At 38.3% G+C, this 72,089-nt stretch overlaps 1 long non-coding RNA gene across 1 annotated transcript; it reads right to left on the bottom strand.

Moving 5' to 3' along the window:
- Positions 1-15,274: 15,274 nt before the first annotated feature.
- Positions 15,275-25,887, bottom strand: LOC122175617. The gene is made up of 3 exons (XR_006177454.1): positions 25,845-25,887; positions 20,300-20,379; positions 15,275-15,361 (listed from the first exon to the last, which is right to left on the bottom strand). It is a non-coding gene; the product is annotated as an uncharacterized LOC122175617 (long non-coding RNA).
- Positions 25,888-72,089: the final 46,202 nt, after the last annotated feature.

The raw sequence follows: 72,089 nt of genomic DNA, 5'->3' as shown, positions 1-72,089 counted from the left end.
ATACAGGCGGAATGAGCAATAATTTATTAGATGGTACCACAGCCATTGCATGAACTAATATTTGCAGAAGGAGATTTGAAGCAGAATAACTTTTAAAATCAGCTTACAACTTTTTTTTCCATTACCTGCACAGTAAACATTCTAGGAGACTGTTGGGCAGGTGGACTCCCAGAGACTTTCAAGGAGAGGGGGAAAAAAAGCACCAGCAGTAATAAATCACACAGCTTGCAACTGCATAGTAAATACCTGCAGCTATGTGAAATTCCACTTCTAACCTAAACTAGTAAACAACTTGGAAAAAAGTAAGCACAGGCATAGAAAATACCAACTGACTACAAATCAGCTGCAAACACATTAAAGGCCTATATTTGTTCAAATACATTATTCATAATGAATAATTTGAGTGTTAGTTGTATGCAATTTATGTTGCATAAACTTAAGTAAATACTTGTAACCAAAAGCTGATTTAAGAATTAATGAGCAATCTCTAAATAAAATTTTACTACTAAATAAATCCTTTTCTGAGTTGCAAAGCCATATGTTTCCTTCAGCATAAATTCCAACATTTCTATTAGCAGCTAAGCCTTATAACACCGAGATAATGACACTCACTGCCTTTTGAAGCTCTTGCTAAGCAGAGGAAGAAACAATTGCTTTTGAGGAGTTCTTAAAGTAATTAAGGTTCAATAGTGATGTGACCTCATTGTAGCTTTGCTCTAGGCACTGAAATTTCTAATCTAGAATCAATATTTACACACTTTTTAGTAAACAAATAAAGAGGAGAAACATATGTTTTCCATCTGCCGAAGCATGTCCACTGACCACTGCTGTGTCACTCTGCACACAGACTTTAGAAATGAGTATCTCATATTAAGAGGTATTGCAGTGTAGTGTAGCACATCTGCACAGTCTGGATTGATATAGCACACTGTGCTTTTTAGTGACAATAAGCAATTGGGAAATTCACATTTCACATGCCTTTTAGTCAGATGTCTTAAAAATTTTTTACTCGCACCATGACAGGACTGTGTCATTTTCTGTAAAAATTCAACAAGAAAACAGACAGGTATTATTAGCAGCTAGATGGATGCACAAACAATAAATACAGTCTCACAAAAGACTTTTTTATACACCAGGGATCTCCTTCTCAATCCCTTCCCATAACTGGTTGGCAAACTATCTCCCATGTGGGTACAGGAAAAGCATGATCACAAGTCCATGTAGCTGAGTGGCTGTGCTTGCATCTCAGTCCACAGCTTCTCTGAGCTCAGCACCAGCAACAGGAGAGCAAAGTGCCTAGCCCTGATTTGCACACATTTCATGCTCTTCTGCAGTAACTCTCATCTGAACTTTTAGATTAGGTCAGACACAAACAAGTTGTGCTGAAGCAATATTAAGGGAACGTGATTTATTTAAAGAGTACCTAATACATGATTTTGCAATTTGAATAAAAACAATAAAACAGGAGCTAGCATCACTCTCAATTTTGTGTGGTCTCTTTCAGTGATTTTAAATTGCTTAATATTTACAGAACTTATGGGTAGATTTAAAATATCTGGATTTCCACTCCAAATCTACTTCCATTCCATGCCATTCTATTAACAACTCCTTTAAGATCTTTGGTGTTCTACAATATATTTCATTCTTTATTCTTTAATTTCTTCTATTAGAGTGTTGTGATTGGTTTAGGAACAGACTTATGGCTTGTCATGGCAGATTCCATTTTGTGGATTGAACCTGCTTAGAGAAGCTGTACTCATTTGTTTGAACCACACTCATTGGTTGCTACATAGCAGATGGGCAGTTATGCAACATGAGATGTTCCTCTGGATCTGACTCTCAAGTACAAGGGTGACACTGTTGAAGTTCTGTCCTTTATAAATACCATACACAGTTTCCCCATGTGATAGTCTACGCCAAAATGTTTATTAAAAAAAAAAAAAAACAACACCCTCTCTACTATTCGGCTTGCTTATTCCAGCAGCTGAATAACTAGCTTTTGTCATTAGTCCTTGATAGCATTGCTCCTCATTATATATCAAACTTGCTGCATTTCTATAATGTGCATCATAGTCTTTGAAAATTGCTAATGAATCCTAACTAGCCTTAAAAGGCAGTTGCCAAAAATAAGGAAGTTTACAAGATTTTTCAAACCTGGGATTTTAAAACATTAGATTTTTAGAAAGAGAGTGAGCCAAATGTATACCAGTGTGATAACAGATGCAAAAATGGGTTTATTTACTATGACAGAGCTCCCAAATTCTCAAGTACTTCTCAGTCATGTCTCATCAAATGAGAGTTTTCTACCTTCAGTATAATACGAATGACTGTCATTCTGTTAGACCTTTCCCTTTATTGTCTGATTAATATTATGTAAGTTGCTCCAAAATGAATGTCTCACATTTATTTCCATGGAAACTACAACAGATACAAAGAGCACAAAAACACTATTTGAGAGCAAATTCTCAGCTACAGAACATTATTTTTCAACACAGCCATCACCATTAGGTTCGTATTTTTGCCCGCAACAAAGAGGAGCCCGCAGGCTGTGCTTCTAAAAATCTGCACCAATGGAGATGACCCACATCACTGTCACCACTGCTAAAATGTGGCACCCACTGTCTCACTGTGCTCACATCCACTGTTTGGTCTCCATCAGCGTTCAGCAAGCATCAGTGAATGTCAGTGGGTGCCACTTTTTCCACATGGAGCAATTCAATGACAAACCTTTGCTTCATACACACTTCCATGTCAGATGCCATGTCGTCAGGCTGCTCCTCTGCTGCCATCTGTCACACAGCAACGAAATGTAATGGGACACCAGCAAGAGGGTTCAGCCTCTAATGCTATACTGTCAACATTGATGTCATCTGATGTCATGGGCAAAGATAATGAAACAGGAGGCATTAGTTTTGAGCAACCCTCTCATATGAGCAGCGGTTTGAATATCTTTAATGCAAAGGGAAGTATGTCTTAGTATAGAAAAGGTACTCCTTATGATTTACTAGCACAGCATTGTTTCTGTCAGTAATGGTTACAGTAAATAAGCAATGCCTGCACTCCAGAGCATCTTTTCAGTGGAGCATTTAAAAGACATTTATCATCTTTCACAAATGCCTGGCACCCCAAAATTTTTATAGATTTCAATGAGAGCTGTGGGTTTCCAGAATTTTGGAAAACATACCTTTTTTTTTTTTTTACAGTCTAATTTTAAAATATTAGTTTGAATGGCACATCTAAATGCAGAAATTATTCTGAAAAATGCACAATAGATCCCCCAAAACCTTCGTATATACAAGAGAAGCTCTTAAATATGACTACCTTTTTCTGCCAATGTTTTCTAACCAATGCTTAGATAATCATAGTATACTTCACACCTCTTCATACATAACTGTGAAATGACTGTTAAACCATAGATAAAGAAGGTCTCGGGAGGATTTATTGTCATTAATGTCATCCTCCAGTAAGAAAGAATGCTCATTTCCTTTCGTGATTCTCTGCAAAGCAGATGTTGTCTGTTTTTCTAAAAGTGATAAGAAGGGCAGAAGACAAGAAAATTAATTTTCACTGTTAACAAAACAAATGATGGAACAAAGTCATGTGGATGACAAACTACAGTATGGAATCCAAGCAGGACTGCTAAGACACTGAATTTGTTACCATGCTGCAGTAAAACCATAATGGGAACATCATTTAAGTAACACAGTTCGAAATGTTACTTATATCTGAAACGCAGACAGTATATTAAGCAACATGCACGTTTATACCTTTGACAAATTACCAAGGAGCAGATAGATCAGACTCAGAAGTTTTAACAGTATCCAACTTTTCACTTATGCTCTTGTCCGTGCTATTTCCCCAAGTAATCAACATGTGAGAGCAAAGCATACAAATTCACAGCTAATTTGCCAATCTACTTAGATGTCAGCTCAGCTAAGTACTGCTGCTCCAAATGAAAAGTTTAAATGGGTTTCTAGCTCTGCAAGTTCTTGCAAAGGTGGATGAGTATTAAAGAGGTCCTGGAAAAGGGATCCCTTTGAGATGGTGTATATATTACAGTGTTACTAAGAGCTTGGAGAATGACTTCAATAAGATCTTGGAGGAAGCAGATTTAACTCTGAGAAACATTATATCTTGAAGGAATACTCCATCTCTTGTATGCAGTAATCAACTGTGATTTATGTTACCAGTGTATCACCATAAGCCATGCAATAGCTTGGTTGAGTAGCTCAGCTGTGGACAGAACAAAACCTCCAACCCCTTGGGTATCCACATCACTTGCAAACCAAATCTCTTACTCTGATTAATCTGTTAAGATTTATCTATATGGGGGAAGTAGCCAGTGGAAGCTATTGTACATCTGCTACATCAGCTTCTCTTATGTAAACAAGGACCTTATCTGCATCTCTCCCCCTGAAAACAGAAAGTTCCTATTTTTAAAACATATTTGCTTACCCTATGAGGCGCCTGTCTAAAGTTACTCCTTTTGTCTTTTGTTTCCTTTAAGAGAAGGCTGAACAATGGTGCTCAGTTCTTCTAAAGTCAATGTGTTTTTCATTCAAAACTGTCATCATTCAAAACATTCATTTAAAAAACTGTCTTTTTTAAAAAGGACCACAAAGCCTGTAGTTTTCCATGATCCAACGAGTAGTTTAATCAAGTTGAATAAGTTGAAGAGATGCAATACAAATAAAGCAAATCTACACTGTCATTCCAGGGCATTGTAAACACTTACAGATCGCTCTCAAAATCATTAGACATTGATCTTAACAATTAGAAGGAATCTCTAATCTTTTACTACAGATGTAAAACACAAAATTTCTACTTTATGGACCTTAACTGGAATTCCAAACTTGAATAGGTTTAAAACTTTTGGATGAGCAATATAAGTTATAAGATGATAACCTTAAACAAATTCCTACACTTCCCTGAGCAGTATCTTTTCAAGTCTTCCTTTTGGCTTTAACGAGATCATTTTTTTAGGTGGAAAGGAGATATTGCTTTCTGTGCAAATTTTCCCAATCATGCTTTGTAAAATTACCTGATAGGAGGAGGCATAATAACAAAAAGATTTCTGTGCTATGTAGTGGATTTCTTCTTTACAGGTAGGATAATTCGGACAGTAGGCAAATCTCATTTTAGACTAAGCAGCTGTGCTGACTTAGATATACTGAAAGCATATTAATTACAATTTCAGGGGAAACTGCCTCTTCTGAAACTTCTCAATAGCAATTGCTACGTGTTGCAGTGTGAAATGACAAACTTTACTACCTTACCTAATTTCCGAATGCATTGGATGTACTGGAAAATGTGAAGTGATCATATTCTATTTATAGCAGTGTCATGATGATGAATGAGCATTACCTTAAGGTAAAATAATCACGGTGTGTTAATACTGGCCTTATTAGAGGTATGTCTAGACTTCTGTTTTTATGACTAGCTATGCTGGAAGGCTACTCTGGCTGGAAAATTGCTACAGTTATACCTTAGTCTCTGTCTTTCTGTAGTATCCTCCTTAACACTTCTGCTCTCAGGAATAGAAGTGCAAAAAAATTCTTTTTGCCTTATATTTGTATAGAGTGGCATTAAATACTCTTGCCAATGACATTTCTAAGTGACAAAATGTGGAAAGCAAGAGAAGGACTTCACTGTATGTCCTGAAAAGACAATAACAAGAAAAGAATTGTGTGCCAGCATGGCATACTTGTTAAATACTTCATGAGAGGCATTTCTGCCATCCTCTGCAAGCTGCTTATGGTGAGACTATGACAAGTACCTATGCAAAGCCATGGAGAAACTCAAGATATTTGGTAGAAAAGTATGTTAGAAGACATCCTAAGAAAACCCCAATAATCAGAAAGACTAGGGTAGAGTATATAACTGGGAGATATTTTTTTGGTGAAGACTAATTAGTGAAGACTTTGGTGAAGACTTATTAGACAGTGATTAGTTTGTGGGCCAGAAAATGTAAGCCTGCCTTGACTCATGCCACTGCAGCCATGCTGTTGATGAACAAGGCTGCTTGTTTGTGACCAGTGGCTCCTTTCTCTTCCATGATGTCCTTTTCAGCTGCTTGTAAGAGATGAGCAATTAAGTGATTGCCAGTGTTAAAAAGGTGAGAAATGGGGGGAAAGTCTTGCATGCTAGAATCAGAGGTTTAAATTTTTCTGCCTAATTTCAGTGAAGATGTACAAGCACAATGACTTAAGGATTAGCCCCAAATAGCATTATTCTCTTATCCTTTCTTCAGAAAAAGAGTTGGATTATATGACCTTTCACAGCACTCAAGCAGCCCTCTCTTCTATACTGCTATTTTTTCATTGGCTTAATACCTTAATAGTATTTTCTAATTAGCAGCTTCATTTCATGAGCACTCAATCTCTCACAACACAACAATTTGCATTAGAGTTACAGCACTTTATTAACTTGGTAGTGGAGAATTTTCAGACATTCCCTAAAGTTAAAATTCAATTTTTTTCTTCCAGCCCCTAGAAATTTCAGGTTTCTGCAGAATTGGACAGGAGTCAGAATGACAATTCTTCCAATAGGTCCAGACAGATTTTAATTTTCATATCAAATAGTGTGAGTTTTAGCGTAAGCACTTTATATTATTTTAATAATGAAGAAAAATTCTTCAACTTTAAGCCATTAAGCCATATATCCAGATGAAAATGATGTACTTTTTTTCCCTAATGTTTTGACTGTGCTTGCTAAGGATGTTGGCTGAGAATTCCCAGATTGTTAATTAACGTCTTCCTCATTACTAGCAACAGTTTATACTGAGAAGAGTTCTTACGTCTGCATATTTTCCCTTATTTTGTTCTTTCCTGCTTGTTAGAATTATGGAAAAAGAAAAATTTGACATGCGTATAGATGTTTCCAGTTTTAGTGTAAAATACTGAGCTAAGTCATGGATTATACAGCCCCATTATTTTCCTTGAAGAAAAAAGGCATGAACAGTTCATCAGAATTTTTTTCTGAAACAACTCCACCAGGAACAGACTACATTCACTAACAGTTTGGAACAGATTTAGACACAATAACCTAGAATTGAAAGCTCCTTAGAACAATACTTCAAAGGAAAATATCCACTCACTAGTTGTGTGGTGTTTTCATGTTCCTCTAACCTTTCACCAGTTACCCATAGGAAATCAGAAGATGTTACAAACCTCCTAGATAGCTGTGCTCAGTGGTCCTCTTGGTAAACAGAGCTGTATTACACATTGCTTTAAAGAACAATAGTTGAACACAGTTGCAAGCAGGAGAAATTAATCAATTTTTCTGTATCTGGATCCTTTCTTTTCCCCCATATCCTATTGCTGTTTTTGTCTGGCTGTCTGTTCTCACCAGGCCTGCAGACTGGCATGGGTTTGCAGTGCTGGAGCTGTCACCAGGAGCTTCTTTTCATTCCTGAGGCTGCCATGCCAGCACTGAATGCAGTTGCACTGCTCAGTCATCTGCTCTGGAAGAGGCAGTGAAAGCCACTGTCAGAGCTGTTGGCTCTCCTCAGCTGCTCATGCTACATAATGTGTCTATACTAAATCAAGATGTCTTGATTACCACTTTTCATCCTCATTTGCTGCTATTTAATACATAGCATGAATACTCGTGGACAGCTCTTAAGTTACTCCTTTAAGTAAGAAGCACTTTTAAAAATTTACGTTATGTTTCAAAAATCACTTACATTTTGGAAACCAAATGTGGCAAATGTAGGCTTCATCTCCCTGCCAGAGCCTTGGCACATATGTACTCCCAGATGTATTCCTCCTTGCTCATAGTTAGGCGTCCGCACTGTCCCTTCAAAACGGGGCCTACAGAAATGGGGCAGGTGTCCAAAATGCTTGGAAGCCTTTATTCCTCGAGTGCTAGGTGATGGGCTTGGCGAGGGCCGACAAGCCTGGTAATTATGGGAATATTTCTGTTAAGCCATTAAAACTGCAAAATTCAGCCCCTGTAATTCTGTATCTTTATATCCTGTTTTGCTGTTTGACTCATTAGCTAGAGTGAATGCCCAGTGGCAACTGAGCTCACAGTTGCTCTGAATTCATGGAGTTCATTCAAAGCTGCACTAACATTCAATTTACTAAACTTAGGGCTTTGCAATCAGCAGCCAAGAAACAGACAGGCTGAATTAGTTGAACATACATTTATCTACCCAACTGTGAAAAGAGGTGCACAGATAAGCTGTATTGTGAGAATAACAACAATGTAAACCAAGCATAGTATAGTATTGTAAAATCTCAATAATAAGAGATAGTACATTAACATGCTTTTTGTAAAATAGAAGACCAGGAATATGGATTGCTTCGTATGTGTTTAACATGGTGTCATATGTTATGCTAAACTCAGCATCATTTTAGAAGACACAGAATAATCTACGTAAATACAAACTAAGTCAAAAGGAAATCACACAATCACAGAATGGCCTGGGTTGAAAAGGACCACAGTGACCATCCAGTTCCAACCCCCTACTGTGTTCAGGGTTGCCAACCAGCAGACCAGGCTGCCCAGAGCCACATCCAGCCTGGCCTGCAGGGATGGGGCATCCACAACCTCCTTGGGCAACCTGTTCCAGTGCCTCACCACCCTCTATGTGAAAAACTTCCTCCTAATATCTAACCTAAACCTCCCCTGTCTCAGTTTAAAACCATTCCCCCTTGTCCTATCACTATCCACCCTTGTAAACAGCTGTTCTCCCTCCTCTTTATATGCTCCCTTCAAATATTGGAAATACATACTAACTTTTCTGAACACAGAGTCATTGATAAATGACAAAATGAAAACTAGAGACAGAGAGAACTTTTGGTTATTTACTCAGTAATTTTTCTTATTTTGCACAAGTCGTAGCAGAGCTAAGTGCAACATCCCATCAGCCTGATAAGCATTTGTTAAAATTGTCATTTGTTAAAATGATCTCTAATTTCTCCCCAGAACACTTTACTTCAGATACACTTAAATAATTAATCTAAATGAATAATCTAAAAATGGTGAACAGCTATGCTAGAAAAGCAAGGGAATTTCAGCTGATAGCTAATTAACTGATACAGATACAATGTTGTGTAATAGAAACCAAGCGTGTGTCATTAGCTGACTTCCAGAGTAACGGGTAATAACAGAAATAATGTGCAAATTACTGCAGGCCAATACTTAAACTAATGCAAATACTACATTCAAGACCAATCAAAAGTCTTATAAAAGCAATGCCAGTAGCTCCATGGACCATAATGACTTTGAATCATGCCTCTGTCAGAGTCAATTTGAGTCGTGCTGAACTTAGCAGCAAAACCAAAACCTGAAAATTCAAATGGAAAGGGCTTCTTTTTCCCCGACTACGTATTCTTCAAATCACATCTGGAATTTCTAGTGTTGTTTCCATGCTCCCAGCTGTCATTTTACTGTCTACTGTAGGAAACTGGTATCTAATTATAGGCTGCTGTGGATGTATATTATAATTTAAGTGTACAATAATCTTTCATTCTCGCAATCACTTAAAGCAGACTTATGCACTACATGATAAAAAACAGTACTTTGCGGATCAACTGAAAAATAAACTAGACTCAAGAATAAACATTAAGTTAATAAATGCACATCTTGATCAATTTTTTTTCTCCTTTAAGGACATCTTCCCCATTCCTTCATTTTAGAATTATTAGACATATATTTGGTTCCTATTTTTGGAAATTGTGAATTGGATTAGAGCTAGCTGTTATCATTTAAGAACTGTACCTGAACAGGAGGATGTGAAACCAGTGCAATTGTTTATCAGCTCAGTTGCAATGATGTTATCTTGATGCCAAGTAAACTACACATTTTCCAATACTATAAAAAGCCTAAATACACGCTAAACATCTACAACAGAATGTAGTTGCACAAATATATGCATACATAAATTCCAGCATTCTTAAAACCGTGTTATTAATTTTTGGTCTTTCAGACACATCCTGTTTAATTATAAATCTTCAAACAGTTGCTCGTGCTTGGATGTTCCTTACTTCACACCCGTACAAAGAGTCAATTTGTAGAATTTTTCCTCCAAGGCATTCACAATTTGCAGTAGCTGCATGCTTAACATTCGATTGCTTATATTTAAATCCTGTCATTTCAGTGCCACAGAGCTATTTTTGCAATCACAACCTTCAGGTAGGCAATGGTTTTTAAGAAAAGTGACTGCTGTATTTGCATCCTCATGTGCATGCTTTAAAATTACCATTCTTGCAATTTTTATACTCTACAATCACAAGTGGAACAGGTTGCCCAAGGAGGTTGTGGATGCCCCATCCCTGGAGGCATTCAAGGCCAGGCTGGATGTGGCTCTGGGCAGCCTGGTCTGCTGGTTGGCGACCCTGCACATAGCAGGGGGTTGAAACCAGATGGTCATTGTGGTGCTTTTCAACCCAGGACATTCTATGATTCTTCTATGAAGTGCCTCCTTGACACATCAAAAACTGTACTCAATTATGCTAAAAGTTTCCTGCACTAACAGCATATATTTAGAGCTGCATGTTGTACTACTTTCAGGAAAGGGAAAGAATTAAAAACCACTACTAGTATTCAAAATATTGTATGACTCTACATTTAATATCTAGAAAGCAAATCCTTTAGGAAAACGAAACCTTGTTGTTTTATGTACTGCTTCATTTTTAAAGAATAAAACCAAAAGATATTAACTGGTCACTTAGGCTTGTGAAGGGCTTAGAGAATATGGCCTAGGAGGAGAGACTGGAGGAACTGGGGCTGTTTCGACTGGGGAAAAGGAGGCTGAGGGGAGACCTTATTGCTCTCTTCCAATAACTGAAAGGTGCTTACAGCAGAGCGGGGTTGGTCTCTTCTCATTGGTGACAGGTGAAAGGACGAGGGGAAATGGCCTCAAGTTGCACCAGGGCAGGTTTAGATTGGATATCAGGAAAACCTTCTTTACAGAAAGTGTTAAACACTGGAATAGGCTCCCCAAGGAGGTGGTTAAATCACCATCCCTGGATGTGTTTAAACACCATTTGGATGTGATGCTCAGGGCCATGATAGTATGGTTAGGCTGTGGTTGGACCTGATGATCTTTAAGGTCTTTTCCAACCTGAGGAATTCTATGGTTCTGTGTTTTGGAGGTTTTTTAATATTAAACCTTCCATTAGAATCTGGCACTTTAAACATACACATCTGCTCTATGGGTTAAGAGACAGCAACACTGGCTTCTCAGTTGTACCATTTTAAAATAAGTAGGACTTGCACCTACCTTTCTTAACATTGTGGTCACAGCAGATGAAAAATAGTGAAGAGTTTTGTGATGACACTGCACAGAAGGAAAAAGTGAGCTGGGCTGACTGCCTCTTCACCTCCTTCAGGTCATCCAGGTCATTCCTTTTTAAAGGTGATTCATTTCCAAAGGCCACAGATTCTCCTAAAAAAGCACTCTCAGTACAATGTACTTCAAAATAGTGGGGTTTTTTTTCCTACTCTCATCTTAAATGAGCTCTTTTTTTTTTTTTTTTTTGCTATTCCCTTCCCACATAAAACCTAGATTACACATGGATCAAACAAGTACAAGAGCTAAGAAAAGTGAACCCAGCTAGACTGTGACATTGCAAAAGACTTGCTGAAGTCTTTCTAACTGATCAGGGGGCTCACTGTTGCCAATGCTAGTGCATCCTCTCAGACTAGGGAGACTTTGAGATCCAGGTGCTCTGTTTGAAAATTACTTTAGGTACTGAAGTCAAGATTGTAAAGAAATCATAAAATTTAGTACAAAACATTTTTTAAAATAAGGGTTAATCTGAATACACTCATACAAACTTAATTTTAAAATAAGAGAGCTTTTTTACTGGAAAGATGTACAAACATCCCTACTCTACCTGAAACAAAAAAGCTGGAAAGTGAAACAGCAAAAAAAACAAACAAACAAACAAAAAAAAAAAACACACAGTTATTTGAAAAGAAAATACAGGATTCTTCATAGTCTGAACTGAATAAAGTATAATTTAGATAAAAGTATGCTACTGGGGTGGTGAATTGAAATAAATGAGTTAGATCACCATATGCAGTAGATGAACTAGAGCAATTACTTTGATTACAGTATCTGGGAATCCAGAATACAAAATTCATACATCAGACAAATATTCCTCAAACAAATTTTCATGCAAATTCCTGTTCATCATCTTTTCAGACTTCAGTTATTGGCTTCTTGTTTGTTTTTCACTGCTATCAGACAAGCACATGTGCCAAGTTCTGGTTATCTATGCTGTATTGTAGAGAAAACTAATCACTTATCTTGCATGAAGGAGTGATGAAGCATAGCTTAATTATTAACTTTCACAAGTTGGACTGAGTTTTTTTGGGTGACAAAGCTGTTTACCATATGATACAGAGTAAGGTTATACATTCTTGGAAGCTTTAACTCAAATTAATTTAATACCCCTCCAGCAAAAAAAAATATAGACCAAATTCAGAAAATACAGGTTTGAAAAACCCATTTTTATTTGCAGTTATTAAAAAAAATCGTGCCTACAATCTGAAAATTTTGTCAAGGCTGCCAGTAACCAAAAGCTCTGCCTATGCAACGAGCAAAGAAAGTACCACACAAAGAAATTAACAATACAGAAAAAAAAAAGTCCAAAGAAAGTTTGGAGATGAAATCAGGAAATGAGAAAGCTGAGCTTACTCTAACAGGAATTCCCTTGAAATATATATTTTATAAGGAACAAATGCTAATGTCACATGTTAATGTTGGCAGTCCAGTACCCTTTATAAAACTCAAAGAAAAAAATCATTAAATTTCCTACTTCCAGCTGCCAACAGATTTCAGATAAGGATTACAGAACTGTTGCTACTCATCACATGGAAAGGATGCTGTTTCTTAATTCTTTATTTTCCTTTATGACAGACTGTCAAAAGAAAAATAATTACACAGGCCAACTATAAGGGTGTTTTTTCTTGCAGGTAGAGTAAGAGAAAGAGATAAAAGAACACCACCTGCAGAAGTTTCTTTATGGATGTTCATCCTTGCAAAATATCTCATTAGTGTTGGCTCACTAAGTGATATTGAGGAGGAGAACTTTTAGTGAGGTCTCTAATCCTTTGGTCATTCAGCAGTTTTATCTCCTGCAGCTTTTTAACTGTCTTGTGATCTCTTTCTACCTAGCCAAGGCCCAGACTCAATAAAAACATTTCTACTGAACACTTCACTGTTCTTTCTTTTTCCCCCTCATATTTGCTTGAAACTCCTCAGTCTTCATTACCTGAACAAGGTCAATAGATTACAACTTTCTATTCCATCTTTTTCAAATAATACATCACAATTGCTGTACTTATTCAAAATTACATGTGCTCAGTTACCCAACAAGGTTGTGCTTCCGATACATATTTTTGGCAGTTAGTGAGACATTTGTTATGATCCAGTTAGTTCTAGCCTCAGGGTTTTACTTGAAGGACAGAGAAGCTTGCTCAGTATTTCTATAAAACTTTATCAGATGTGGCTTTTTGTTAAAAAAAATAATAATTCATATTTTGATCTTAATACACCATTTCTTCCCCCCAACAATTGCAAGTTAAGGGAAATCCTAATATGATGGTCCATTAATTACAGGAAGTCACCACCAGGGGTTCCATTTCAAGCCCAAACTGAAGAGATAAGTGAACAAACTTATCCCCCTGGTGAAACACTTCAGCACCAATGAGTAGAAGCAGCGTAATCTGCTGCTGAAACATCCGATGACTGCAACTTCCATCTGTGCCTTGTTGAATTCTGGCAGCAGGCACGATTATTTAGTCTATTCTTGTTCAGCCAGCAGGAAGACTTTGTTATGGCAAGAAATGTGGGACAGCTTTCACAAATGAAGGTAGATTTCAGAACAAATTAGTAACCAAAGAAATAGGACTCCACTAGAATGAGCTGATGACCTGCTTATCAATAGGCAGACAAGGCATGAAACAGAAAATGGAGTACATTGTGATGTAGGATATTTAGACTTTGATTCAGCATATATTGTTGCTTCTTCAGTCAGTTGTGGAATATTACTCTTGTGTACTGGTAAAACTGAGACTTTTTCTGTTTAATACACAAGAAAGGTGTCATACGACATCAGTGGACATGAATTAAATGGAACTTCTTAAATGAAGTCTGTTCCAACCAAAGCATAATGAACAATAAAATATTCACACTTACCTGGTGTGTTGTGTATCAGCAGTTCCAAGTCCTTCTTTTGGAAATATCAGCTTGCACTTGGTTACTTCTACCAAAATGCGTGTTTAGATGTATTGTCATTGTTGAAGATTGCACACGCCACTTAAGTATGAGCAATCCAGAGTTTCATTACTTAAATATGCCCTTTAATTATGGGATTAATCTTCAAAGGAAACGTTTACAAATTCACAGAGAGAATAAAAGGATTACAGAGGATAAAATCTGTACACAGCATAATAGGTACCACAAGTACAAGTGAGTGGTGATAATAAAAAGATGCATATATGCTAAAGCTATATATACACATGTAGATAACACAGCACTTGGATGAAGGAACCACTGTTCTATACATTTACACCTGCAAACATATGGAGACAACTGTTTGGAGCATGCTATTCTAACATTTTAAAATTAACTTTTCCCTAAAACTGCACATTATGTATCAGTTATGATCAAACTCATAGGGGAGCTTCAGTGTGTGACACAATCCTCAATTACAGTTCTTTATACAAGGAGTTCAGAAGGTGAGGATTTCTGGTTTACTGTACTACCCTCGCACAGTGTTTTTTGACTATTACGTTAAAATATCTTCCTTTTCACTCACTTTTATTATGAACTCTCCTAGATGACCACTAGGGAGCTGTGCTTGCTTCAGCTTCAGTAAGGCTTGAAGAAGTTATGTGTGATGAAGAATCAGTCCTCACACATGCTCATCTTGACCTCTGGAAACTGCCAGATTACTTGAGTGTAATTCATTTAACTTAACATCACACTGGAAGCAGTGAACGTTTGAAAATGTCAAACTTGGGGGTCTCAATTTTCACATCGTCCCTATCTTTCTGCTTTTTATACCAAACCTGTTTCAAAATAATATAGAAGATAGTATCTCAGATGAATAGTGTCTGCTTCTATTCTGTCCTCTGAGAAACTCTGATGAAGTGCATGTAATGCAATATCTTTGCAATTTGAGTCTACATTTTCAGAGAATCAAAGAACTGTGGATTTTGGATTGAAAAACAAACAAAAAAGCAATGCACCAGTCAGATTTTTCCTTAATCAAGGAGATATTTTTATGTCTGGAAGTTACTGAAGAAACTCACTGATACAGGTCTCTTATAAAAGAAATTGTCTTGTTGAATTCTCTAAAGAAAACTTAATGCAAAATCTTGTGACTTCACCATGTTACATCTGAAACAGAAATAAGAAAGGACTCATATCTCAAATCTGTTGACTTGTGTTTACATTTTCAGTACAAATAGCAGGAAACTCAGTTGTCTCTAACACAAACCCTAAGGACATACAGCTGCCTTTTCAGTAAGCTGATAGATGATTGCTTACTGCTACAGGCTGACTTGTTGCATTCACCAAATGAAGTTGACCTTAGCTGAGAAAATTAAGTGAAACATTTTCCATGGTTCTACATTTGCGTAGGGAGTAATTTAAAAACTTTAGTTCCTGCACTTTCTGAGGTATAGTTGGCAGATGAGATGAATACACAGAAACCCTTGAACCCTCTTACTTTGACACAAAAAATGTAAAGTGGTGCAATATTTATGACAACATATATTGTCAGTTTCAAAAAATGTAATTGTAATCTACTGGATTTCTAGTTGACAAGGAAAGAAATGAAAAAGTTATTACTAAGCTCCCTGAAATTCAAGTCATGGAGTAAATGATCTAATGCAAAGGAAACAACAGTTATTTCTCTGTTAGCAAGGCTCTACCTGTACCTGTCATACTGCACAGAGGTGTTTTTACGTAAGCACTTGCATTTATATTTTGTAGGATACTTTTTTTTTTATGGTATACATACATATTTAATCAAGACCAAGCAGAACCATAACTCTTCCAATACAAATTTTAACAGTATGTGGAACACTGAACAGAAGTTATTTAAGAATATCGGATAATTTGTCTATTATGAAATTCATATCTGTACTCTACTGAGATAACCAGCTATGTGCATACTGTATCCCCACATCAGCCTTCCAGTTACTCAGATGTAAGGAGACTCAAACAGATCAGTATTTGTTAAAAATTTTAACATTTGTTAAAATCTGAGAAACCAACCAACCAACCCGCCGGGTACAGAAACAAAATAAGGAAAATAATAACTTGCATCAATTCCTTGAAACTCAAATCTAACAGACCTGCTCTGCTATGACATTATTGTTACGCAGGATCTCCTTACTGACAAATTGATCGCAGCCATTTTAAGGTAAGCAGTGTCTGACTGAGGAATGTCTTGGACTCCACGTTTTCCTTGGAGACCTTCCATGTACTTTTGACTTCAATCCCTACCCAAGGGCATGCAATCTAGCAGAAGCCAATAAGGTCAAATTACTCAACTTTGTAGTATGTATTCTCTTCATCATTTCCTAATGTGCTGTGTTTGTTTAATCACAGAAATAACATGTTCAGTTTGATACAGTTATTTCTTTCTGCTGTCTTGTCCTAGCCTTGATTTGCAATGTGATCCTACTGAGAATATGGAGTCTGTGACCTGAGAACATATCATTCTCCCTGCTTCCTGAGCAAGATCTCATTGCAAACGCACTGTTTTCCCTAATATTTATTATTCTTCTTTTAATTGATAGACAAAATAAAAACCTAAATGTTTCTAGAATTATGAGGACTCAAACAAATAACAGTGCTAATCATGTTAAATGGCAATTTCATAAATTCTTAGTATAGTTCAAGTAATAACAATCTGAGAGCATTACATAGCCATAAAAGTAATGTGAAGCAAAGTTTTATAATTTAGTTTCCATTTACATACATTACTTCCAATATTAGGAAACAAAAATTTGTAGTTCAAGCTGTCTTCCTTGGATGCATTTAAATTACATGAGATTAAAAAGTATGTAGTTTAAATTACTGTAATGCAATTATCACAGATTATTACTTGTGCCCCCAGAATAGAATTTTAATTGAATTTGGGATTGGTTTAGAAAGAAATGGTGCAGCTGCCGGATTTCAGCCATCATTCTAGTCACTTAGACAACAAAGTCACCTTCTACTTCTTATTGTTTTATACTTAATTGAAAGCAATACATTAACTAGAAAACTGATACACGGATAAAAGTGAAGGAAAATGCATCTCAATGCCTTTGCATATAAAACAGCCTACATACATATACTAACAAGCCCTGCAAAGACCTATGGACATATTTTCTGACATGTTCTCTTTGCCGTCTTTGATGATTTTTAATTTTTTTTTTTTTTGTATAATTTCAAAGGCCAAGTAACAACTAGAAACATTCAAATAATAATGGAATAATAATACAATATTGCACCCATTCAGAAGCACTTCATTTTCTCCTTCCTATTGATCATTGCTTAAAAGTCTTTGGAACCTATTTCCCCTTTCTGTTGTGTTCAGTAAAGTAAATGTGTGTGCACATGTAGTGTCACGTAGGCAGATAAAAGTAGTATGGCTGCATAACTGAGAGAAGGGCTGGTATCAGTTGGAAGGAGCTGTATCTATTGCCCTAGAATCTGTTTATTGTTTCAGAAATGACCATAGGGAAGCTCTGTAAATAAAGACTTCTCAGAGCCTGGCATTGTTTTTGTGACTTGCTCTATCTAACGTGCTATTGCTCTGTTAAAATTTGTCTTTTTTTGCTTCTGTGTTTTGTAACTCACATACAGAGATGACCACGGTAAGCAGAGATATCAAAATATCAGCAGAAAGCAGGAAATTGGTATTAGCTGCAAAGCATAAGGATGCATTACTTCATATCTGAATCCCTCACTATCTCGACAGAAAAATAAATTGTCTTACATTTTGGAGCCAAACGTGTTTAAAGGACTAGCTCCAGGTCACTGAGAAAATAGGGAGGAAATTACATTTCAAAAGCAAATGGGAATTATTATGTTGATATTCCTCTTTTTTTTTTTTTTTTTTTTTCCACCAGTAGTACCTGAAGTCAAACATGCTGAGACATAAACTAGATAAACAGCTGAATAAATAAGGAAAAGTTGTAATTTCTACTTAACAAGTAACCTGAATATCAGTTGCTGACAGTAAAGTCAGATCACCAAAACTTTTCTAGCATGTTTTCCATTTACTGGCCTGAATTCTCCGCAGTTCTTTCAGATCTCCATTTTGGGATACTGTCCATGCGTTTCCACAATTTTCCCACTCCACCCTCTTGCATTTTTGGCAGATTGTAATGCTTTTCTGGTGTTCCTTTTTCATACTTTTCTTTAATATTAAATATATTTAATATTAAATATAAGATGCTTTCCCTTTGAAACAATTTATCTCATAGCTGCCACTAGAGGAGCAAAAGTGCAGACAAGAACACATTACATTCATGGGAATTTCTAACGTGCTAATTTATGAGGGTTTATATGCAGCTGCTGAGTGCCCATAGCTTCCTGGCCCCTCAGGCCTCCAGTCACCATTGGACACAGCAGAGCTTTGCTTGGGGTGGAAAGGGGGTTGGACTCGATGATCTCTGGAGGTCCCTTCCAACCCCTACAATTCTGTGAAGGAGTTGGGATCAGCCTGCCTGTGCTTTGACTTCACAGCTCCGAAGCACACAGGGCCCTCCAACCTCACCATTAGGTACAACCCACAGTAATGTCTTGCTTAAACCGATGTTTCATCAAATGCAGTTATGCTGCTGGCGCAAAGTTGTTACTGCAGGCATGGACATCTCACTTCAGAGCTGGAACACGCTGCTGGGGACAGGACATGGCTCTTTTCCCCATGTGTATCCATCTGCTTTAGGACTATGGAACGTACCAGTCTCCAGCATCACAGTTCTGGTGAAGTGTACTGCTGGCACATTCTGGTTAAACTTTCTGACAGGCCATTATGGCTTCTCTGAAAGAAAATCTTACATCTGAATGACTAACTACATTCCACATAAGCCCAGTGCTCTTTTGTACTGTAAATTACCAATCGCAGCATTACCAAGATATGAAACTGTAACTAAAGAGGAAAAAATATTTCTTATGGCTGTAGGATCTGATGACTCCTACCCTTTCTCCCCTTGATATTTTCTCAATTCCATCATGTTCAGTTGAAAATTAATTAGAAGATATGAGTTAGCATCTTTCCTCTAAGAAATACTTCTGCATGAATTCTAAACATTACATAGCACAAGCTCCAAACTGCACATATAGCTGAGTATTAGGTTGTTACATCTAAGTCCTTATCTTTTTTCCAAGTACAGATACATGTTTTTAACTTATTTGCATCTGTCTGAATTGCTGTTTGAGTCCATACAAAATGGACTGAGCTTTGTATAGGCAATTCCTTAGAAAATACATTCTGAGCTGTTTCTCTAGATACTGCAGACTTCTGTTAGCTGTTACAGCTACAGAGCAAATATAAAAAATGTTCCCTAGTGATGCAAAGATGGCTGTGGCTTTTGCCACTGCATGCTTCTGCTTTGATAACCAAAGCCAGATGAGGATCCATCATGATCTTGGTTTGCAAACAGCCATCTAACTGCTCGCTGCCACTTGATGCAAACCTTAGATGTGCAATTGATGCCAGCTTGGCTGCATCTTTTAACTTATGCCCTCTTACATTTCCTTTAAAACTGAGCTTCAGTGATATTTTCTTGGCTCTGCTGCACATCACAAATAATTCCCAAGGTAGTTCTTTTTTCATGAAAATCTTAGTATGCTGTTCATGAAGCCAGTCTCCCAGTGCAATGCTTGGCACACACACGGATCTCTCAGCCTTTCTGGAAATGATGTAGACAACACTGCAATCTGTGGCAGGCTGTCTGGACGGGTATGCAGGTGCACAGCCTGCACTAAGGCCATGCAAAAGAATATTGTCACTGTCAGGGTTCTTCTGGCCCAGTACAACCACTGGCAGTCTGGGAACAGCAGATGTCGAGAAAAAATTAAAGGAAACTCAGGAGCTGAAAAGAGGAATAACTAATCTACAAATATATCAACAAAATGTAGAACTGCATCCTTCGGAATCATTTATGCTGGGTACGCTGCCAAGCTCAGCTCTCATACAGTGGCTTATAGTAACTGCAGCATTTCAAGCAGACATTTTTCAACCAGCTGCAGCACAGCCAGCTGTCTACATCACTCATGTTTGCCTTATTCTCCTTCAAAATCAGTACAACCATCAGGTCTTTAATATCTTACCTGCCAGTGCAGAAAAATGGCAGATCTCTGGGAAAAGGAGTACACACACGGGTACTGTAGGACTTCCTCATCCATGGTCACTAGGAAGAAGAACAAATCTGGGTCTTTCTGTATTTCATTAATTGCATTTATTTAAATTTCAAATTGATATAAGATGCATCTCATTCACTTTTATGTGGCTTTGTGCATTTTTATTGTCACAAATATTCTCTCCCAACCCTTACGCTAAATCTTTAGTTTATGGGGTTCTGTTTTCAGGAGGAAAATTGAGAAGTAAGGCAAGAGTGAAAATTTAAGTTCCAGATGAAGTCTGATTTCAGTCCTGCTTTCCTGATCAGTACAGACTGCCAGGTTGGCCTGCAGCTCATATCTTAACATGCATTAAATGTTTGTTCCATTTCAATTCCATACTTTTTTTTTTTTTTTTTTTTCTTCAAAAATCAAGAAAAAAAAAATTTTTTTTTGGAATTAAAGTTTTCCAAGCTAAAATGTGTTGTTTTTTTTTTTTGTTTGTTTGTTTGTTTTGGTTTTTTTTTTTTTTTGTTTTTGTTTTTTAAGTGATAAAAATGCTGTCTGCTGCCTTCCAGTTACATCTAGTTATATAAAACTAGAAGAAAATTTTTACTGACTTAAATAAAACACAATAAAATTATGCACAGACTTTTCTTCCACAGACATCTTCAAAATTACCTTAGCTCATGAAATTTAGAATGCATAAATATTCAGTGCTTAAGTTCCACCGTCATGACACAACTGAAAAAATGTGTGTAAAAAAGTGTTTGTTCACATTTATTTTTTTCAGAGGAAAAAGATATTCCAATTAATTACGAACTCTATCAATTAATCAAGAAATACTGTATCATGTTTTTATGTTGTGATCCCTGTTTCCCATCCCATTTTTGGGGAAAGAAACACATGGGGATGGGAGGGAGAAGACTATTTTTTTTTCCAAGATGTTCCCTGGAGGATCACTTCGAGTACCAGGTGTTTTTTTTCCACTGTACCGGGAGTAAGTTCAGGTCCAAATTGGATTTTGCTTCCATGATGACTGATGTGCATAAATATTCATGAGTTAACACCTGGCATTGGCTATTGTCTATAAGCTGTGTAGCCATTACTGTGGTTGTAGCTGTGGACCATAACAACTCATTTGAATTCATGAGGCTTTTTATACATTTTAAAATATATATGAAGTGATATTAAAGTCTAATCAAGAATAAGAACCCCATCTGCTTTCTGCAACCTAGTGATACCTGCATAGCATAAGAGAGAGAAGCAGTAATGTAAGTAGTGAAGATGGAAACTTGTTTGTTTATTAAAACTTCAAATTTGTTTTGATCATTCCTTTTAGTCCCTGTTGGTAAAAATTATGATTCAAAGTGGCTTCTTTCCAGTTCTCTGTAGAGATCTTTGAGTTTTAGCCCACTAGAAGTTTGGCAGAACATCTAGCTGCCAATTTTTTCTTAAAGAGGAAAATGATTTAAATTCCCTAACAGCTTATTTTATATGCAGCTCTGCTCATGCATGAGACTCTCTTGCAGATGTACGCTCTCTTTTCTACATACAGTAAGACAAATTAATTTAGGGTTTTCAACTGAGTTTTGTATCAGGGGAACCGCAGGGACAAGTACGGTATTACTGAAAAGTTATATTACCTGTAGAGAAGAGGTCCATCTACACAACAGAAAATAACATGCCGATACCTGATCTTTTATTTCTCAACAAAATCTTTCAGAATTGACGGAACATTGATGGAGACCAACCGGTGCATGTGAGCACAGTGGGGCAGTGGGCAGTACATTTCAGCAGTGATGACAAGTTACTGTTTCTGGTTATCTTCTTGTATTTCTAAACATGGTTGGATAAGGCTGTCTGGTTGCTTTTTTGTTTGTTTGTTTAGTTTGAGTGTGTTGCACTCAATATGCACTCATATTGCACTAAATATGCCACTGTATAACAAGTGGATAAACTAAAGAGTATTGAACAAGGTGGCATTTTCTTTGAATGTATTTAACTCCAAATCCATCTGAAATCTAGTCCATTAACTGGTTGAGAATGAGCTTACTAATGGTCTACGATAAGATCCATGCAGATTCATCACAACAGATTAAGAAGATGCTGAAGAGAATGAAAACATAGGACTGAAGCCCACAATCTGCAATCACATACAGATAGTGTCAAGCACGTCCTATGTTTCTCAAACCAAGGGTAAAAAAAGCACACAAAAGGGAAAGGACTTGAAACATTTCTCCTTTCTTTGTCCTTCTGAAGATAAGTTATTGGGGAAGGAGAGAATACAAGAGCAAAAAGCTGTTATAAGACTGCAGAGAAGTAATGAAATGATAGGGGTAACAAGGAGCAAGAAGGACAGGTGTGGATAATCTCCACTATGTAGATTTCAAGAAGATAAAGCACTACTATTAATATTACTATTTCATGTCCAGATTAAAAGCAAAATATACTAAAGAACTAAAATCCTCCATTTTCCCTGGTTCCTTCACTACACACATTTATAATCTGTCAAAACTGCCCCTTTGTGACTGCCTCTATCGAGCACCATAGTTACAGATTTTCTGTCTCTGTATCACTGAAAAATATGCATTTGGCTACAACATTTCCTCTGTCAGTTGCATTAAATGCTCCAGCAGTGCCACACACTGACTTCTCCAAGTGCCTTCCCTGCAGCAGAAGAACTTCCCTCTCCAGAAGTAGGGAGAGGAAGCAACAGTAAACCTGACTTCTTACAATTGCTGTTACTAGCACAGAAGAAAAAATCCTGCTCTGTAAATAGAAATCTCAGTGTTTTACAAATGGCACAACAGATGCAGTACGCTGATGGAAACGGTGTAGGCAGTGATGCTGCAAAAACTCTTCAGGCAGAAACATAGTTGTCATGTACTGAGCAACATCTCACACACATTGTCACGGGAACAATTGTAGGAACGACCGGTGGGGCCCGAAAGTAAACTCCTGCTCTTTTTGAAGTATTGGAGTTTTCATTTCCAGATGGAGAAACAATAGAGATGAGTTCATTATGTCATCTTTGGGATGACATCTCCCACGATGCGACACCCCCTGTCACTGAAATACGGTGCCAAGCATTGGGTACGAGCCTAGTACATGAGGTGGAAATGGAAACCACAGCCTTCTGCTGCAGAGATACAAGCCAATAGTTGAGTCATCTCAAGGCCTTTGTATAAATCCTTGTACACTGTTTTCTACATTAAAAAAAAATGGATAATCTGCTAAAAATATGTGCTGCCAGGATCCAGTCATTCAGGTGTCAGGAAGAGAGTGAAGAGAATAAATACAGAAGTACATGTTCAGGTTGAGTTTTATGAAGAACAGCACGCTCCTCATGCATTCATGGAAGACTGTAATGAAACCTAAATTAAAATTCTATATTACAAACAAGATAAAAAATGCAGGGAAACAAACAAAAACCAGTGATACCTGAAAGGCAAATCAAGGCCTTGCCTTGGCAAACAGGTTGGCAAAGGGATGACTGGCTAAGAATTTATTCACAGTTAAGCTGTGCTAGACATGCTGTATTATTTGATGTTACCTCATCTTCTGGCTCAAGATATGCTTCATTTGTTAGGCTCTGTTTTTTAATCTCAAAATACAATGGCAAAGTGATTGCCTGTGACTTTATGCTTTTCAGTGCCCACCACAATAGGACTGCACTACTGCTTCAAAGAGCTAATACATACTTTATGATCAGGAAAGAAAAGCCAAAGCCCCCAGGGAAAGCACTTTATATTAAAAAAAAAGAACACCTGCTACAGCAACTTTTTTCACAATACTACACTTTTAAAGTGCCTTAGATTTTCTAGAAATAAAAAGTATAGCACGTTGAGACAAGAAATCATCAGATGCATCTAAGCCATTTAAAATATTCAGGTGTCATTCTGAACTGCATTAGTCTACTGTGATTCAAAATGCTAATTGCTTCATCAAATACTATCAGATGTGAGAATTTCAGTTATAATCTGTGACTATGAAGGTTAAGGAATTGCACAGTGGGCTTCTATAACAGCATATAATCGCCTTATCTCTTAAAAAGGAGCCTTCAGTTTGACACTTGCTTGGCTTTCTCTAGACAGCCCATGTGTCTGGGATGCTTTCAGACTCATTCCAGATTATATTATACCTCACCGTAATTGAGGTGGAATTAAAGTCACTGCTATAAGCTCCAAGAAGAAAAGAACACCTACAGGAAAATAAATTGGACAGTTCTCCTTTTTTTCCCTTCCATTTTAAGTATTTGTACACGTATGAAAACACCTTCATTCCTTCAATCAGTCTCTTCTATTGTTTATTTCAGGTGTGAAGTTGTAATCCTGCGTTGGCAGCATCTGGAGATGATTGCCTTTTTACAAAATCAGCAACACAGAATTGTTGTGCAGAAGAAAAGAAGGATCCAATCTGGTGTGAAACGGGCTGCCTACTGCAAGAGATACAGGCCCTGAAATGAAAACTGTATGAGGCACTCAAAGTCTATGTAGTAAAATTCCAAGAAACCAAAGATAAATACAGAGAAAAATAATTCTGTGGAAGAGGACATTTTTTTACATTTTCTACATTTTTTAATGTAGAAAACAGTGTACAAAAGAATTTCCAAATCAATTTTTTAATATATAAAGTAGATAAGTATGCATACATATATATACATATATATGTGTACACAAGCGTGTGAATATACTTAGCCTTCACCTCCTATAAACTGTATCCCAAATTCTATATCAGAATTACTTTAAGTTTCATTTTAGAAGAAAATACTGATTCACCTGACTGGGGAGTAAAATACAAGGAGCTGCTATAGAATTGAATGAAGGTTCAACGTAAATCAGAGGATATTTATTTCAGGCTTCCCATCATAGGACCAGATGATAAATCAAATAAAAGGAAATTGGTGTGGTAAAATTAGAACGATACTGATTCAGCAAATACTGAAATTTCCCGATATGTAGGAAGGGATCTCTTGACTAAGAGATAAATATCAGGTTTGCCAGAAGATTAGAGGGACAGAAATTAGCAAGCGAAGCCCAGGATTCACAAAGATTGGGCTTATACCAAGTGCTGCAATGGTCTGCCTCACCTCAGGACACCATAGCTCAGTCTTCCAAGACTGCAGCTCTGAAGACAGCCCTGACCAGGCAGGGCTGATGGACAGTCTGTTCCTTAACATCAGTCTAGGTTTCTTTCCTTGGTAATTCTGAGGGTCCTTGATATGAAATTATCTAGTGTGTGCAGTAACAGAAGAAACACTGCTCCTGTACTGGCTAGACGGTATTAATTAAAGACTGCTTTATGCCAAAAATAAAACATTAAAATAAAATCCCTTCGCTGTCAAATATTTAGATGGTGTAATATAGGAGATATAGCACATGATGAACAAGAATTGAGACTGCAACAAAGTGAGGAAGTCCTCTTCAGTGAGACTTCCTCTTAGGAAAAGGTTTTGCATGTTCTGAGATAGTTAATGACAAATAACTCAAGCCTTGATTTAAGAAGAAACCCACAATCATTCTCACTGAAATACCTTCTTCCCCTTTGTTGTGTTGTTCTCTGCAGGCAGAAGAGATGCCAGGCAAATATCCACTAGATCTGTAACAATACACAGAGTTTAGTTAATGTAAAGATAACTGGAACATAAAGCATGCAGTTAATGTCTCAGATTGTGGGAAGCTTTCAGGACAGGAAGATTAGCATCTGACAGCACAAAGAGTTATGATAACGAGACAGTGCCGTACAATACTGTTAGAATAGCAACTAATCTCCTGCACAAGTGATAAGATGTGAATTACAAAATTAAACAGACTGAGGAAACTACCACAAAAGGAAGATGAAATGTTTTCGAATCCCTACTTATCCCACAACACTATTTCTTCAGTTTTGTGCCAGCAGCAAGCAGAATGACCACAAATGTTTTAAATAAATGACTGCAGTGAAATGGACAACAATGAAAAGGGTTGATTAACCTGCTGACAAAACAATAACACAAGGAAAATAATAAAAATTATTCAACTCATTTAAAATCTGTAATATAGTCTCAGGAGCATGCTGGAAGGTGTTATCACCAAGGTCTTACATGAAAGATAGAAATCCAGTGTCTACTAGGACAAAGAGGTATGGATCATACTTGTCAAATAAAGAACATGTTGAACCCCCAGAGAAAAGAAATATGAAACTACTATTCACAGAGAGCACTGGGAAGTGAAACACAAATCTGCAGTGCATCCACAACTGAAGTTTCATCTACCAGCCTTATAAGAGATGCACACAGGGTAATATTTCTGATCAGCAACTTCTGTAATAAATTTTAATTAAAAAAATAACAGCAGCTTGGTTCTTTGATTTTCAAAGCTCTAGCATGCAATTATAGAAACACAGGATTCAGGTTGGAAAAGACCTTCTAGTTCATCAAGCCTGACCATCAAATCATACCAGATTATAGCAAAAGCCAGACATTAAAGGAGTTGAGTATCATTCAAATCAAAAGCAAACCTCCTATTGCTTTCAAAGCAAGGATAATTTTACTGAGGGATTTCATAAAACACATACATAATAAAATAGTAAAATTCCTTACTGCTTAATTATTCTTATTTCTAATCTATAAGCATTCATTTGTACACATGCGCAGACACAAACAATAATAAATAACAATAAATGTAAACACACAAAAACACCCTCAATTATATTAATCCTAACCACTAGAAGTTTTGGCATCTTCATGGAGTTCACTTGGACAGTGAGCTTGAGGATTTACTTACAACTGGTGGGATTCAATCTAATCTTAATTAGAAGTGGTTAAAAATTTGCAATAGAACTAAAAAGGTGCGTCTCAAGGATGCTCTGACAGATGAAAAGAAACAGAGAGTGTCATTAACATCAGGATTTTTAAAACTCCCATCTGTTTGCTGAGGTTTTATTGCAATGCACCTGCATTCTTGGTAATTTTTCACAGTTTCCATTTTCTACTACCAACATTGCATTTTCATGGTGGGAAAGCAAATCACCTCTTGGGAGAAGCACACATTCTCTGCTGATGATATCCAAAGTCATGCTCTGCTGCACACAGAGGTTGTGAGATTTTTTTTGACAAGATCAACATCTCACACTTCCATACATAATCCTTTAACTGAAAACCTAGTAAAAGGCAAAAATAAAATAACAAAGTTAATCCTGCAAGGGCAAGCTTATAGGTATTTTACTTTTGTTTCTCTTAGAATGATATAGAAACGGTAATTTCACTTTAAAAGATGTTACTAAGATTTCCACTTCAACAATTTAGTAATAAATAAATGCATTATTGTAATTAATATATTTACCCAGTCAAATTTTACTTGTTGAAGTTCAGCTTGAACCTCAGCTTTACTGAGGAGGAGGAGACAGAATGGACACAAAGTGAAGTAAAGAGTATTCAGTCTAAAACAGAGAGAGACTGAAAAATGAGATGAAAGGAGGAGGGAAGATGAGAATTTTGCTCAGTTACAACATACATACCCAGTCTGAACTGTGTTATAGTTGATGTAAAGTCTCCTTTGCTGTAAACGGGCATTGCAGTGAGCCCAGAAATAACACAGAGTAGGTTTAAACTCCTTAGTGTCTTAGGATTCATTCTCCCCACTGTAGAACTGGGAAAAAAACTTTAAAATTAATTCTCTTTTGGAAGAGAGGAGGAACAAAAAGAGTGGGAAGAGCAAGGGAGAAAGAATGACTACTATAGAAAAAAAAAAAAAGATTCAGCAAGGTCAACTAGATTCGCAGGTAGTTCACAAACCATTCTACCACTGTAGAAATTGCAAATGAGCACATGGGCCTCAAGAATAGCTTGAAGAATTCTGAGGGCCACAATATTGATTGCTCTTTACTTTGAGAGTGTATAGGCCTTACTGAGTAGAGCCTGCATATGGACAGAAATGATTCACAAAAGAGAAAGTCACATATATTTAAAAAACCACAACATCTAGAAACTTAATATTTTAGCTAATGAACATAATTTAGTAAAATACAAAATATCACTTTTGCACATCAGAAGTTGCTCCTGCTGTTATTCACAGTACTTTTTTTTAAAGTTGGCAAACAGGTCCTTAACATCAATTAGTAGTTTATCCAATTGTAAGTTACACTGACATTGCATGGACTTTAAATTATAAATCACTACAGATCCAAAATTACCTATTCAAAGCGGGCACCATCCACTTTTCTTCCTATTTGTTTTCTCTAGCAGTTGTTTTTCTTACTCTTTCTTCTACTGCTCTCTGAATATATGCTTATATATAGTAGTACAGTCAAAAGAACTCACTCTACCTTTGGGAGAGACAGATCAAACAATGTTAAAAGACTTTTCAGTCATCTCTGTCCACAACAGGAGTAATCTCCCATGTCCCATATGACAGTGATGAGAACATTGTCCAGTAATTGTAAACTGTTTGATGACAGATATTTTTCTCATGAATCACAAGAAACAAAACAAGATAAAATTCTAATGTCTGGAAAGAATAAGAGTAAATGATTGACGGAGAGAAACATCACATTTGCATGGCCATTCTATGGACAAATGTACTTCCAGTGACATTAATAGAAATCTTCTTGGCTTTACCTTCATTTGCTCAGTGTCTTCATCTTTCTGCTCAGCCTAACACTAGATGTGAAGCCAAGCTACACCAATTATCTCGCACAACAGATGCTGAGATCAGATTGCAACAGCATCCCAAGACTTGGAATGTGAACGCCGTCACCTTAGCCTTGGCTTTACATATCTTACACATTCACCCAAATTCACACACAAGCATCTCAGGCATAGGATATTTAGAATCTTTTTTCATGAAGAATCAACATTTAGCCAGAAGACAGAAAAGAGCACTTTCTCAAATTACGTTCTGTTTCTACCTGTGCTAGTGTGTTAGGTCCGCCTGGGATGGGGTTAGCTGGATGCAGGTGCCCAGCTGCACTGAAATGGGACAAAAGCTTCATGCAGGTGCACCCAGAAAAAAGGAGGAGGAAGTTTACCATCCCTGCCTCTCAGCCCTCATACCACACCTTGGTGAGGCTTCTTCAATCAGCTTGGTGAGTGCTTACTCCTTGAAGAAGGCCACAGTTGGCTGAGGAATGCAGCTTGCCATGTCACCATTTGGATGTACCCATTTTCACCATGTTTCGCTTACTGAACAGCTGCCTGCTCTCTACTCCGGTATTTCACACATTTACCTTAAAAACTTTAGTCTGCTTTCACATGCTTTTCCCAAGGCAGGTATCAGATGAGGAGCAAGGTTCATAGCTGTTGGCATCCGACGTCTCAAGATAGCTTGAACGTTTCTCCTGTGGACAGACTTTCCATGCTTCAGTTCTGCCACATCTGTTAAGCCTCACAGCCGAGCTAAGGAGAGAAGGGAAAATTTGACTTAGTCCAGGTATAATGTGGGTTGCAGCATAATAAGATCAAGTAGTCCCTAAGTAACTCCATACACACCCAGTGGGTGTTGGAAAACCACTCTCCACAGCCCATGCAAAGTAACTGGGGTGGGCCAAGGACCAGGCTGCGAGCAGAGGAGCTGCTCCCTCTCATCAGGATGTGAGTCTGCTTGCCTCAATCTCCCAGTCTCTGATGGCAGCCTAAAAGACATGAGTGAACAGAAAACTGTTTTTTTAATTCACTGATAAATAATAACACTGCACCTACTAGTCTCTGTGCGCTGCTTAGGAGAGAACAAGAAAATGAAAGGAGAGTCTCTGTTCTGCATGAGCAATTTACTTTTCTTCTTCCCCCTCCAGAAATCAAGCATGAGCAAATAGGCATTTCAGAAACGTTTTCATTTGCTGTGTTTCCTGTATAACACGGGGAGATGAATTGCAATAATATAACAAATGTTTTATAGGAACATAAGCATTACAATTTCAGAGCTCTCCTGTGAATTGAATGGATTTCTGTAAGCTTTTGTTTAAAAACAAGTAGCGTGATTAGAGCAGAAAACAATACAAGCCCTAGATGATTTAAGCATATGTCTGAAATATTAATGCTACTCCAAATTCTTCTCTCCCCCAAAAGCTTTTCATTAGCAAGCACATTTGGATCAGGAGGATTACTGTTACCTGTTTTTAGCTGTGGTTCTACTTCGAGCTGCTGTCAGCAGGAAAAGCTGATGCCCAGGACAACGTTATTACAGAAAAGAAATGCTGAGACCATAACCCGCTCACCGTAATGGCCCATTAGTACTGAAACATTACTGCTTCTGGTGGCAATCGGGCTGTACCTGCTAATTACCATGCATATGGCTGTCATGTTGGCTTTTAAGAACTGATTTAATTAATATGTAGCACTCAAGAAAGGATTGTTAGAAGAAAATTGGTAGGAGCAAATAAATCTAACAGCCTTCATAAATATTACGTTGGTCGCTCCAAAAGTAATGCCTCCTATTTGTTTCCATGGTAACTACAACAGATGCAAAAAACATAACGGCACTATTTCAGAGTGAAAATTCTCAGCTGCAGAGCACTTTTTCAACACAGTCACCACCATCAGCTGTGCATTTTTACCAGTGATGAACAAGGGCCTGTATGTCACTCATAATAACCTGCATGGCCTTTTGGAATGTAGCTAGTTGTTGTCACCACTGCTGAAATGCATCACCCACCACCTCACTGTGCTCACATCCACTGCTTGATCTCCATAAACGTTCAGCACGTAAACTGTTTCTCATCTACTCAGAAACAGTATGTCCTAAAGATTGACAGTTTCCAGAGGTATATAATGCAGACGAAGACTATTTATGTTTCCCAAGTATCACAGTACCTTGTGGAAGGTAAAGCCAGGCAGAAGCAATAATGTTAAATACAACTTACTACAAAGATGAGAAATAAACTTCAGTTTTACTGTCTATACCTGTGAGGATTTGTAACAGAAAATAACTGCTAGAAAAGGACAGAATTGCTGATATATCACAGCTCTAGATTTGCGTTAGTTCATGCAGTGTGCTTGGTAACCATGGGTACTAAACGATTTCATCAAGACTTCAAATAATCTTGGAACTATAAATAGATTTGGAAAAAAAGTAGGAGCTTACCCACAGTATACACGGGAAACACAATATTCTTTGTAATGTAATTCATTTCTGTGTGCTTCCTGAAAGAATCTTAAGGTATTTATCGCAATACCACCCCATTTTTGTGCCCTCCAATCTAACCTGCCTACCCTTTCTGTCTTATTTTTCAATCAAACTGAGCTTGGGCAATAATGAACAGGATAGTAATCATAAGCTCTCACTCAACTGCATTCAAATTTTAGAGAAAAGAACGTAGAATAATAATGTGTACTAGCCAACACCAAGAAAAATTAACAATGTGAAAGATGCGTAGAATACTCATTAAGAATTTGTCAAAAACTACTAATAAAAAAAATAACTATTTTTCAATGCTATAGCATTTTTCATTATTATTATTATTATTTAAACTCTGACTAAGCTTGCCTTCAATTAAAAAATAACAGCAAAAAATGCAGAAGAACTGAATATCTCCTGGAGACAAATGAGCAATACTGTACGCATCTCCCTACTCAAATTGTACAGAGTCCAACATGCAGATAACTCAGTTAATCAGATCATCCAAGTCAAGGTAGAATCTGTTTCAAAGCAAAGCTAACAGTAAATTAGGTTTGGCGTTATTGGTTCTGAAGTAGGCTTGGAAATGTATGATATTATGGAGATCTCTGCCTCAGCAGAATAGGGCTGCTATAAGTATATATTCTATCCACATTTCAGCATCCATTTGAGCATCAGTGGCGCCTGTACTTTGTGGTTCTGCTGGTTATGGCAATCGTCAAGTGAAAATAGAAGAAAAAGCAGCAGTGTGTTTCAGTATTCTCAGACACCTCAGAATACAAATGGTCTCACAAGCCGAATTTGATTTCCAGCTTTGTAAATGTTTCTGATGTGCTGCTTAAATTTGAGCAACTTCATGATACTTTCTGCCATCTGTCATCACTCAGTCTATCAGCCTATGTATTTTCTATACGTCACCCTGCCATCCTTTTATGGATGCCTCCAACTTGATTTTAAGGAATGCTTCAGACCTGAACTAATCAGCCTAGTAGGCTTAATATTCAAACTCTGCTGAGACTCGGAGTAATAATGCAGTGGGACTTCATCTACAAGCCATAGTTGAAGTTCACATAATTTATCAAAATCACAGGGGGCTCCAAGGCTGTGTCTGGGTGAAATAACTGGCAGCAGTGCTTGCAATAAAGGCAGGGTGGAAGCACACCAAGTCCAAGTGAAGCAAATGCTCCAGCAGCTTTTCTCTGTCAAACTAATTCATGGGTGCTCAATTTTTAATGGGAACATCTTAATGAATTTTGAGCCAAATGGCTTTTTTTCTAAAGTCTAACCAGCATACGGATTTATACTTGTATAGCTGGAACTAATTGTAACCTTTTTTCATGCTTTTTGGCTACCCTTATCATTGAAGTGGAAAAATACGTATGATTCAATATTAAGGCAGTGAAATGTTTTTCTCATTCTAGAAAGAAGTTTCAGTTATTAGTTTTCTGATTTTAAAATAAGAATCACCAATAATCTGTGCCAGCACGGACTGGCCACGTTAGCTAAACACATTAATGGTCTAAAGAGACTTTTCAGTACTTAACTGTGAGTATTTAAAAAGTTTAAATCATTGAGTGTTTAAATGTGCATGCTTATTGCTGAGAGATAGACTGAGTATGTCCCAGGGAGCACAAGAACCAAGGCACATGCTGGGGCTCAGCACATCAGCACCCAGCCCAGCCTGCATAGAACTGCCTAACCACCAAAAGCAACACACTACCATGGGGCTGGTCTCTGCTGAGTGACACTGTAGAGAAGAGGCACTGCAAGAGCTCAGAGACAAAAGAGAGGACAGGAAGACAACTGCCATCCCACTTTGGTGGAGCATTCCCCCGAAATCTTCATACTTTCCCATATTTGCCCGTGACTGCCTTTTAGATCATTAACCACAAGCCGTTTATTTCAGGCATGATTTATGGCCTACATGATCATAAAAAGAAATCTGATGTGGACAAACGTGTTAAAAACAAAGCTTTCCTTTTTCTTACTTTATTACAAAGTTATGCTTGACTTCACATTCATTACTAAGTATCCTCACAGTCAAGTCTCACATCCAACCTAATGCTGTCTGACATTCAAACTAATACAATCAGCTTCACGAAGGAAGCTTAGTATGCAGTGTTTTCACTTGTGTACCTTTCAAGCAGCAGCAAGATCATTTAGATATGAATTCAGCCACAACCAAAAATAATAAAAAAAAGAATTAAAACATCAAAACATTAATCTGTATTGGTTTTCCAGTATTCCACAGAAAAAGATATCTGTGCCAATTACCTCACTAGATAATACTTTCCTTCAGTGAGCATTAGAATCTTAATAAAACCTTTAAGCCAGCTTTCCCTGTGAAAGGCAGTGAAACTTCATTAATTGGTATCATTTCAGATGTGGTTACCCAACAGAAACGGTTGGCTCCATTTGTTCTTCTTCTCAGAAGTGGAGCGAAGATTCATCATACGGCACAAAAATGACCAAATGTTTGGCAACTTATAAACAGAAACAAAATGGTACATAATTTATGTCTGTAAGACAGCTTTCAAGGTGAAGGACCCGTATCTACCTGCTGATAGTGGGTGTCTATGTCTGTGCAAAGAGACAGAAGCTGTATTTCATCCTTCTGTTAGGAGCTCTCTTTTTGGACACCAATTCTATCAGCTTCCATAAATGTCAGTAGGAGTTAGAAGTACAAGAGGAATTAATACTTCTTCCACTCAGGCCATTTTCTTCAGAAACTGCAATGAAATCTTTTTGTAAGTTTTAGTCAGGCTGAAATAAAGCCTAGGAATCCTTATCAGTTGCTAGACTGAAGTAAATGACCTCTCTGTTTCTCCAATGAGATCAGATCATATGAGGATAGAAGAAGAGCAATTGCAAGAGGTATAGGACAGAAAAGGTAATTATACAAGGAAATGTGATGATTCATTTACAAAACCTAGAACTGCTTAAGGTAAAAAACAGACCACCATTATCATCACTTACACTGAAAGAACTCTACAGAAGAAAATTTACAGATAAAAGAAGAGAATATTTTAAAAAGTACTTAGAATAAATACACACTAATTACACAAATAGGAGATAATAAATTCTTCACTACTTTTTTCTTAGTCTGCATTGCCAGTAACGTTCAAATACCACAGTTATTTCTCTATCAAGACCATATTTGGGTATGAAAACTGACAAGCAACACTTGTAATTTACAGTATGCTCAGCATCTTTGAAGGCTTAAAGGATACTCTAGAAATCCCGTGGAAGTTCACTATGGAATACATTCCTTAATATGACCTTATGAAGCCTGGCAGCTATTGGAGACATCAAAATCTCCTTTTCCAACTGTGTTCATATGAATGTGAGTCCTGCACATACTTACAGTAGGCAATACCATAAAAGAAGTATCAGCAGTTACTTCTCTAAGAATCAGAGAACAAACGGAGCTAATACAAAACTGCAAAATGATTTCTTCTCTTAAGTCTTCTTCAGACAGACTGTTAAGTTCTGTGAGTTCTGACAGTGAGCTGTGCAGAAACTTGAGGTTTTCTGCTAAAATTCATACACAAAGAGCTTTCCAGCCAGTGCCATCCCTAGAGTTTGTTTTGCCTTTCTTAAGGGACCAACACAAAAACCAACCACCGCTCTTAAAATTCCTGCTGCCTGATTAAAAGATGGCTTACTTGACAGCTGAGGCTGCCTCCTCTTACTATGGTTACCAAAGCTTCCTACCTGTTGAATGCAGGTTCCAGTTGGATCTGCTGAGTTCCAGTTGGGCTATTTCAAGCCACTGTTAAAGCTATTTGGCTTTTCTTCCTCTCTGCTGTTATTCAAAATGTCCCAGGACACAGCCCCTCTTTGCCTGCTGTTTATTGCAGTTGCTTTCAATCACTCCATTCTAGTCCATTATTCATAGAATCATAGAACTGCTCAGGTTGGAAAAGACCTTCAAGATCATCAAGTCCAACCACAGCATAACCATAGTACCCTAACAACCCTCAGCTACATCTTGTCCCTGAGCACTACAACCAAATGGTTTTTAAATATCCAGGGATGGTGACACAACCACCTCCCTGGGGAGCCTATTCCAGTGTTTAACAACACTTTCTGTAAAGAAGTGTTTCCTGATATCCAACTTAAACTTACCCCGGCGCAACTTGAGGCCATTTCCCCTCATCCTTTCACCTGTCACCAGTGAGAAAAGATCAGCCCTGCTCTCTCTGTAAGCACCTTTTAGTTATTGAAAGAGAGCGATAAGGTCTCCCCTCAGCCTCCTTTTCCCCAGTTGAAACAGCCCCAGTTCCTCCAGTCTCTCCTCCTAGGCCATATTCTCTATGCCCTTCACAAGCCTTGCTGCCCTTCTTTGGACCTGCTCCAGTACCTCCATGTCCTTTCTATACTGAGGCACCCAAAACTGAACACAGTACTCGAGGTGAGGCCTCACCAATGCCGAGCACAAGAGCAGGATGACTTCCATAGTCCTGCTCACCACTCCATTCCTGATCCAAGCCAGGATGCCATTGTCCTTCTCGATCACTTGGGCACACTGCTGGCTCATATTCAGCCGACTCTCCATCAGAACACCAAGGTCCCTTTCCTACAGGCAGCTTTCCAGCTGCTCTTCCCCAGGCCTGTAGGGTTGCCTGGGGTTGCTGTGACAAAATGCAGGACCTGACACTTGGCCCTATTGAAACTCATACAGTTAACCCATCAATCCAGTCTATCCAGGTCCCTCTGTAGTGCCTTTCTCCCCTCAGACAGATCAACACCGGCTCCCAACTTCATGTCGTCTGCAAAGTTACTGAGAGTGCACTCAATCCCCTCGTCAAGATTGTTAGTAAAGATGTTAAATAGAAGTAGCCCCAGTACCGAGCCCTGTGGGACATGGCTCGGGACCAGCAGCCAACTGCATTTAACTCCACTGACCACAACTCTTTGGGCCCAGCCATCCAGCCATTCAATATGCTTTGCAATTCTCACATTTAAAAAATTACTGCCATTCCCAGATATTAAATAGACGTGAACATTTATTTAAAATAACCACGCTGCACCTTGCAGATATTTGACTTACAGTTTCTTGGCTGTATCTCCTCTTGCTTTGTTTCTCCACAGTTCTTATGAGCCATTAAGCATCTTCTTTTGCACCCCTAAAATTAGCAACAATTATACTCAGCTTTTAAAATAAAACAAACCTTTGAATCGTGACAGCATTTAATTACATCCTTCTTATACTTACTTAATTTTAAAGTAACTGTCCTGAGGTGGGAGGCAGAATGCAGGAACAGCTGAAGAATCAATGAGTGCATGGGACATTAATTAAATTCACACTGAGGAGTCACCAAGCACCAATTTGCAAGTTGCAATGCAAGAACAAAGTAACAAAAAATAGCTGTAAGTATTCTAATATCCATACTCTCAAGAACCTATAAAATTCAGAAACTGGCTTTTTTTTTAATATTAGGTTTTCTAGAATTAAATATGTAATTCCTTTGCATATTTTCCAGATAATCTTTCAAATGTTCTAAGAACTTTCTTGAAAATAACTTTTCATCATCTCCAACTCCCATATTGTGTTGGGTTGTAAGGCTGCTTGATAAGGTGATGGAAGAGACCAGGGATACAGAATGTGCTTGGCTGCTTGAATCAGTTTCTCAGCTAAGTCACCAGAACTGTGTAAGTCATTTACTTATTTATTTATGTTTCAATCTGAGAAATGCAAAGCTTACAGCAGGGGGTATATAATGAAATTCCTGCTGAAAACAAAATTGTATCAGGAATATTTTACGTAATTTTTTATTCTTTGGCTGCTGTTTTATTATTTCCTTTTAAAACGATATTTCAACTTAAAAGTTTTTAAACTAAAAACAAAAAATCCCAAATGATTTTGTATTAATGCTTTGTTTAAATTAATTAAAAGGGAAATAGCTTGATTTTAGGTTACGTTTGGCAGGACTGAAAGAATTCTAACTATCTTAGTGCAGAAACCTCAGCAGATTGACCTCAGTAGAATAGCTAGTGGTCGGCTAAGTGCTTGGCAATAGGGATAGCAAACCAGAAACCCCAATAATTTTGGAGCCTCATATGGAATTCATCTTCACCACCAAATCAGAAATCACTGAGAACAGAAGTGTGGCAGGGAACTGCAGAACTCCTCCATTTCCAGGACAACTGCTACCACAGGAAATTAATCTACAAGATAAACACCCAGGAAACTTTGGTTTTATGGGTTAGGGCCTTCAGGGTTCGTGGCACATAAAAACTAATGAGGTCTATGTACTGTAACAAAAGATCAGCCTCTTTTTTGCCTTCTGTTGACCAATAATACAAACAATTTTCATCAACAGAAAGCCATGGATAAATGAACACTTGGATGTGTTTAGGAACATATCACAGGATGTTTCAGGACCCCAGATAACCAAAATATCAAAGAAAGCAGTACTCAAGCAAACAGACCTGGGAAGCCTCCCGAGTAACAATGCTGCTGCCCCTTTGCTGCGACTGAAAATCCAATCTATATATGGCCTCACTGCATAGGCACCCCAAATCACTACGAATTCTGAAAACCTTGGCCAGATGAATTGCTGTAAGCACATCCTTCACATGATGCACTGTTTTATTTTTGTTACAACATTAAAGCAACCCTGTCATTTTCTCTGAACAACAGATATTGTAATTTGCAAAACCAGGATGATGGGCAATGGGCATAAAAAGCCCAGCTCAAGTCAAAAGCCGTTTTGGCTTCAAAGGGGGTCTGATGAACTGAGCGATACAGAATTACAGAAAATCACTGTATAACAATTGTGGGAACACAATGGGATGTTTCAGGATTTCTAAACTGCAAAGGCAACAAAGTACAAGACAAAGGGAGATCATATTTAGGAAATTATGCAGCTGTTGATATGTTAAAGGAAGACTTAAAGCTGGACACTTAAAAGTGACATGGAACAATCAGCAACACTTGATAGCAGTGAAAAGAACTGGTTGGATCAAACCTCCATTCCCAAATTATGCTAATAGAATGCTGATGTAATGTTCCAAAAGCAACAATGTAATGAAAACTAACCTTTTGGAACATTACAGCTGCTACTGTATCTTATTATTTATTTCACTGTCACCAAAACACAGCATTTAAGGTCACATCAGAAGCAAACTGATTTGATTTCTGTTTAAAAGGCAAATATGCAATTTTAATTCCATTTCCTTTTGCAGTGCCATTTAAACTCAGCTCTGACAGAAAGGAAATCAGACATTTGGATAAATGAGAGAGGTCGATTGAATATTGATAAGCCAATTTTTAATTTATCAAGGTTATCTGGAGGTGCTAACTTGATGCCGCATGCTAACAAGAAGTAGCAACACAGAAAGTGATGTGTGCAGAGAGCTGCTTCTTTGGGATTATAAAAATGAGAACTTTGCAAAGGGGACAGAAAGCGACTTCCTGAGGGGGGAATTTAAACAGATGGGAAGTGTGACAGAGAGATGGAGATGAATAGGTGGCAAGTTTTATGCTTCACAGATTGCAACATTAAAGCCACATCAAATCAGTACAGATGAGAGAAAAAGGAGAACTATCTTTGTGGAAAGTACAGTTCATGTGTCACAAAAAAAATGCTCATGCTTCTCTTTGCCAAATTTCTGCAGCAAGCCAGGTAATCATGACAGATCTTACAGTGCATTCTCTACATTGCCAAAAATCTGCAAGGCTTGACAGCTACCCACAAAAGACAACGCCCAAACAGTTTAGAGTGAGCAACCATTATTCTTCAGTCTCAGGGATTCAGGAGAAAGCACAATATTAAAGCAGAAACAATGTTAGAGGAATACACAAGGCTGCAGAAAAAGAGCACATATTGGCTCACTGAAAAAATTTAATAAATGGCATTTTGTAGTGACAGTGGAGCAATCTCACATATTTGCACGCTTCTATTCATTCCAGATAAGTAACTAGAATATTTCCTTCTGTAGATTTGTCAATAACTTAAAAGCAACATGAGACTCTCAAGTGCACATCAGTGTGGTGAGGAAAGAGCAGAAAAAGCTTTTCTTCAGGATTTTTGTTGTGAAGCTAGAAGAACTGACTGAAATCTTACGTAGGAGCTTCAGACTGAAAAAATAGAAAAGAATTTTGAAGCGTGGAAAGCTCCAGTGAAGAAGGTTCCAAGGAGACCTCATTGTGGCCTTCCAATATTTGAAGGGAGCATACAAACAGGAGGGGGAATGGCTGTTTATGAATGATAGTGATAGGACAAGGAGGAATGGTTTTAAACTGAGACAGTGGAGGTTTAAGTTGGATATTAGCAGGAAGTTTTTCACACAGAGTGTGGTGAGGCACTGGAAAAGGTTGCCCAAGGAGGTTGTGGATGCCCCAGGCTGGATGTGGCGCTGGGCAGCCTGGTCTGCTGGTTGGCAACCCTGCACATAGCAGGGGGTTGGAATCAGATGGTCATTGTGGTCCTTTTCAACCCAGGCCATTCTATGACTCTATGAAGGAAATTCTAGCTTGACAAAAAGACTTCAATGATACATTTCAGGGGTTTGAAACAGGCATTCCTTCAAATTTTTATAATCATCAAATACTTTTCAATAATTTTATCTCAAAGTCTCAAAATATATGAGAATAATCATTTCTCAGAAGAAAATTAGCTGATAAGGTCATGTCTGCTTGGTAGTTAAACAACACAGGCGGATGACTGCAGCTGTGACCCACCTCCTAACTGAAGCAAAATGAACCTACCAAATTTGGGCACATTGCAGTATGGGTGGAGTCACAGGATAATTTCCTTTTTATGCATTTTAGCTCCTGCCCACTCACTCTGCCAGCAGTAAGCAGCATTGCTGTGGCACTTAACTCTTCTCCTGACTGATGCCAGCTGGGGCAGTCACCACAACAATGTCCCCATGCTGGCTGCTGGTAACACAGCTCTAGCCAGTGATTTTCTATCATCTGTTTTCACAGGTGACTACCTTGTTGCTATCCTGCATGAAAGAAAATTAAGTCTCTGGTGTAAATTTCCTTATTTTTACATCTTTTCTGAGTCTACAAGACCTTGCTTTCTGCAAGCTGTACTTGCAGAAGTATTGGGCACATGGACTGAGATAGGATTTCTCCTAAGTTGAACCTGTAGCATTTCCTTTCATCAGTTCCTCAAAAACTTCTTGCTAATATTCACTCAAGATTTCAGAATTTGTAGCAGATTACTGCTGTATCTGCTTTATGTTTCAGAGTCAGACACAAAAACATTCTTACAGCACGTTCCAAATAGAAATAGAAGTGAGTACAGTCAGCAGAGAAACTATATATCTGCCCATCAGAAGTATCACTGACCTCTTTTGAATGACCCATACTACTGCCTTGGTTCAATTCCTCCGAAGTCTTAGACCCTATTAATTGGAAATAGAAATCTGAGATATTAAACTGATAGTGCACAACATTTAATTTCCTTCAGACATAATTTGCACAGCTCTGGGAATCAGTCTCTGTGAATTAATGATGCATCTCCATATCTGTATGATAAAGATAGAGGGCTGTGACAACGTTTACATCTGATGCTATTAGAGTCTCTTCAATGATAATCATTAGCAAGTCCATTAATGAGAATGTATTTCCCCAAGGCACAATGGCCATTCTACATCGTAATCTAAATCTATAGTCTCCAGAATCTCTATTTAGAAAGCAATGAAGTCCCTGAACTATATAGTGGTTATCACTCAAATCATCTAACTGCACAAAAAAGATGAGGGAGACTTCCTTCAACACTGGCAGTGTAGAACATTAAAATGTACAACTGCCTATTTTTCCTAACCAATAACTGTATTAGAAATGCCAACAAAAAACTGAATGCAGCATCCCAATGGCTTTGAATAACTGAGCAACAAGAACTCAAATTCTTAACTTAAAGTCCTATTTAAATGCAGTAACAACATGAAAAAAAAACTCACCACACTAATTATTTTAAGCATCTAATGATTGACTTGCTAAAACACATTCCAGTTGGCCTGAAATCTATGAGTAAACTAAAAACTCCGCAATATGCATTTTCTTATTCAGATGAAAACGTGGTTCAACTATGGAAGATTTAATTTCGTTCCAAAATACTTAAATAAAAAGAAAAAAAGAAAGCAAAGAACAAATGATCAAACAAAACAAAAATCCAGCTTTCTACCTTCGATGAAACTGGTGTCACCTTAATAAAGTTATAATAATTCACCCTACAGCAGCTATCTAACTTGTCAGTTTCACAGCAACAAATACTGTATGTAAAACAAACCACTGTTCAAAGTCCTAATATCTACAGAAAGAAAACAGGAGGGCATCTCTCCTCCAGCAACCTTGGAGCCAACACTGTTTCAGACCCCTGGACAACATGCTGGTATCCTTCATCAGCGTGAAACTGAAAGCTTGCCAGAGGTAGCAGAATTGAAATTCTCCTTTAAATCCATATTATTGTTTCTTAAACCACAACAGTGCCACGTCCTCCCATTCATGGTTCTTACTAAAAGATTCTTCACAAAGGCCCAATTTCCAAGAACGTTAGTATTATGTAAAGCAAAACAATTTATGCCCAGAATATAAAGGAGATGTGTAGATTGTTGTACTGAAGCCATGGGTAATTGTTCTTGGAAAATGCATCTTTGTCACAACAGCCTCCACAATCACTGCTGAACTTGTTCCACGTTACTACACACCTGCCCTGACCCAGAAGGACTTCACTTTTTAAAAAATATGTATCCATTTATCTTGGAAGTATTACAGAGGATGAAAGACAGCTGGCAATAAGTTAGTTGCTTACACTGCAATACAAATGCTAACACTGCTCGTTTGATATTTTGGGAATTATCCTTTTCCGTTCCAAAATTAACCACATCCAGAAAAGTGCAGCTCCTTTATGATCATCTTAAGCAGTTGCCAAAGATGCTGACAACTTCCAACACGAAACAATAAATTAGAAAAGAGATTCAAGAAAGGTGGTAAGTTCTCGACATAATCATCTGAAACAATACATGGTGATGAATTTTCTGAAACACCCTGGGAAAATTGCATCAGCAGACATAGGTATACAAACCATATTGAGTACCAACTCACAGGAAAACCTGAATTCAAAGTTCCCAGTGCAGTGTTTGTTTCCCAGCAGATTCAATCACTGACAAGGCTGTTCTCTCATCCTTTGTTGCACTGGCTGAACGAGTTATACATCAACACTTCGCAAATGCAACTGAATTCAAATTCATAATAAAGGTATTTGAAATATATGCTCTTGATTTTCATTATGTATAGTGTATCTTTTTTTATTTGTGATATGCTGAGCTTCTCTTAACAAAGCAAACGCTTGGTTCTTTTTACTGATTTGCAGGAACTTCAGCAAACTGGGATCTGCAAATGTAAAAAGACATCCCTTAATATTTCTGTGATCATCTTTACAAGATAGTTTCTAATATTTTGCATGAGGTGCAGGATCACAGTCTTCCAACTTTTACTTCAAGCAGGGTATTAAGAGCTGTCTGCTTTTTGATCTACTATATTCTACTTGAGAGTAAACTAATACATGACTTGTTGTACTAATGAATTGTCTCCTTGAAGCTCAGCATCTTCAGCAGGAACACGATTTCCATGGTAATAAAGCAGTAGAAAGATTCCTAATTACCTTTGGACAGTTAACCTTCATTATTGTTCCAAGACTTCACTGAGTCAGTATTTCTGGATACCACTCACCACAGTCGGTGCCTCCAAACAGGCTGACTCTGCCTGTCAAGAAAAATGCCATCTTACTGACTTTGTGATAATAACCAGAAATATACAGAGATGAAATGAAGGAGGAAAAAAAAACAAAACATTATGCAGATTAGAAGAAAGGCAAAAAGAACAGGAAAAAAAAAAAAAACACGAGAAGGTAAAGCTAGGCAGAAAGTAGAAAAATGGGAAGAACGCTCAGAGAAAAATATGAGAATAACTACTTTTTCTTGCTCTTCCATAAATAAAGATTCTTTTAACATAAATGTATGCACAACTAACACCAGTTTGCTGTACAGTGTTCCAGCTCTCTAGTCTCCTGGGGTTACTTCAGAAGTCAGGATCAGGTTCTTCAGAAAGGTTACAAACTGAAGTTTCTATGGACAATTGCTCCCTGAACTGTATAGGTTTTAGAAGAAAAACAAAATACATGAAATGTGACTTTCTAGATGGGCCATTCTGGGTCCCCAAACACACTCGTGTGCAAATCATGTGGCAGTCCATTTCTGGGAGAGATGTTGGCAGATGTTAGTAGTTCACAGTCTCAAAAAAGCTTTTAATAACTTCTGTTCACTCTGTATCTGACTATAAACGAACCTTTTGTCATCTTCAAAAATGCCAACTGCACTGGGAGTACGCCGAGCTTCAGAAAGAATTAGATTTAGCAAGGTTCTTGCTGAAAATATTACTTTTACAGTCTCAAATATCATCTTATCTAAACACCCGCAAGTCTCTGCTATGACAGAGTCAACACCGACTGGATCACTTAATCACCAGCCACCAAGTCTTCCTGATTTTCTGGTCTTTCCCTCGTATGTTTTACTTTCTGGTGTCTGTAACAGCTTTCTTGGAAGGTAATGTTCCTTGGGAAATTTAAAGTCTTTTCAGTGAAATGATTAACTGGCTTTACGAAAAAAAAAAAAAAAAAAAAAAAAAAAGGCTATAAATATATTCAGAGAAGTGGAAGGGAGGATTTTACTTACTGGTTTCAATGTAAATAATGCAGTGTGAGATATGCAGAATAATACATCTAAACTACTTTTACATTTTGGAAAAAAAAGGGTTTCTGAGATCTTCAGAGATGAGAACTAATTAATTTTTCCATGTGCTCATTTAAGCTCTTTATACAATATCATGTCTAGAATTACTACAGACTTGAATTTCACCCTAGCAACCAATTGCAGCTCCATGATAACTTCCTAAGCAGTCCAGGTAGTTCTGTATCTTTTGCAATAACAATTACCATGTGGCATAATTGCAAGGGACATTTTGGTCATAGGAAGAATATACTCTCATAGTATTTCACATGTGAGTCATCCCAGAACAGAAATACAGTAATAAAACTTAGCTGATCATAAACTTCAAGTGTTGCAGCCAATAAAGTCAAAGAGCAAACATATTTCCCACATATGTGTCACAAGTATCTACTGCTAAATTATGCAGCTCCTGGTAAATACTGTTAATTCACTTGTACCTAAGTTAATTACAGATTCCAGCAAGCAATCAGATATGATTAAATTACATTTTGGGAAACTATCAAATGGTTAAGGCTGAAGGAAAACAACTTAAAATAGACTGTAGAAGGTAATACTAATTAGCAAAACTCTTAATTCTACTTATTTCTCAGCTTTGGAGGTTTTTTCAGCTTTGGGAACAGGTTTTCCTCTCCGAGCACCATGCGAAAACCAGCTGTAATCTCTGCAGGGACTACCCAGATAAACTGGAAGCAGCATTTGACCTCCCTAGGGAATTTCATTTGGCCTCCTTTATATTACAAGAAGTATTCTAAAAACAAGAAATAAAGGCTTGATAAACAACATCCGTTGGTGAATTTTGACAACTGGCCCAGATGCTGGGGGGTATTCACACAATAGCTTTCTTCTCTATAAAGGCACTTAGGCTGGGGACTATTGGAATACTTTGCAAAAAAGAGGTGGAAGAAAACAGCTAAGCAAGTAGAATTGCTTCAGGAGGGATAAGTAGGAAAAGGAAGGAGATGGGAGGTCAGGAACTCTCTGAGGTCATCTGAGACTCTGTTTCCAATAATGTAATATGCAGAATGATTAATATCACTCAGAATATAAATGATCTCATATCTGTCTCTGACATCTCCTCTCGACCAGGCCTATTTTCCATTTTGATTGAAGTTACCTGTTCCTCCCTAACTTCCCTAACGCTCCTCTCTTCCTCACCAATTCTTGGAAACATCAGATTTCCATTTTTGTCACTGCACTGAAACATGCCTCCCTCAGTAACCTCAGCACACTGGCCTTCCTTCTGTCTCCTGCTTCCACTTCTAATCATACTAGAGTCTCGAATTAATCTACTAAGCTAAAAAATTGCCATAGTTTTCAAATACAAACTTAGCACACAGGAACACAGAGAAGCCTATCCCGACCTCAATTACATGGATCTCCTTCCTCTGCTGTACCTACAGCATCAGGAAACTGCCTGACTCTAGATCACTGAGTAACAAATGTGTTTTTAAAGTCACTAATGATAGCAAAGGGTAACTTTGGACACCCAAGTATAGCCATGCTGTAACAACCGTCATTAGCAATGAGTGCCACATTTTTCCTGTTTGACTCATTAGGTCATTGCCCAAAGACATGAGGTATGTACCTTGGGCAGAGATATATCTCAGCTGTTAATCAGGATCTATCTAAGACTATATGATCTTCCAATCTATGGTAATTGCCAAGAAAACAAAATGTATAATTAACACCCGCACAAATGTGTTTTATGATTAAGACTGCAGCCTAGATGGTGAAAGCTGAACACTTCCAGCAACAGTGAAGTCTGTGTTTTATTTTTAATAATGTACTGGTAACAGGTTTTCCATTTTTCTCAGAATAACAGAATAAAACTATTTTACCATGCCAATACTTTATCTTGAATGAGAGTACTTAGTGTTTAACAAATAGAGCTGATAAATATTTAAAGAAAGGACACTGAAAATCTCTGGTTCTAAGAGCTCTGGATACAGCTCCAGCATTTGGAAAGAAGCAGCAACCAACCCATGTACTCAGCAGTATATTTTCCCACATGTAGCATATTATTTGTTCATCAATTTTGTATTGTGGAGCCCCAGAGTGGTGTATTTCTGAGGAAGACAGAAAGGGCAAAGTGTGGGTGGATAGACATGAAGTGCCTGTACATACCTGACTGCCTGGTTAGAAAAGGGGAATTACTCACAAATGGGACTTCTAAGACAAGTGTTAGGCAAAACTTTGCCTCCTAATTCTTTGAAAATTAGATAGATGGCCTCTACTCCAATGCAGATGGAACTAGCAAAGTAGCAAATTAAAACTTCATTTTTCTTTTCCTTTTCAGTATTTTTTTTCCCCCTTGACTTATACAACACTGGCAGAAGGCTTAATCTTGCAAGATACAACTTCACTTGTGAACTTCAGTGTGACAGATCATGTGAAAAAGGACTGCTGCCAGTTCATTTAGCAAGATCAGTTCCCTCACATAATTGATACGCTGGAGGGAGATGCAGAGGAGCTCCCACAGGCCCCTTATGAAAATTAATCTATCAGATTGAGGGAAGAATGGATGGTCTCCCTTCCCTAGGTGGAATCAAATCCATTCAGACGCCCTCGAATCTTTTCAGTAAGAATTATTTGTAAGCCCCAGGGATATAAAAGTATGCCTTAAGATCTTCCTTTTTCTTCCTTGTCAGTGGACTGGTAACATAAAAATGTCAATATTCATAAACAAATTACCAGCTAAGAAAAAAATTGATGCCCAGAGAAGTATCTTGGAGAAGTGTTTAACAATTAACACATATTTCAATGCTAATAAGGAGTTTCCCACCTTTAATTTCAACTTTTATTTTTTAAGCAAACATACATTGAAATATACATTTGTATATTGAAATATACATTTATATATTGATAGAATGATATGAGCTAGCACTCTTTCTATAGAGTACATATAAAATACACATACACCCACACACTCAAAAACCTTACACACATGCAGAGACACAACTCAATAGAGGGTCTCTCACACTGGAGTGAAACAACACACGTTTGTGCCTACTGCTCCTGTCCCCATCTCCATCCCTTTCTTAGAGATCTCCACCTCATACGAGATTTGCTCTCAATCTCCCCTCTTGCAAACAAATTCCACCTACAAGATGCTTCAGAACAACTTTCCTGCCAAAAAAATTACGTCTGCAGCTCTTCCTTATCATCTCCCCTTCGCTATCTGAAGCATTTTCATTTGACCCACTGACTGAACAGTCACTAAACTCTTTGGGCTTTGAAAGGTGTCCCATTTACAAACTCAGAAACATATCTTTAGAAAAATTGACAATCGGACTGATCAGAACAGTAAAAGCTGCAGTGGTGTAAGGGCAAGACCACCATCATCACAGGGAAATGGATCAAATTAACAATTCGTTCCTTTTGAGCTATGAAATCAGTTTTTAAATGACCTCTCTTTCTTTTAAATACCACTGGTTAGTCCACCTTCATAAGAACAATAGCACACATAGAATCATAGAATGGCCTGGATTGAAAAGGGCCTCAAAGATTACCCAGTTTCAACCCCCTGCCGTGGGCAGGATCACCAACCACCAACCAGGCTGCCCAGAGCCACAACCAGCCTGAATAGGTGGAAGGTTTAAACACGTGTACAACTCTCTTGTTTTGAAAGAAATTAACACATTTTTTTTGAAGGTTGCTATACATCTGTGTATTATGTAATGTGACTTTGATTTCCTCCAGAAATAGTACTTGCTGTCAGTTTACACCCACTGAACAATATACAAATTCAAAGAGAAACAGCCTGGGAACGTTGCAGCTGCCCCACAGACTGGCCTGTGTGCTACGTGTGCCCCTCCCTCTCACTAACAACTCAGCCACAGAAAAGTTACCATACTGCAAGGCAGAAATCATGGAAAATGAAGGCATTATCAAAAAAAAAAAACCCTCCTACTCTTTTAATGGGACTGATGCTACTAGATGCTTCTTACTTTGCAGCATAGCTTCAAAAATGAGTCCAAGTCAGTGAACAGGTACCAGATATGCACCAGAAGCAGACTTTAAAAGACATGTATATGTAATTCATTGTACCTTAATCAACATCAGAGGCTTAATATTTCTCTTCTGCAGCTCTCCATCTTTTCCATAACTTTCTTATGTCTGACTACAGTTAGAACATCACCAGTATGCTTTTGAGCTGGAAGAACTTGATGTTTTTAAGGTTTTCTTTCAGAGAAGAGAGAGACTGGAAAAATTTCCACCTGAGCCATCCATACAAATCCAAGCCAGGGTAACAGTAACTAATAGAAATCTGGAGAGTGGGACTTTAATGAAGCCAGTTGTTGGGTCCACGTCTGAATGAGTTTGCAGTCAGCAGAAAGGCAATAATAGAGCAGAGATTAGAAACACTTATTCTGAGCTCTAAGCCTTTCCTTCAGCTTTATGTACAAAGAACAAAGGCAGAGCAAAAACTTGAAAGGCTGGTTCATGTTTTAAATAAGGTTTTGCAGCAAAGTCTCTGGAGTTACTGTTGCAGAGGCTTTCCTGAAAAACTGCTGCATGCTTTGAAAGCGGAGCTAAATATCTGTGCCTTTTTTTTTTCCTTCCAGTACAGCTCCTTTGAAAAATATCTGATCTTAAAGTAGGGGATAATTCATTTGACAGAAGGCAATGCACCAATTTCTCAGTTGATCACACGGACAGCCCACCTTTTTATTGTGCTATGGTAACACCAAGAAACCATTTCAGGCTTCTTTAAATGGTGAATTTACATAGTTACCGTTCATGCAAAAATGGCATCTGGTGCCAGAAAACTGGTTATTCTAAACAGTAGAACCATTCAAACCAGCTGTTGTTTGGCCAGATCTGCGTGTTTCTGCATGAATTTTTCTGAAGCACTTTTCTCTCTTTCTGCTTGCTTACATAGCTTTCATCTTTAATTTAGAAGGACAGACGTCCTTTTTTTTCCCAACTATATCCAAATTAATTCACAATAATTAAAGCAAAAATAAAGTTGTAAAAATTCATTTAGTCATTTCTAGCAAATAAATGTAGCAGGAATTTGAGGTTTAATTATACATGCACAGCATATTAAGCTAAAAAAAAACCCTCCCTGTGATCTTCTGATCTTACTTTGGCTTAATATAATTTGTTCTGGAGACAGTAATATGACATAAAGATCACCCTGATTAATTAAAATCATCACAAAAGAGAACTTTAAACTTTCCTAGCATGGTTTCATTTAGAAACATGTTATCCCTATCGTACAGGGCAATATCATCAGAATCGTTCTTTGCATTCAGAAATATCAGTAGCATCCTTATGTATCATTTGGGAATGCCTCTGAATATAGGAAAAAAAACAAACATTTTTAGGCAAAGTTGTAGGCTAACGAAATGCTAATCAAGAACATGAATGCAAGCCAGCAGGGTTTCTATCAATATGAAAAAAGAGCAATTGACCTCACGCACGTTCATACGTGTATTTTCAAGCTCATAAACAAAGTCACTTTCAAAGCAGTGAGAACTTCTGTGGTGAGCAAAGCACATGAAAGGCAAAAATGCTTCATTGGTTCTAGAAATGAAATATATTTATTGCTTTAAACCAAAGTGAAATAAAATAATTCTGGACATATCCCACCATCCAAATGAAAGTACATGAAAGTACTGAATTAAAGAAGTTTGACAAAAATGTGGCTAGCAAATTTGCTGGCGCATCTCCTCAAAGCACATCAAATGCACGTTGCTAGGCTTGACGTCAAGAAGTTATAAACCAAATCAACACAGAAAATGGCTGAAGGAATCCGATGTCAGGAAAAAGAGTCCATCAGCACATTAACAGCCTGGTTTCAGCCACGTGCATGAATTTCATCAGTGCATGCGTATGCTGACAACATGCTGTGCCCTGGGCTTCCAGCATGCCTCACCAGCCAGCTGAAAGTGGATTCCTGTCTGTGGCCAGCTCAGCTGCTCCCTATGAATATTTTAATTATCATTAAAAACGCATCACCTCTACCCTGCACTTATGGCTTTGTAGGGGTGCTTGAGGCATATGTTCAAGCTTCCTTTGAAGAACTGCTAGCAATTCCAATTTTAGGACTGACAATTTGGGTTTATTTACTGGATATTTTATGGACATTCTTTCTCATTCTGATATGCTTGCTGAATCTCACTGTAATTTTTTGATAGGAATATTATTTTCTGGGGAATTTATAGTCATGGCTCTGCATCTTTTTTCTCTAAGAACAGATGGTGATTCTTTGGGGATCCCTATCCCAGTCCCAGTCACCATATTTCTTTGGAAGAAAGAAATCAGTTTCATCCATGCCCTACGACAAAGAATCTTTGAAGCTTTTCTCTGTTCTTCTGTGTCAGCATCACTTTCACCGACTCCAACTCATCTCCTATACTGTCAACTGCTCTCACAGCCTGGCCCTGGCCTTAGCAAACCTCAGCAGCCCCTCTCCTTTAAGCTCTTTTTCTCATCCACCTGGTGCAGTCACTCCTTAATGTACTCCCTCTCTTTATTCCTTCCTTTTAATTCAAAGGGCTCTTTGCCTCGCCAGTCTCTGTACATGCCACCTGTGTTTTCTCACGTACCATACAACCTGAAGAAAGGAATAATCTAAAGCACACTACAACATATGAATGGCAGCAGTGCTTTGTGCCATTTGTTTTGGCGTTCTTCAGAACTGAAAGCTAAATGAATAACTTAACAGGAGAAATTTTGTGAGCAGAACCAAAAAGAGAGATCTTAGGTTATACTAAAAAGATGATACACCTCTTCTGAGTTTAATATATTAATTTTAAAATGCTGGTGTTTATATAAGACTTATTGCACAGTATTGACTTCAAGAGTTGAAACATGCTATTCACATGAGAAAATTTGAGAAAGGAATTCAGAATCTTCAGAATTTAATAGATGTCTGTATCAGCCTTTTCCATTCCCTCGCTTTTACATCAGCATGTAACCAATTGCTTCACCTCACAAGACAGACAGTAGGTCAGAGATCACAGAAGTGAAAGCAATCTAATTTCTAACGTATCTGCTATTCCCTTATGATTCTTAATTTGTCTTTTATTCTACTGAGCAGATAATTAAAAGAGCTTCATGCAGTAAAATTGGCAAGCGGCTTGCACAACCAAGATAAATCACCATTGTTACATGCCAACACATTACAAAGACACAAATTGTATGGAAATATACCAAAACAACAACATAGGAACAACTGATGGGCTGAGATCCCCTCAGTAATACTTCAGTTAACTTCTTTTATCCAAGAATATACTTGAAATTATTCAACTACCTGAGTTCTTTTGGTAGACATTCACTGCCTGCTCTTAATCACCATCCCACTCATAGTGCTATAGTTCAATAAGGTACCGCTGGCCTTGACCTTTTATTAACTTTGATTCACTACCCCTGTTTTTTAGGGCTGATAACATATCAAGTAGAGCACCTGTGTAATAAAAAGTTGCCTTAAACATTTGCATGAGTTAGTAATGGAAAAAGAACTCTGCCTCCCTCCCGTCACCCCATCCTTCCCTGCTCCCCTGGTGCTTCAGGTCCCTCAGCACATAACCTCAGGGCTGAGGCAAGAGCACCAAAGGAGCTGCAATCACCCCCATGTTATAGAAACGGTGCAGAAAGGAACGAGAAAACTGTTTCCCCAGGAAGAAATGAAGAAATTCATAACACATGGCTGCCTCACAGTGACCTCTCCTTTAGCCCAAGGAAGATGTTTATCTGGTTAAATGTCAACAGCCCAAGACTAACTTGCTTTGCAATGCAGTGAAATACCAATGCCAATAACCAGATTCAAAGTATGGGAAATGTACTTGTCTGTGCTCTTTAATAAGGCTGACTCTTTCCAGCTGACCTACAGAAACATCCCAGAGCACCTCACCGATTAGTTTATGCACTCAAAACATCTCTGCTGTCAGTAGAGAGCCTGTGACTTTCCAGCCAGTAACCTCAAAAGCAAAGCATATTTCTTCCTTGCAGCCAGCTGAAATCATGTAATGCTTTGACCTCCAGACACCACACTCCAAGAATCCTTCCAGCATTACAAGACCAGTGTGATTTGAAAGCTAATGGGGTGCCAGCACCTCGACAGTAGGGATAACAGGGCTGTGCCCCCCCAGAGCTGTGGTTGTGCCCCTGTGTTACACAGAGCCAGCTGTCAGGCTGCTTGCCCAGAGCTGCAGCGGTTCCTGTGGCAACCAGTGCTTCATATTCTGCCATGGAAGTGCCATAAATAGGAGTGAGAAATAGGATAAAGGAAGTGGGATAGAGAGGTTACAACACATTCAGAGTCTAACATTAGAGTGACATCTGACATCTGTCACCTATGCAAGTTTCACACCGTGGCATGAAAACGTATAAGTGACAGAATGAATAATGGAAGGTTTGCTGTAGGGCAGCTGTAAGGAAAAGGCTATTAGATATTTAATCATTACTAATGGACTTGATGGTTTGTACATGCTGTTTCTCCTCAGTTTCAAACAGGCCTATTTCCACATTCCCAAATTCCTGAGAACTGCTGCTCATGTGCCTCCATGTGGGCAGAATTAGGAACACAGCCAAAAACTAGAGCAGGGGGAAAAAAGGAGGGGACCCCCAAATGCAGAGTGATGCTGGCAGACTGGAGGAGCGGAGCAGTGCTGTGCTGCACGCCTAGCTGCTCCCACCAGTGCTCTCAGCCTGCAGTGAAATGCCCGCTTCACACACACACAGGAATAAGGATCACTGGAGCACAGCTGCTCTCCTGCACTGCAGTGCTTTCAAGTGGTTCTCTATCTTCTATTAATGGCTGATAGGGTTCCTGCCTTTGGCTCACAGCCTCCACAGGCCTGGCAGCCTAAATGCTGTGCCTGCTTCCTTTACAGGAAGGTTGTTCAGAAATACAGGCAACGCCGACAGAAGTTTGAATAAGGGCTGTTCTATCAGCCCTTACTAAGAGTAGGAAGGAGGGAGGGGAGAAATTCAGAAAGTTCCAAAGACATATTTTCTATGCAAATCTGTGGGGTTTTTTTTCCCTATAACTTTTAATGAGTTTTAAATAAACCTGTTATCAAGAGGCACATTGTGTGAATTAATACAGAGCACTAGAATGAAATGTAAAATGTGTTCAAAAAGATAAAACAGGGCACTGTTATTGGCTGTCATTTTTTTTTTTTTTTTTACTGAAACACTACATTCCCTTCTACCGTGCCATCAAAGCTCATCCTCTCATTACATTTTATTTGCTTTGCTTCCCTATAATACGTTTACACAAAGAACAAAATATCATCATTTTATGTGCCGTGAATGGGACACAGATAACAAGGCAGAGAGAATGCCTGTGCACCTCATAAAGGACAGCTTTAAGAGACATCTATGAAGGAAGAAGTTTACTGTAGAATACATTTGTCAAAAAGAGAGGGATAGAGAGCAGCAGCACACTGCGTAGGAAGCGAGCAGGTCTGGGACATGTTCCTGAGCCAGATTTGTATCATATTCAATCTGATGAAATTCAGATCAACTCCATTTAGCTAATTTTGTGACACCTTCTCCACAATTAAAGTCTTCCTCAGAGATGCAGGTTTCCAATCCAAACAGACTGCTTTATTTCCCTTGCGATGTAATCCACCAAAGACCACACTAGATGTAGTGCTACAGGCCAGCACCATTCTTTTGTGTATAACCAAGTTAACATCCAATTCAAGTTCCTTCTTCTGTGAAATGATAACACTTCCTATGTTTCTGTTTTTTTTTCCTGAGATAATCAGATTGAAGTACATTAGTTGCATAGTATTTAAACATATACATACCAACAGCTTTCACTACAACTATAAGGCATTAATGACAACTTCAATGGTAATTGTACAAAACTGTATGAAAATAATGATGGTTATCAAACCAGCACTACTTCTGCAAAGTGTCCTTACAATCTCCATTTACCCATGAGCTTCTTGGTTTGACTTTACCTAAGAAAAACAATGGTACAAGAAGTGATAACCTAATTTACGGATCAATACTTGATTATTAACTGACCAAAACAAGTCCAACTTGAACTACTCCTCTTCCATCTTGTAGGAAGGAGCTGTCCATTCTGGACAAATAAGAATCCAAACACTACTCCACAGTCCTAAATTAACACTGGTACAAGCTTTACTTACATTAGATTAAATTCTTAACAACTTCACTGCCTCAATGTGTATTAAGACAACTTGATAACAAAATCCTTTTAGCTTATGACAGTTTATCATGACAGAGGACTTGCATGACTGAAAGGGTTGATATTTAGCACATTACTTACAGACAACACTGTGTCTACACCCAAGGAGATTTTGAGGGAAAGCTTTCCACTCTGGACAGTTGCAAACAGAATATGAATTACACAGAGAAAGGAACCTATGTAACGTGGCTTTTTTCCCCCTACTTTTTTCTAAAAGTCACTGTTTGCCACACACAGATACAAATCTAAACTAGACCATCCACCATTATTAAATGCTTGGAGATCATTTTTATTCATGGTAACTCTCTCTGATAACACAGCTAAATGAATATCAGAACCTGCACAGCAGTGTCACTTCTGCCCTCAGCATATGACTTCAATATTTTAAATTTCATTAATTTAAACTGATACTTGATCTAGGGCCAGAAGGTGATGAATAGAAGATCTTAAGAGATCAAATCCAACAAGAGTGCAGGAGGAGGAGATGGTTAACATATACAATCTCAGCAAGATTCAAAGGTATCAAGGGATGAAGTCATAAGACTTGTCAATGTCATTAGTGAGCAACTGTTGTTTAAATACAGAAAATTAATCTTACTAAAGTCAAATCATATGAAAATCAAGGTCACAGAAATGTTTAAACATTAATTTCACACTGAGGTGTCTTGGCCACCTTGTTCAGAAATTAATTTAGACCTTCACTTTATATATAGGGTCATAATGAACCATCGATTTACAACACTGAATTTTCACGTAAAACTTTTGAACTTCGTGACTTGGTAGATCTTCCTGCACAAAGTAGCTAATCTGCATTATCTGTGGGAAGAGAGCAAGAAACAAGAAAATATCAGCAAAACGTGGGCACTTTCTGCCCAGAAAGCCAACTGTATCCTGGGCTGTATCAAAAGTGAGTTGGCCAGCAAGGAGAGGGAGGTGATTGTCCCCCTCTGCTCTGACCTTGTGAGGCCTCATCTGGAGCGCTAGGTACAGATCTGGGTGCCTAGCACCCCACTGGAGCTGTCAGCTATAAAGAATGGCTGTTGTTACCAAACGAGCAATTACCTCAAACTGCATCAATTCATCGAAACCAGTGGTCCTAGCTGACAACACTATCAGTGCATTCACATCATCTGTCCAGAAAGGTGGTCTTCAAAATCCTCACCCATTCACACACAGTGTGTATATACAGTATGGGCTGGCACATGCATGTACACTTGCATGATAGAAGTATATTCATTTTTACAGGACTTTAATTAGGAAGATGTTTGCGGCCCGAGCTTTGCAGACTCACCTGACAAAAGAAATTCAAACTGAATGCTTGTTTCGACAGAGTTTTGTTATGCACAATCTGTGCATGATTTTGATCCTGTTGCAGTACAGAGCTGATAAATATCAGAAGACTGAAAGGTCCTATGGTACAAACCTGCAGGTCGACATCTGCAGCCATGCCTTCCAGCTCAAAAGGAAGAGATGAAAAATAGAACAACTACAATCTTGATTGCACAAGCTGCAGGAATATGATTTGGTACAACTAGGGCATTAGGGACTTCATCAAAAACACCTTCCTGAACACATACATTTATAATATTCCAGGCCAAGTCCCCATAAAGTTTGCTTGCTTGCTTGTTTTCTTGCTTCTTTCATTTCCAACTAATATAGACATTTTGCACATACTAGAATGTGAAGGTTTGATTTGCTAATGAGAATTTAGCTCCAGTGCACTACCCTTGGTGCTCCATCAACAAGATTTTAAACCCCAGCTGGATGTTCATATTCATGACAAGACTGCAATTATATCTGGATTTCTGTTGTACTAACATGAGAATTTTGCTTTCAGTAATCAACAAAGAGCTTGTAAATTCTCTTTGTGCATGTGAGCATCTGAGATGGTACAAAATTCAAGAGAATTTTAACTATCCATCACCCACAGGATCCAGAAGAACTGTGGTATCACTTCTAAAAGACAGACTGTAAAAATCTAAATGTACTTCTCAAGGCTTTTATAATTAATATTCATGTGAAGAACCTTCCTCTGTATCACTTCTTGTATGCAATATCTTGCATAAGCATTGCTTTCCAGACTAATTTTCGCAACACAGAACATGCCTGGGTGGCAATGAGACTAAGTTGCCCTGAGTTTACTGCAATGGTAACGGTAATTCCCAGGGCTTTAAGGATAGTTGATATCCTACACCGAACTCCTGCTGATTGCTTTTAGGAAACTGTTGGAACTGGGTTCTGTTTCAGTTTTCAGAGTTCTGAGAGTGAAGCGGAACTGAAAACTGTACTTGGTAAATATTGAAATTTGTGTAACGCCTTACATGGAGATTCTCAGGTTGAGAAGTTGAGAACTCTAAATGTGCCCAGATTACATCAGTTCTATACCTTTAATACCCTTTACATCATGAAAGAGCTGAAGAGGCCTGTAATTACGTGTCTTCTAAAGGAACTGCTCAAATACTGAGTATATATGATCATTCCACAGAAACAGAAGTCTGCACAACCCTGGACTTAACTACACACCCATCAGTCACTTGTAGGTCAGTAGCTTTTAATCAGATTGCCAAATTTTTGTACCCGGTTCCTCATGAATCACCCTATTGCATGTTATTCCTCAAGAGAATACATCAAATTCACATCTTTTATTTTGAGGCTATAATATGGTTTGTACCAGTACTACGTGCCTCATTTCATACAAGCAAGAGTCACAGTCTGTATGCATTGCATGCAATGAGAAATTAACACTTTGGTTTCATTATGATATCCCTGCCAGAAAAGCAGAGCTGGGAGCAGAAGTACTTGAGCTATAGCAAGAAGAGAGAGAGTAAATCCAAAGAGGGAAGCAGCAATTACTATGCACAACACAAGGGCCAGTATCTTGTCAGTGCCTTGAGTGCAGGTGATAAATTACATTACCAGAGAGCTGAAAAATTGCCTTCTTAAAATACAGTGGTAACTAAAAAGGAAGCTGATACTAACTAGATTAAATCCAAACACAGCACTCTTTTTTTCAAATTAATGATTATGGTGCAACACAATATTATGTGTATCTTGTAGACCTGACTAGAAATTCAAGTGTTTCATCTCTTTGTTGTCTAAAGTCAGCAGCTACAAAATACGTTTTATTTGCTCCTCTCTGGCTAATACTTCCTTAGGGCACAGACTCTTAAACATGCCAGGGAGCTGAAAGGTTGCAGTGCTTTAAGCTTAAATCCTATGTTTCCACTAAAATTCAATGAGACTGGCCCCATTTTGTTCCTCCTCCTTTTCTCCTGCATAAAGCTATACTCGAGGTGCCACCGTAGCATGCTGGGCCCTTCTTTCCAGATCTTTATTTTCCTTTGTGCAACCAAGATTTGCACTCAGGCTGGTAACCCAGGTGACTCAGCACAGCATTTCTGCAGCGCCTCACAAGGTCTGTAATAGAAACTCTGTTGTCAATTTCAATATATTCTCACCAAAATCACCGGACAGTTCCAAGACAGGAAAATGACACTAATCCATCATCATAGTCCAAGTCAGCACCCCAGAATACCCAGTGGATAAGTCTGAGCTCATCTCTCAAACTAGCACTGCAGCTTAGGACCATTCCTTGTCTAAATGTGCCTTCTGCTAGCATATGATGTTCTGATCAAGGAAGTCTGAAACTAACTTCCAGGAGGTTGTTGTAGTCTGCCAGGAGTACTGGACTGGCACCTCTACACCCTGCTTTATTTTCCCATTACAGTTTCATAATCAATCTTTGCCCAAATAAATTCTACCTAAACTTGCAGTTTTCTTGAGTGAAGATGGAGTTCCGCTGCTGATGTCCTTTGTTTTATTTTAGGTAGTGGACATGTATTTAGGTTCAGGTGATTAGGAGAAGCACAGAACTAAAATCCAACAACTACGTGGAAGAACTCCAAGCACTCCCATAGAAACTGAATTAATTACAAGAAGGCTATACATACACCATAGACATTTTCATTGTGAAATATATATTTTCATATATATGAAAAGAAAGAAAAACATCCTCTGATACAGATAATCTTAAGTAACTTTGCATTTCTGTAATATCCTTGAGCCTGTAAAAGGAATAAACTCTGAATGCCTGCAATTTTGTCATGAATATTTCACACGTCTCTACGACTAACAACACATATACATCACAGGGTTGCTGTGAGACTTAATTAATGTTTGCAAATCACTGTGAGACATGAGGATGAAAGGTGCTACAAAACAGCAATAGCTCATTGGTAAAACCTTTAAGAACAGATCCTCAGCTGGTGCTAATTGTCACTTCCCCTCTAAAGCCACTGAAGCTATCCAAATTATAATAAGCTCCTGCTCCTCAAATCAAATGGGTTTTGTAAGAGGACAAATACCATTCTTATTAGAATGATATCTGTGGAACAGAAAGCCAGCTTATCAGCATGCTTCCTGTACAAGCTGTTTCTGAATTTGAAGATAGGCTTTGCTTCTGACAAGTGTATTTCTTAAACCACAGAAAAGGACCGTCTTTGTGTATTTTAAGCAAGTGTCTGACAACGCTAAAAATGAAATGCTGTAGTTACTGGCAAGTTACATCTTGTTTTCTTATGTATCAAGTATAGGTATAATAATCACCACGTAAAACAGCTGTAGTTAAATGAAGGAGGTAGGCTCTTAGCTGGCACACAAGCGCAGTGCAGTGGGGCAGGGGTGAGCACGTAGGTGCTCCAGTCACACCAGTGCAAACAGCATGTCAAAATACAGCTCTTCTATTCTACATGGCTTTGTTGATGAACAATACCCAGCACTCAGAAACAGCTACAAAACTCCCCCTGCAATTTCTCAGCTCTTATGACTCACGCTTGCAGGTGCAAGCAGTTTCCAGGGCGACACACATTCACAGGCTACAAGTCTCAAAATCATTTGCGATTTCTTACCGCGTCTTGCTACAAGATGCTGTACCAGAAGCCAGCATTCCTTCTGTGAGAGCTCAAGTAATTAACCCACAAGGCATGCACTGAAAGAGCCTGTAATGGGAGTAAAGGATCAAAACTATGTTGGTTCTCTGCCTGCGTCTTTAATGCCATCTGTCAGTATTGGCTATTACAGCCACATTGTGAGGCCAGGGTGCTTTCAAAAAGTTGCAGCCCTCCACACTACAGGGAGCCCTTCTTGCTAAGCTTATCTGACAACCTCTGTAATGGTCGCCTTTGTAACACCTCCCAAGTATTTCTTGACAACGTTTCTAAGCACTCGGCTTCCCTCTCATCACCTTCCCCCAGCCCTGGCTCCCAACCAACAATGCTTGCTTTTATACAATTACTTCTAGAGCTGAAAAAGAAAATATAACCCAAAGTGTACTCAAAACACCAATCCTTGTATATCAAAATACAAGGAGAAAAACAAACAAACAAACAAACAACAAAACAAAACACAAAAACCACAATCAACCAGGTGAACAAAGCATACCAGCTTCCTAAGTCCATTCCTGAAGCTCTTTGAAGATGCTGTGCACCTCTCCTCAGGGACAGCTTTGGACAGTCACACTCCTGTGATACCTTATCATGACACTTCCCACCCTACGCTTTGCCCCAGTGCTCCTTGGCATTGCAGATTCACAACATATTGTTACTGTTTAGGAAAAAGTGTCTGTAAATTCACTGCACCTACATATGCATCCAAGCTGACAGAATCTGGGATATGCTTCAAAAGATTAAGGTGCTGAAATTACAATTACATTTATATTCACTCTTCCTTAAGGATCCCCAAGTACTTTGGGAAAATATGGCTTAAGCTTCACTGAGCCTCTTTACGGTCACATTATTCTTGTTTTACCAAGAGGGAAAATGCACGAAGAGCATAAGGGCATTCCCTAGGGCCACGTGACTAGTCAGCTGAAACATGGGGAGTTTTATTTATGGGATCTGAATGCTACTCAACTTTTCCACTCCCTGGTACAAGCAAACTCTTTGAATCATACAGCACTGTATGCACAACCTTGTACGCTTTCTTTTCATTTGGGAAAATACCATCTATACGTTTCAGCTCATTAAAGCACTGTTCTCAACTTCAAAGCATTTTGAGCATAATTAAGAGATTTTCTTATAATGAAGGTGATTACAATAAAATGCGATGTAGCTGAGAGCCATGGGACAAAAGTCTTATATCATTCTGTGGATTAGGAGAGACATACCAAATTATGATCACAAATGCAACTTAATTAAAAAGAGAAGTATGCTTATGTTGTCACATAAGACAATTATGCTGGAGGGATTCTCCTTTTGTGGAAGACATCACCAACTTCTTTTTCTCTTGATAAGAAAATGATACAAAATGTTCATTTTATACATGTACAGTCAGTTCAAGAATCAATAATCCCAATTACCATCAGAAGGATTGCCTTTTTTTTTTTTCCTTCCTTTCTTCTTCCCTGATTTATAAAGCAGGATAAACTTTGCAAAAGCCTAGGACCAAGAAAAAGATAAAATAGCTGCATTTTAATTTAGACTCTGACAAGTTTTAGCACAGATTGCTTGAATGATTCCTTCTGTTGAATGGAGACGTATGCTGGCCAAGAGTCAGAGTGCCAAACAGCTCTATGAGGAGAAGGCTTAAAAATCACTGCTGTGCCTCACCCAAACATCCAGCTTAATTTTCCATTGCATTTTTAAGCTCCCTTTTCCAATCCTTATTCCTTGCAAAAGTGAAAGGGGCATAATTGTACAACATTCAATGGTGAGGAGAATGGGAAAGTTATGAAGAGAAAACTCCTTCCATCATACTATTTTTAACAACTGATAAGGTGTAAAGAAACCTACAACTAAAAATAATATCTGATCTGGGGACACACAGGGCAAAACAACAAGCCTTACCAAAGAAACTGCAGAACTGCGAGGTGATTTGAAATTGACTTGCATCACAGAAAGATGAAACTCAAGATAAGAACATGGACACCAGAGCATCTTTCATGAAATCTGGGCAGAATTCCTAGAAAGATTTTTTAGTGTTTGGAATGCAACCCAGCCAAGATTTTAGTGTAATGGGGCCAGCCTGCAGCCTGGGAGCAGAAACACTGCGTTGTCAGAATGAACTTTCACTAGGAAACTTTCCTGTAAGGAAAAGCACCACCAGATTGCAGACTTCCCATGCCATTCATATTTAATTCAAAGAGCTGAAGCATCCATTTTGTAAGAAGATGCAAGAACAAGGTGAGGGCTTTAAGCAAATAGACATCAGCTTGTTTTGATTTATAGATTGCAGAAAGTGTTTCCATTAGACCTGACATGTTTTTGATAACCTCTCAGACTAGAGGCAGTCAACTTCTATTTCTCATTTCCTTGTCACAGTCCTCTTAGAAACAGACTTCAAAATAATCTTAGAAATAGATATTATAGTAAGCTTTAAAACAGAGTCAAGACAGGGGCTATTTTTATATATCTGATATTTCTCATCTCATGGATCTTACAGACACATCCAGCTATTTGGGGCACCCTCTCAAACCACCAGTACTAGACCCACCTTGGAAGCACTCAAGGCCAGGCTGGATGGGGCTGTGAGGAGCTTGGTCTAGAGGGAGGTGTCCCTGCCTACAGCAGAGAGTTGGAACTACATGATCTTAAAGGTCTCTTCCAACTCAAACCATTCTGATTCTGTGACTCTAGTCCATAAACAGACTTTGAGCCCCAGCTGAACAAAAAGCCATCACCAGAACTGCAGAGAACAGCCTTGACTTCTCTGCCTGCAAAATTAGGGTGATAAGAGTATGCACTGAATTGGTAGGAAAGAATTCACTGAAGTACACAGGAAGGACTGTTCATAACTCCTCCCTTTACAAAAGAAAAGGTGATTATTATTGTTTTTAAATTCTGATTTAAAAACAAATAACGGTTGTTCCAGATTTTGTCTCTCCTTTGGGCAGCAGCAGATTTTTCTGACTGACTACCCCATCACAACCCTTTGTAGTACAGATAGTGATCCATTCATTACTAGGTCATTCGCAGTTTTAAACGAAAGACCTTAAAACACATTATAACATTTTCATCCTTGGATGAAAAGGAAACAAGAATGTCCTTTTCAAACTGCATGAACTTGTTCATCTCACGGATCTCGTTCTGGCAGCTGCATATGCCAGAAGTTCTTTACACAGGTATGGGGAAAGGAGCTTTGGTTCTCTGATTGCATCTTGCAGGTCTGATTTTTCACCCTGCAGCAGCAGTTGCATCCATTGGACTGGACAGAGCAGAGAGGGTAGTGTGTGTGTCCCAGGTCCTGCTCCCTGGGCACAGCAGTGCTCTTGCACTGAGCCCAGCTGCTCATTGGCTGCAGCTCATGGCAGTATGGAATTATGCAGTCTAGTTCAATTTGACATTCACTCTCAAGTCATATCTTCATTTCCATCCTAATCAACGCTTATAAACGCTTATATTTATACATTTGATTACCTGCTCCCAATGGGATCATTACGGCATTCACTGCTACAGCTTCACTCATCTGATTTCTGACTGTTACTCCTTACTTTCTTTTGATGCCTTTGCCTCAGAATTAAATACGCCTCCTAATATTGGTGTCATCAGTATATTTCAACAGGTCTCCCTTGAAAAATGCAGATACTGAGCTAAGAACCACTGAAGCACTTGAGAGCTTTGTTCATTTGTTTCCCCTACTGAAACCTTGATTCAAGGTTTTCATTTCAGCCAGTCAGAGAGGATTCCTTTGTCAAGGGAAGCCAGAGAGCCAAAATCTCAGCCAGCTTCTCTTCCACACTGACTGATCTGCACGGTCTCCTCAGAAAAGTGGAAGCCTCTTTCCTTCCTCAAACCACAACCTCTGAGAGATGATTCCACATAAATAATGCAAGACTATTAAAAACACTGAATTGCCACTTAGGAGGGTGATAGTTTTCCCAGAAGGGTCACTTTTCATAGGTGAAAGGGAAAACTGTTTTCCTCCCCAGCCACTGGAAGTACTTACTTTGCATATACTGTCTAAGCCTGTAACAGTTAGGGATACCTATAAATGTAAATTACCTTGTACAGGCAGATACTTGGTTTATTAATGATAACTATTGCAGCTGGGCATTGATTTTTAATCTTTCAGTGGCAAGGTTACCACAAGTTTCAATTAAAATTGATCCATCTCTCTTCTGCTTTTTTGCTACTTTCTTTTCCCTCCTTTCCCCCTCTCTCCTCCTTGCAGACAGGAAACAGATACCACAGCAATTAATTGTCAAATCTTACTCCGTTAGACAGATCATAGAACATGGCAATTCAGTCAGTTTCATGGCTCCCTCTTAGGCTACCCACTTCTATCATCCCTAGCTATTTATAGCTGAATTTTTCATGGCAGAAGTTTGAAATTTCAGTAGCAAGCTGTATGGAAACAGATCTGTCTCTGACAGCATGCACCCTTCTCAGCACTGAGATCAAAGATGTTTGGATGCCTCAAATGTGCCTTGGCGTTATCTCAGCAAAAGGAACATGTGAGCAGCTCAAACCTCTACTGCCATACAGAGGAAGGGAAATCTTGAGGGTCTACGTCCATTTGATATATCATCTCTTAAACAAGGAGTAATAGCAATCATGGAGGTGCAGCATGTCACACCACCTCCTACCCACTGCTCCCCATTCATACAAAAGACGACATCAGCTTCCCCATCAAACCTTAATGGAGCAGAAATTTCCCTGACTACAGCAATCTACAGCACATTTTAATTTATTGCATTCAGGGCTATAAACCCATGTTTTACTACTGAAACTAATTGTGTCTGACACTTCCATCACAGTAACATACATTAGGCACCATGACCTTTGGATGATCAAGGAAGACCTAATTTAATAATTTAGAGACAGTGTGAGGTCTGAGTAGGTCCCAAAAGGGTGAGAAACGCAGTGTGAAAAGCGATGCAATTTTGCTAGTGTGGATATTTGCTTACTAAATCTGCCAGATGAACTTTCGCAGCTACTTTACTGTAACTTCTATGGGTCACATGCTGTATGTGAAGCCCTCAGAGCACTCTATATTCCTTTACAATGCTGGATGTGTAATGCTGTGCCACATATCCTCTAAGTTCTTTGGAGAACAACATGCTTTTGCCCACAAGACTCCAGTCTCACAACAGACACGTTTCACCCAATGCAGCTGGAATAGCAAATGGGCTGAAGACTGCAATTAAACAAAGGCATCTATAATTCACTTGGAGCTCACTGTACAAATCTGACATTTTTAAAGAAATCATTTTGTCAGACAGAGCATAATCACACCTAGCCATCACTTAGAGAAGACTGATTCTCATCAACTTGAATCAATCTTCATGTGAAAGTAGGTATAATTCAGTAGGAACAGGCAAGTTGACAGAAAGAGTGTGGGAACAAAGAAAGGGAACATTCTGTTCCTAAATGTTCGAGGAATGCATGGCATATTCTTACACCATACAAGTATCCCTAGATTGTGTTTGCAGGACAACCCTTGCTTGTTTGTTAATTCAAAAGCTTTTCTTTTCATAACTGAACAATCCTTTTAAAAATCTCATCACAGCACAAGTATTCCATGCCACTTGCACTCAGCTAACTCAGTTTAGGGACTGAGGACCGGCTGTCTTTATCTACTGTATAGCATGAGGAGCTGCCTCCTCCTAACAAGGCAGCTGGCTAGTGCTTCTCCCAGCTCCATTTCCAAGACCAAAGAAGCTGAGCAGGGTAGTCCAGAGCAACAGCTCCTGCCCAACATAAACTGATTTTCACAGCAGTAAGCTGCCAAACATACCACAAAGGCATCATAATAGCATGAGTTCTTTTGCTTTCTCTGAAATTGGTTCTTAACTCTTCTGCTGTGTTTTATTTTCCATGTGTAATTAGTAAAATCTAGAGCAAAATAATTATCTTGCTACACAAATCAAACTCTGCTCTCTGTCAGAATCAGCCATCTCCTAATCACAGAACCACAGAATAGCTTGGGTTGGAAGGGACCTTGAAGATACCTAGTTCCAACCCTGCTGCCAAAGGCAAAGTTGCCAAACCCTTATACACGGTAGTAAACAATAAAATAATTAAGAGAGTAAATAGTAATAATAATAAAAAAGCACTAATGGTTAATATAGGCTTTGGTTATTTAATTTCTAGCTGCAGTTAGGAAAGGATGGGTAAGACAGAGATAGAAAAGGATCTAGACAGAAGAGAAATACATTAGACAGGGAAATGGAAAAGAAAATGGATCAAGAAAAATGGAACATGATAGCGCAGTTGCATTGGATACCACCAATGCAACAAAAAAAAACCTAACCAAATAATGAAAACTGTAAAAACTCTTAGTGCTAAATGACTTACATTGCAAACATATTGTTGTAACTGTAGCAACATATTGTTGTAACTGTAACATAGGTATACATACTGCACTGCTGCAATATATTTACATAAACTCCCACTGACATTGGCAGAAGTTAACCCCCCCCCCCAGATAAGCTGTAAAGTTTCAGATGTCAACTAGTAGAAAGGATATACTTTAAAAACATAATCTATTTTCTCCTCCTTCAGTGAGTTTAACGTTTCCGAGTTGCAGTAAGAAAAACATTCCTCAAACACCTACCTAAAATGTAAAAGTGCAATTCTCAGTCAGTGTAGCGTGCTGTTGCTGACGTTGTAAGACCCATTTCATCCAGAATGGGACAGAAGGATTAAAATGCAACGATAGGTAAAATATTAGGCTATTTCAGACTCTGATTAAACTTTTATGGACTTAAGAGTCACAAACAGCTTGACAAATACATAGCCTGAGAATGGCAACATGTTGATACAAGATATAATTCAGCACGTGAATTGTTGTACAGCAAATACAGCCAGAAGAGTTTTGTCTCATTAAAAAGAATTAAGCTTCATTCTAACACACTAGCAAGCATAGATTTACTTTTTTTTTCCACAGCAGCAGTATCAAAACTCCTCTAAAGCAATTAGCAAAGTGACAGGAAAGCAACTAGAGCAGCTTCATGAGCACTGGACAGCATCTAAAACTGTTTATTTCACACCTTGAGAAGAGTCCTAGTTTTCCAGTTTGCCTCCCCGCACTCTAACAATTGTGTCATGCTGCTCTCTGCATTGCAAACAGTTTTGTTTTTGACACAGACTTAGTGCCCTCAGTATTTAGCATACCCTCATGCACAATTTCTGTGCTGGTTTGACACGAAAGCCACGAAGTCTCCTTGTATACAGCAACTTTACTCAGCTTTGTTTGCGGCGTGTACTAAAGCAGAAGCACTGGAAAACCTTTGTTCCTTAGAAGCAGTTAGTGGTGCCATGAGGTGCCGCTGGACAAGCTGCCTAATGTTCTGCCTCAGCCCAACATGGGCCTGAATTGGAGTGATGCATGCACAGGCGGGAGGCTCTTCCACTGTCCCTCAAGATTCACAGGATCACAGAATGGCCTAGGTTGAAAAAGACCTCAAATATCATCTAGTTTCAATACATCCTCTATGTGCAGGGTCACCAACCACCAGACCAGGCTGCCCAGAGCCACATCCAGCCTGAATTCACAGGCTGATGAGAAGCTACTGCTCTTTTGGGAATGCAACCACTAATTAAAATGAATCATAACCTTCCTGTCGTACCAACTTTTGCTGAGAATGCAAAGTGAAGCAGAAAGGTTTCTGTGATATGAACTCCCATGGTCTTTCCCAGTGCCTTTCAATGGATATTTCACATGTAGGGGACAGCCACAGTTGCCACATACCCTTCTGCTTTGCTAATCCCTCTCAGAGACATTTCTTTCAGCTAACTTTTTTCTGATAAAATTACGTAATTCTATCAGTCATAAGTCTCGGCCTACTTTGTGCAAACACGGTAACATGGTAAAACCTAAATCAATGATGACATTCCCTACCTGCTTTGCTTTTAACGGGGCACCCCACATTAACATCCCTTCAAAAGTTTCAGTAATATTCTCAAAAGTCTTAACACTTGATGTTGACTAATGTATACTACTTGCTATTAAACTATCATTATTACAGAGGGGGCTCAACATCTACCTACTGGTGTCCATTTGACAGGTTCTGTTTGCTTCCCTGGTGTTTTCAGATCTATGCCCTGTTTTGGACTCTTCCACTCCTTACACGGGATAACACCAAGTGTATGGCCAGACTCTGCAAAGTGCTCTTTGCTGCACAAGTACTCTCTGTCCTTGAATACTTGGGAATTAATAAATATGATGATTTTTTTTATCCTGCTAAAATTGCAGGGCCTTTTCATATTTTTCAGCAGAATCTGTTTACCTCAGGCAGAAAATTATCAATATAAAATCATTACTGCTGGATGGAAAAGTGGAAAAAAATTATAGCTTGAAATTCTTGAAACATACCTCTCTGTCTTGAAGGGAAAAACTCATTTATAATTTAGACAACCAACTGAATAGAATGGCATCCTTCCTTGAAATGATTTTCACATGCTTTAGTGCCTTACCTGCTTTTGATGTGATAACTAAGCTTAAAAATGCTGACTATCCACCTAGAAAACAATGAGAGAAACTTTGGCTCTGAGTATCTTGTGTGGAACAAACTGGAGAGAAGAGAAAAAGGAACGTGACATTTGGGAGCATTTTGTACACTGGCAGTAGCAGACAAAAAACAAAAACAAAAAAACTATCTTAAGACATTTTTTTTTTCCACAAAATTATACGATGACATGAACATGCAATGTACAATCTGCAGCTACATTCACCAGGCAGCAATTAACTGCCCTCTAAAAATGCTGATATTAAGCATTTGGGGCGAGAGGGAAGTAGATGGAAGGAAGAATTAGAAACTTTGGAGACCACACCATTTCTATACTTTTATCATTTTGGATTATTGCTTGAGATTTCATACTGCTAGCAACAGACCAGAAGCAATACTGTCCTGCACTACTAGCCTGCTTAGCCTTTTAGCCTTTCATATCAGCAGTACAGCAGTACAGAAGTCTTAGGCTGTTTTCAGTGTTGCTTTTACACATATGGATTATGCAAGAAAATTCTTCCCAAAGCAACTCCATAAGGGCAAACAATCATTGTCAATAACTGATATTTTTCTACAGGATTTCTTGTAACAGAGTTATTGTGCTTCACAGACCAACTCACTTACTACTTTATTGAATACAGTTCAATATTTCAACTCAATTTCAACAATAACACATTGAACTAGCATCTGTATATTCTTTTCCAACTGACAGAAAAGAAGGAGAAAGAAGAGTCTTCAATATTATTCTCCAAGGAATACTTGAAAAATGCCAAAATAAATTGTTTTTCAGTGCCTTTTGGACCTTTACCCTTAGCAGCAGAAAATCCAACACTGATCTTACTGTTCCGAACCACAAACAGTATTTCACTTCATTTGTTATCAAATCCTGAAGTTGTATTTATGTTCCTTAAAAAAAAAAATAATTCACAAGAACCCTAGCCTCCTTAAAGAATAATTCAAAATATTATATATATAGCTACCGAAAAAATCTTGAAAATGTTTAACTCATGATTCAATACCAAAATGCAAATAGAAATGAAGTTTAGATGATCTTTCTAAACACCTATCTTTCTGAGCTTACATCATCAGATTTTGGTTTTAGTTGTTGAATACACTTCTTTTGACTTAAGAAACTTCTTTACAGCACGTGGAAAGCGACAATCAAGAATGAAATGTATTTTTCATAGATAAGGACCATCTATCTACTCTGCGAAAAAAATTTTGCTTATGCAGTCTTCAGCTGCATCTTCTCACATCAACAGAAGTTCCAGCACATACATATTTCTGTTTCTTTTGAATGTTAGGCACCAGTACACAGTGGTCTTGTGACATGGATAGCAATAAGAGTTCTTCACTGAGCCAGAGAGTTGGACACAGCATACATAACACACATAAAATATCCTCCCAAAACTTTTGCCACAAAAATGCTGCTCTATTTTCCAAATTATTTTTTTATAAAGAAAAAAACGTACATATAGTTCTCCTGCAACATAGAAATGTTGACCTTTTTTTCCCCCACAGAGTCTATTTAAAAAAAAAAAAAATTATGTAAAAGCAAAGATTTTCCTTTTCTTCCCCACCTTGAAAAATGACCCAGAAAGAAAAAAGTGTTATGCCTTTCTTCTTGGGAACCACAAAGAAAGAACTATCATCCATCATACAATAAGTACACACACTTATTGTTCCTTAATTTTTACAGTAACAGGGTTAGGTCATGTGTGTGCAAAAACCATGAATTCCTGTCATCAAGGGATGAATTTGTTCAAAGTTAAAAACAAAAACTTGAAGCTAAAGAAGCAACCTCGCCTATAACAGAAATCCCATGAGACTGCCTGATCAGTATTCCACAACCCTTTATTAAACATGACATCAAGCCTAATCAAATCTGTGATCATTATTAAGAACAGAAGAACTGTACTGAGACATGTTAACCCTACTGAAGGGTAGAAAAACCAACTGCTACACTAGAACCAGCAGAGACCATTCCAATGAGCAGAGATATGCATTAACACCAGAGCTCCAAAGAGATAAAAATGACAAACTCTGTAAGTATCTCTGTGGGTCCAAACAAAGACCACTCAAGCTTGAATGCTGCTGAGAGTGTTGCCTACAAAGCAGCTTTTTCCTACCAAATACATAGCAAATGGGCAAGAGGAAAGAAGGAAAACAAGGAGTACGAGGATTCTGCTAAATTTAGAGGGCTTTTTTGGAATAAACTGGAGGCGTATGAAGCTCAGCAGCACGAGGCAGGGTTGAGACTTACCACATCTGGAAAAGGCTTCCTGAGGAAGCATGGTTTTAATGGGGCCCACAGGCTGTAGCCCTTTCCCTTTAGAGGCGCTTTTCTATTGATACCATACAAGCCCAGTGGCAGGCTTCTGAGCTGCTCACACTGCTTCTTATCAAGTATTGTCACAGAGAAAACATCTCTGGATTTCACTCAGCTGATAATGCTTTGTATAAACATACAGTCACATAAATCACAAACAAAATCCTCTTTTTAATGACTAAGCAACACAGTGGGTGCATGAAGTACGTTGTCAAGGAAATACTGCACGCTCAAATCAGCAGAGCTGTAACTGCAGATGCAATTCATTGTTAGTACAGGATAAAATTTAGATTCCAGGCATGAAATTCTAGAATGCACTAACTCCTTCCCCTTTCTTACAGTTCCCCCTTTATTTCTGCTTTTGATATTTTTGATTTGATATGCAGAGTTCCACAGACTCACTTTTAAAAAGATCATACTTTCTCCTTCATCACTGCTGTATTTTTGGTAGGTTTCTAAGATACTGTTTCTAAGCATTCACCATTCACTTCTCAACATTTCAGCAAGAGAAATGAAAGGAAAAAGAGGTACAGGAGGAAATTACTTCCAACAGAAACTAGACATGGCACATGAAGGCAGAAGAAGGCTGTGCCACACTGGAGAAGCTGAAGGGGCAAAGGGGAGAAGGCCATGCCAGCACCAGACAAGCAAGATCAAGATGATTGTTAGCTGTTTTTATCCAAGGCTTTGCTGCAGCACTGCTGTCACAGACATACTCATACCACCCCATATATCCTGGATAGCCATAGAAGCCCAAAGCGCATGGCAACTTTAATGAATGTTTGTTCAGTTTCTCAAGTGGGTTTTTATCGCCAACAACATGCCTGAACTATTGCCTCTCTCCCCAGCCAAACCAATTCAAATCTGGGTTCTTTGCACTTCAGTCACCACGGTCTGGATGAGCCCTTGGAAGTCCCGCTGAGCAGAGCATGTAGAACACATCAGGGCTCTTTGTCAAGTCACATGCTTCTGCTCCCATAAGCAGCTTCTTTGGCTGAAAGTATGTCCTCAAAGCGTAACTATTTCCAGTTATATAAATCTACTAAAAAGACATACAAATTAAAAGAAAAGCATGGTGTGCACATCAAACCAAGTAACTTCATTGACCTTCCAGAAGGAGGTGAGGGAGCCTGAGAGTGACATCTGCACATCCCAGAAATGTGAAAAATACTCCAACATAAGAGCTAACAGGAAGGCTCCCTGGAATTACGCTGCCGTCTTTATATTCTGAACTGTTCTACTTAAAACAGTTTGAAATTCTTGAAGAAATAAAGATTTTTTTTCTATATTTTCTAACACCATTTGAACCTTTTAAATTCTACCATGGAACTTAATGGTTCAACAGGGCTAATCGTAGTCCAAAATAACGAAATGGTGAAATCTTCACTGGCCTTAAAAAAAATCCTCACCTAAAATTATATTGAGCTCAACAAAACACATAACCTCTTCAAGATCTGACATGCTCAATGCAAGCATTACGGAGAGACTGCAAAACAACCCGTAAGAACAACTCACATTTCATAACAGCAAGAAATCAGAAGCACCGCCAAAATAGCGGTAACCATGAAAGCTGGCTAGAAGCCAGCTCTACCAAAGGACATACTTGGTGCCATGCCTGTGCTGAAAAGGATGCCATTTACCTGTGTCTGTACTAATTTTAAGGAAGGGATTTGCAAAGACAGATCCTAAAGATCTGGGGAAGGTCAGCACTGTTTATTTAAAGTTCTGAGTTTCTTTGTATTGGCATAAAAAGTGCTGTCAGGCTTGAAGCAGTTTAAGCGAATCTCATTTCAAGGCAGAGTCCAAGCTTAAATTATTAGAAATTCTCACGAGAAGAGCTTTTATGAGATAAACAGCCTTTTGTAATATTTTTCAGCTGGAACACAAACCCATAGTTCCACATATGCGGCTTTGTTTGTTTTGGTGCTACATGCAGTGCACGTTTCCCAGAGTCTGCTTCCTAAAGTAAAGGAATGCTGGCAGCCCAACAGAGC

This window comes from Lagopus leucura, unplaced genomic scaffold (genome assembly GCF_019238085.1).
Source record: "Lagopus leucura isolate 7727_CA_CO unplaced genomic scaffold, USGS_WTPT01 Super-Scaffold_739, whole genome shotgun sequence".
In the NCBI taxonomy this organism is placed as follows: domain Eukaryota; kingdom Metazoa; phylum Chordata; class Aves; order Galliformes; family Phasianidae; genus Lagopus; species Lagopus leucura.
Note: the sequence above shows the minus strand (reverse complement) of the source record. Positions and strands in the feature narration are given on the sequence as shown.